The sequence below is a fragment of the Rhipicephalus sanguineus genome, chromosome 8, assembly GCF_013339695.2.
Source record: "Rhipicephalus sanguineus isolate Rsan-2018 chromosome 8, BIME_Rsan_1.4, whole genome shotgun sequence".
NCBI classification, from domain to species: Eukaryota; Metazoa; Arthropoda; class Arachnida; order Ixodida; family Ixodidae; genus Rhipicephalus; species Rhipicephalus sanguineus.
Window position 1 is genome coordinate 149995692 of NC_051183.1, and position 72089 is coordinate 150067780.

Consider the following 72089-nt stretch of genomic DNA (forward strand, 5'->3'; position numbering starts at 1 on the left):
CTTACGTACGGAACGACCTAACCTGCTGTCATTTCCGTCGCCGACTTCGCGCTGGCGACGCTAGAGTGGCAGCTTGTAACAGAGATGCGACATAGACACGGAGGCATGCGACCAGCTTCTTAAGAAAGTGGGGCGGTGCCAGCAACACTCGGTACATCACAAGGGCACACATACAACGATGCGTCTGTACAAACGCGACCTGTCAGCCCACCAGTCCGGCCCAGCGAGCAGCAGGAGCCATGTTTGGCCAGCTCTGAGTCCAGCAGGGTACCGGCTATGGGTAGGGTGGCTAGAATTGGGTACATCACAGCGGCTATTCAACTGGAGTGACCCTGATATACTATTCAATACACACTGTGTGCAGGGGTGAAAAGCCGAAACAGCCTCAAGGATGTAGGATGACGTCCATAGATGACACCCAGTGCAGCCCCAGATTGGTAAGGGATAAGCACCGCGCATATATAGCTCTAGTATGAACCAGGTTAACTAAAGGATTAAGGACGGCTTCGTACAGCCTCGGGTTCGTTCATCTGGCTTTCTCCTGCCTCTCAAATACTTTTAATCAACTATAAACGTTTCTTTGAATGTCACCTGAATGACCTCAGACCTCTTCAAACACTTGCTTTTTAAACAGGCCCTTACTATTTTGTGAACAGTGCGAACAATGCGATTTCTCTGTCCCGTAATCCTGTCGGTGTTGTAGACAGGGCGTAAGATGACACGCACCGAACTGAAGGTGAAATCCACTTGTCTATGCATTCTGCTTATGCAGGCTGTGGAACTACTGCCAGGCTACACGGTGTTTGTCGAGCAGCGGGCATTGCAGACAATTCAAAACAGTGACAAAACGCCAACTGCCACTGCACGGGGGCTCCCGGCTGCAGCATTCACAAGGCACGCCCTCCCAACATGCTCTACAAAGAGCTATAGAAGGCCAAAGGTTTACACAAGCCAACAATGTAGCGGCCACCTCTCCACGCTGCGGGAATTGAGCTGAACAAGTCACAATCAGTTCAGTTCTGATCTAAACAAAAAGAACTTGCATGAAGGTCCTGAACACTATACAGAGCGCGATGAAGCACCTCGTGAACGCCTCAAGACTGTCGAAAATTCATCGGGGCCCCACACGCATCATCGTTAGACCAACAAGATGGCTCGACGTTAAGAAAGTCGGTACGATTCGAGTAGCAGTGGACGAAGACGCGGACGAAGACATCATCTGCCCCAATGCTGCTCAGAACATTCTCGTCGTTTCTACGCCGGCGAGGAAGCACGCGTGCGCCCACGCGGCCATTCAGCAGATACGCATAAGCGAATGCACGTACGACGTGGCAGCATTTTTGGCCGCCTCGGACAATTAACACATGCAAGGGAGTCATCCACAGGGTCGACGCCGACTTCAGCGATGCCCAGCTGCGGACAGTGATTGCTCACCAACGGAACCCGAATGCGCTCGAGGTGAGACGCATCAAGACTATACAGACTACGACAGTGCTGGTGCTCCTCGAACGCACGAAAATGCCGAACTACGTCGTGTGTGGCGCGCTGTACAGAAGACAAGAGGGCGTGTGTTACAACTTCGAACATCGAGCCGCTGTGTGTCCGAACACAAGCCAGGAAGAAATGCAGGGGGGATGCGCTCTACAACCTCCCCTGTGCCAATCACCAAGGTGTACCATCCGAGTGGTTCCTCAACGCAAGTGCAAGAAGCATGCGACTCCAGCTGCCCTAGAGGGGGGCGCTGCGAGCGCGCAACCGATTCGGACATGCAGCGCGTTTCGGCTCCATCGTTTTTCGATCGAAATCTCTGATCACCTCTTCGGACCATCACGAAAACCTCACCACCGTCACCGGAATGTGACCCGGTTCATCTGGACGCCCCATTTCGGCGAGTGGACCCATTTTACAACTCTCGCGGGCGGTTTACATCTGGACGCCGGAGGCGACCCCGCCCATGGCGCCTCCCGGCAGAATGGGAGACCGGTCCCGCGGACACCGTGGCGGACACCTACAGCGGTTACGACCCCCATAGCATGATGTGGACTACCATCCCGGCCTCGGACCGCAGGCCGGAGCTGCCCCACACGTATAAGAGCAGACGTGTGTGGCAGTTTATTTCTTTCTTTTTTTTTATGGGGAGGGGGGGGGGGTAGAGGCGCGCTCGCCGCTCGCTCCCTGTCCGACCAAGTTTGGCTGGTTTGGTGCGAGCGATTCCGAAAGCACTCATGCGGCTGCGTGTCGACGATGAGCAGTACTGTTGATGTTCAGGAGCCTATTCTCAGAAGGCACTTGCAGGACTTAAAGCATGAAGATGGCATTTGGTCTGGATACTTAAAACCGGAAAGGTTATTCACGTGTGTCAGCTACTAAAGTTCTCGTACGTGAGATAAAGATCAGGCTGTGCTTAGAGTATTTGCCACTTTCGTGTGGTGGTATCAATGGGAACCAACTCACAGGGATAATTTGTTTCTCCCTTCAGTATCAGCTGGGATAATACATTTGTTTGCTTATGCCTCGGTTTGTAGTAGGCGCGTTCCATTCCTCCAGGCGTTGTCCCCATGCCATTTCTATTCCATTACAGGGTCGCGAAAATGCGGAATGATTCCGGATTCATTCCGATTCCGGAGTGGCAACTCCGCAACACTGGTAAATATCAAGCTAGAGGAGGCAGGCCCAACAACCTAACCTCAAATGACATGCTTACTTCTCATACGTTAATGGCTGATAGCCTTCAAATTCATTAGGCTGCAGTCTACACATACAAATCCGAGTGTATATGAAATGCACGTAATGCTGATAAATTGAGACTTATTTCCTGTTCAGCATTTCAGCTGGTTGGTTAGCTTTAGAAATTATCAATAATTCCGAAATCTACAAACACTTCTACGATGAACACCAGTGGTTGCATATTGTACACGAGCTCACATTATCAAGCACAGAATATAATTGTGAGAAGTACAGGGATCATATAATCGGCCCTCAACAGGATGGATACATAACCTCAAGATCCTGAGCGACCATGCAAAATAAAAGAAAGAAAAAAAAAAAGCCTAGCGGTAAGGGGCGCAGTTCCAGGAGTTCATTCCGGGTGGGAAGGTGTCTGACTTCTCTTTACATATGTTCTTGCCTATGCTTGTATGACTTCAAGAATGGGCGCTCGTAGGTCAACATTGCCGCTCATTAGTACGCCGGAGAAACGTCTAGAGTGTAGTCCTTATGGAGCAGCCGCGCACGCACATGCGCGCACACACGCACACAATGCGATAGCTTCTAGGAACGGGCCTTCCCCCTTCTGATGGTGTGTAAAACACACACGCACAAACAGAAAAGACGCAGTACCGGGTAGTACGTGGTTGCAACGTCTGACCCGGGACGAAGAGCCGCTTTAAACACACTTATATTCATTAATTCCTTATTTGCCCCGTTTCTCGCAGCTGCGTACGCGAAGTAGTAGCTGAATTAGAGAAGCGAGTTGGACTAGTTGGTGCGTATTAACTGCGGACATATCTACTAGCGCGAAAAACACAAAAGGACGAGGTAAAGACTGCAGATTAGCGAGCGCTGCGTCCTGTCTGCCGTGTTTACCTCGTCCTTTGTGTGTTTTTCGCACTAGTAGATATGTCCGTAGTTAGTAGCTGAACACCAAACTCTAGAGCGCGGGTACGCCGACAACGCAGACACGAAGTGTGGCCAAACCGGCACTGCCCGCGCTACCTTGGACGACTGTACCAGCCGCCGTAACCCGCGCCCGCGCAATGCGCGCACCAAACCAAGCAGAAGAAAAAAAAGAGAGAGAAAAAGAAACTGCCTCGCACGTGACAAATGACGTCGCGGAGCAGAAGCCCCGCCCTAGACGGGCGAGTTGTGAAAACCTTGGTGAAAAAGTGAAAACACCGTCTCCCTCCCTGCTCGGTGGTGCCGCTTCCCGGTGGTGCAGTCCGCGTATCGTATCGTCTCCGTCAATTTCTGGTTCCTGTGCCCAGCTAAATCCTTCCAAGGGCCCACCAAGACGCTCAACGGATCCGGGAAGGTACACGGACACTGCCCACCGCCATCTTTTGGATGTGCCCCGTGATCTCCGAGAATTATCCAGTGAATTGCCTCTGACACCCCACGCCGCCGCGCCACCACACTTCCGCCGCCTGCGCCGCGCTCCGCGGGCCCGCAACAGGAGGAGAAGAAGCGGCACTCGTGGCGACCTCTGCCGAAGCCGAAGGCAACTGATTTTGTTGTTCTGAAACCACGGGCTCGAACTATCCCTCACCGCCGTTTTCCCCGAAAAGGGAGCCGGTAGCGCACGCATCGCCCACCTCGGAGCGAACGCGAACCGGCTGGTCACAGTCGTGATGGTGCGGGACCAAAACCTTATCCTGGCCTACACCCCACATCCGCTTATTGCGGACAAACTGATTGGTGAACTCGCAGTTCCCTCATCCGTCGGACCGGTGCCCCTGTTCGGGTATCTGCGCGCGGACACCCTGGACCCCTGCTACGGAGTGGTGACAGTGCGCAGCTCCGACTCTGAAGCCGAACTTCGTCAACGCTTCTGCTGGCCGGAAGGCGAGAAATCCTCCACATCCGGCGTTTGGGCACCTCCAACAAGGTGCGGCTCACTATTGCTACGGTCCCTAGAATATACCGTACTATTGCCGGCAAGGTGAAGCCCAGTGTTGCGTTCCGCTCCCGGGAACTCTGTCGGGACGGGCGCACTCGCGCCTCAATGGCGGTGTTGCGTGACAGCAGCTTCGCGGGCTCCATCCAAGATTTATCGGCGTTGCAGCCCGGGATGCCTTCACGCCATTTCCTCGCACCCCGCGAGACTGAGACCGCCGCGTCGGTCGTTAAACTGACGGTGAATCGACCACGGCTCTTCCTCCGAATGGTTACGGAGAAGCGTTCGCCTGTCATCTCGCCTCTTCCTTTCGAGCGAGCGTCGCTGTGTTCGACCACTGATCCCAGGAGCTGGCGTCTGGAAGCCGCGGCCTGGTCGCGTGATCGTCGTCGTCTTGGAGGCGAAGAGCGTCGACGAGACGTGGGGAGTCGACCTCCGGCAGCGAAGGAGACAAGCTGCTCGGAGAAATCGCTTGTATTCTCAAACGGGCCTGCGGCCCTTTGTTTCGGGTCGCGCAGTCAAATAAAGACCCTTAAATAACCTTTGGCGGAGTTCGGAGTATCATACATCCCCAACACGAGTCACCCTTCTTTTCAAAAACGAAATATTTGTGCTTGCATGGTGAAGCTGAAACGCGCCCTCTTTGCAGACACTGAAGGGGAATGTGACGTGGCTGGACAGCTGTTTCAAGCATCTATGTGGACTGTCGAAGGCAGATAAGTGCTTTCCAAGCAAGCCTTCGTGCCAGGCCACGCGATTAAATCCTTCTCAGTAACTTATTTTCCGTTGAGGGCATTTCTTCATCTGGTTTTCGTTGTGTACTCATGAAAAACTTAGGACATTATGCTTATTCTGTAGCGCTTCGGTATCCAAAGGATTCAGTTTGGAGGTGAAGTCACATTTGGACGGTGCGCTGACGTCAAGAACCATGAAATGTGGTGAAAGAAGGGCGGTGAGTGAGTTAAGCCATTTATGCCGCTAGGTGGGTCATCGTACGCTAATGTGGAGCGCCATGGGGTGGTCGAGTGAAATGCTTTGTGCCTCCGTTTAATTGTTTACTCCGTGCCAGCGGACGGAGAGAGGCTTTTTCTTCCGCCGTTCGCGAGGCCGTTGAAGCACGATGTCCTCGCACAAAGGCAGCCGCCTCGGATCTCCTCGCCAGCGTGAATTTACTGGTTGGGCTCATGGAACGCCACCCAAAGCGTCGTGTGTTTTGCATACCGCTACGAACGACTGCTTCTTTTCATTCTTCTTTTAAGAAGCGCGTGGAAAGATCACCGACTCCATGCATCATCTATACAGCTGTGTCCACTGAAGAGGCAGAGGACACGTTCTTCAAAGTAGAAGGAATGCGGGTGAAAAAGGCTCATCGATGCCACTGAAGGAATGGAAGCTGCTGTGGCAGTGGACATTTGACGTCAGCTACGCATCAGTGACTCAGAACCTGTGCTGTGTAATTGAGCATTCGTTTTCGGGACATAGCAGTCGCAAAGACAGAGGGTGCGAGGCACGGAGGTTTGTTGTCGCCCGAAAGTCGGCTGTATTGCCCGTTCTCATAAATATGCAAGGCCTTTGAAAACTGTGTTTTAAAAGGCATATTTATGTTGCAAAAGAGGTTGATACTACATAAATGGAATCCCATCCCATGTTCTATCTGTTATGAATGGCAGTGTGTGGTGCAGCATGCCAAATTTTGTTGCCGCATGCTGCAATACTTATTACGAACCCCAGTGCGAAGGTCGCGTAATGTTTAACTGCGCACCAGTGGCCGAAGCTTTTGCTATTTTCCAGACTGCTTGCGTAAAATCGCTGAAACATTTATAGCCACTTTTCAGGTTGCTTGCTGCAGAAATACACTGACGCATACCCACAGCAGGGACTTCCAGCTGTTTTTCAGATCGCTCTTAGAAACACGTTGATGCACATCCACAGTAGGATCCACAGTAGGAACTTTCGTACTGTGCTTCTTCAAGTGCGGGAGCTTCGGGTTCTTGATGTCCCCGATTTACGTTAGTTATTTCGGAGTTCCGTAACATTTTCAGAGGTTCTTTGGGAAGCGTCCAAGTAGGCAAGATGCAAGGTCGCATGTGCATCTTCATGTGAACGTATTTAAAGCGCCAATATGAATGCATTTATGCTTAAGTAAGCGATTCCTTCGTTACATACGCGCGCAATATTCCAGCTCCTTCTCTAGTGCTGCCATCTGCGCCCCCTTGAACTAAAGGACCACAACTAGCGCCACCTAGGTTACGCTTACGTAACCTTTATCTGGAGAATAAACAGTTCCACTTCTGCTCTCGTCTGGGCTGGTCCCGTATTCATCGCGGTCCAACAACAACGCAACATAACACCTTCCTTGCAAGAAGACGTATGCTACCAGTGTGTGTGTGTGCTCCTGAAGAGCTCGTCCACCTCAGGCCACATGGACTGTTATTGCGCTATGTTCCTTTATTGTGTGCTTCTGTGCGTACCACACATTACGCAACAGATCCAAAGATACACAGTTCAAATGTAACGGTTCAGCCAGCTGCCACAGTTCGGACCAGTTGACCAATCATCTGCGATTGTCACAAAAGTCGCATAGGCTTAACATTTCTTGCGTATAATATTAAGGTATGCCATGAAAAGGGGTTCTTTCCACTGGCACCAAGGGCGAACGTGCGATAATTCTTCTCTAAGAATGGTGTGCCGTGAGTAGCGTGTGTTAGTGTTAGCCGTAGGAAATATGATAGCTCTATGTCCCAACAAGGCTGGACCGTATTCGAACTATAGTGGCTCGTATCCTGTGTAATTGTAAAACTGTTTGCTCGGAAAGGTGACCACCTGCAGAATATGAGGCCCAGAAAGTAACATACCAGCTACGTGTCTGATCATGTGCTTTTGTTTTGTATATTATTGAACTGTTCGCCGTGAAAGTCACCGCCAGCACAGTTGAACCTTAAGGCGTGCACCCGAGCTACGATCATGTGCTTTTGTTTTGTATATCATTGAACTGCTCGCCGTGAAGGTAACCGACAGCACAGTCTGATACCACAGGATTTTGTATTCGAGCTACGTTTCAGATCATATGCTTTTGTTTTGTATATTATTGAACTGCTCGCCGTGAAGGTGACCGACAGCGGAATCTGAACCACGGGACGTTGTATCCGGGCTACGTGTTAGACCGTGCGCCTACGTGACCGGTGTTTTGTGTGTGTGAGTTAATGGTTCACCCGTGAAGGACACCGAAAGTAAAGTGTGAACCACGGTAGCAACCAGTGCCTACGTGACCGTTTCAAGGATGCATCGAAACTACACTGGAAGCTGAGACCGGCGCCCGGAGAAGCGTATAAAAACGGCCCGATCCTATACTTCGACAGTCTGCTCTGCGCCGGAGAGGAAATCCACGCTGGGCAACTCCCGGGACACACAACGCAGCAAACAACACGTCCGGAAACTCAACACCCCCAGTCAGTGCCCCAGTCATCGCGGAGCCGCCGCCGAACCGTCTCGCCTAAAGTCCCTAGATTTTTCCCTGTTCTAGGGACTTTAGGCTCACCAGCTTCAAGGGTCGCTTATGAACGGTGCCGGTGTCGAAGGACTCTGCTGCGCCGGGTTACGTATGTCATTCTCTTGAACTTAGTGGACTGCGGACTCCAATTATTTGTTCGGCTCTTGCTGTTTGGTAATTCATCTGATATTGCTCAGTATCTCTACATATTTGAGTTTTCATGCATGCTGCACTTATTTGAATAATTGTGGAATGTATAATTAGCTCACCTTTGTATTCAAAGATAGCTGTTCCGTTCGATTGGAAATATCTTTATCTTTGTTTCAACTCATTATTAAAGTTTTTTTGTGTGTTCTTTGATGGGAGAAGGCCCTTGACTCCTTCATACCGGCGACTGGCGCAAGCCATACACCAGAGGCCCAACCCCCATGCCACATCTTGGGAGGAGCTCGTGCTTCGGCCCCGAGTCGTGACAGTGATATCGTTCCTATTAGTACGTTTTGTTGCAACTTTTAATTTAAAATTCGCATAAGTGTTTTTAGATGCAAGACGTGGTCGCCGCATTTATACTTCATAGCGACGCCAGTGCGTGTGCCGCACGATTTTTTGCTTCCGTATTCCCTTCTGTGGAAGTACATAAAGAGGATCTGTGCATCTTCGAGGTGAGCAGGCGCGAAGGCACTGTAGAAAATACAAAAGTAAAGAAACGGAGCAGGCCCGTCCTAAGCAGAAACATCTGAAGAAGCCCTGGAGGGAAGTGGGGCCCGAAAGGCGAAAACCGCATGCGAGGAGGAAACCCTCTCCCCAACTGGGACGGGGGCCGGCGGCTGGAAACGGAGGCCAGTTGCGACCCAGAGACTGAGAAAAAGAAGACGTTTTTGTATTGATCCTGTGAATATAGTGAGTTATTTCCTTATTACTAAAGCTTTCTCGTGTGACTTTCTGACGAGTTTCCGTCCAAAAGTGTAACGAACAGAATTCACAACAGGCACCTTCGCCAGAACAACTTGCTGGACATCGATATGGACCTAACTGTTCTATTCTGCAGGAAAGTCACGACCGGGTGCGAGCCTCAGTCGCAGAGGCTTTGTGCGTGACATTGCGTAGCCTCGCTTACCCAAATCGACTGTGTGATCTCGACCTCTGCTTCAGTCGCCATATCCTCTAAAGACCCTGCGTGCAACGTATTGCACATTCAGATTTTAGCGCCCCTTAAACAAAATGAGCTAAAAGCGAAACCGAAACACAGTATACAAGCTACAGTAGGGACTGGTAGTGCCATCTATTGATGTTTCAAGCAACTGTAGGCGCTGGGTGGCGCTCATGCTAACAAACAAAAATGGCGTCTTTCAGTCCGGAGGCTTTCTATCGACGCCGCCAAGGTAAATTGTTTTCATGTATTTAAAAATGCTTTGATGCTCTTGAATATTGTTTTACGAGCTCATGAAAGACTAAGGTCTCATTCACTATCGTTATTTTTGCCTGTGCTTTTCCGTTTTCTTCTTCATTTCACTCGTAAATTCGATGTGCAACAGGTTGCACGCCAGGACAATGTTGAGTCTTTGTGCCTACATTTGGCAGAACCCGTTATCTTGATTTGCTCTTTCTCTGTATTGAAATTAGGGTTCTATTTATTGCAAATAAATAATAAAAAGTATCTTTAGATGACACCGATGCCTCTGCCCTCGAAATTCTTGAGAGGATTGCGGCAAATGGGGACAATTCCGACTTGGACTTGTCAGACTCGGAAGATTCCCCGGATGGTGCAGAAGCGAATGAGCAGTGCGACGGAATTCTAGGTAATATTTCGTGGACTTCGTTCGTTACAATTGTACTGCACCCCACTTCTGTCCCGTTAGATACATTTTTATATTTATTACAGATCAAGAGGAGCTGGATTACTACTACGATTCGGACACCGATGTCGATGACGGCGATGACGTTGTTTCCAATCCAGTCATGCCTTCTTGCGAAAGGTGGCCTCGGAAGCAAGTATACGCATCTGTCCTTCCCGACTTACCTAATGCACCGTCGTCTACGGCCGACGAAAGAGACGGCTGGTATGCAAATAGCTACTACTCAAGATACATGGATGACTAGGCTTTCGAACTTCTCCACGAAATGACAGAAGTATCGTACCTCCAGCGCACAGGACGGTCGTTAAACTCATCTCCTGGGGAAATGAAGGTATTCCTTGGAGCTACATTGCTCATGAGCTGCTTGGGTTATCCTCGAGCGAGAATGTATTGGAGCCAAGGAACTCGTGTCGCCGCCGTAGCCGACAAGATAACCAGGGATCGTTTTTTTCTGATCCGATCGAACCTGAAGGTCGTCAACGACCTCGCTGTTTCCGATGAAGATAAAGAAGCCGATCGGCTATGGAAAGTCCGTCCTCTTCTTGATATCATTAGAAACGCTTGCCTCGCACTGCCGCGCTCACCAAACATCTGCGTTGACGAGCAAATTATACCCTTCACCGGTAAGTGCCCAGTGAAGCAGTTCGTTCCAGGGAAGCCCAACCCGACAGGCTTGAAGAACTTTATCTTAGCAAGCCCTCAAGGCCTTGTCTTAGATTTTGAAATCTTTCAGGGAAAGGGGAGCCTCGCACAAAAGAAAAAACATGGAATCGGTGCCTCCGTTGTGCTGAAGCTTGCAGCGACTCTGCCGCGTGGAAGCTCGCTTTATTTCGACCGATATTTCACAGGCACACATCTTCTTGAGTCATTGGCTGAAAAGAATATCAGGGGGACAGGGACAATCATGAAATCACGTCTTCCGAAAGGGCTCAAACTCAAAGGTGACCGTGAAATGCGTGCGGAAGGTCGTGGGGCAATGTCACAGTGTGTCAGCACTGTCTCTAACATATGCATCACGAATTGGTATGACAACAAACCAATCGTGTTGGCCTCCACCCACGTGGGCATGGGGCCTGTGGATGACTGCAGACGATTTTCGAAGCAAGAGCGAAAGAAAGTTGCTGTCAAGAGACCCGCAGTGGTCGCAGAGTACAACACTTGCATGGGGGGTGTTGATCTCTGCGACAGAATGTTGAGCTTCTACCCCACTACCATGCGCACAAAGAAGTGGACGATTCGTACTCTCATCTTCATGATGGATGTCGGAGTCGTGAACTCATGGCTGCTTTACAAGCAAGACCATCGAGATCTGGGTACACACAGAAAGAACATCATGCAACTGCTAGACTTCAAGCTCGAGCTCGCCCATTTTCTGCTTGCCTCTGACAAGGGGTTTGCTTCAACTGAAAGTGATTGCGAAGCTTTGCAACTGCGAAAGCCAGCAGTTGTGCCACTTCCCTCACCATCTGTGCGCAACCTGAGTGCGTCACACATGCCAGAGATCGTAGACCAAAAGTCCGCAAGCAGGTGTCGGAACCCCGGCTGCTGCGAGAGGACCAAATTCCGATGCTGCAAGTGTAACCTGTTCCTGTGCTTGACAGCTGGCCGCAACTGTTTCAAAGCATTTCACAAGAAATGAGACCAGAGAGATCAATAAAAGCGTGTGTCTATGATATCATGTTCCACGGTTTTTTTTTGACGACATAGTCCCAGTGTGCAATCTATTGCACATCTGATAATTTTTCAACGCAACGTCATAGAAGATAAAGAATGACATCAGAATTATCTGTGTATGGTAATTCAATTAGTTAAAAAAATAACTGGTTTTACTACGTCATGTCTCGGGTCTCAGGAGGATATACAGATAGAAACGGTCAAGGTGCCTTTGGTCGCAAAAAATGCTTTAATAAAAAAATAATAGGAAGGAGCGTCATGTCACATAGCCAGGATTAAAAGGCTGCCACTCTTTGGCGCACCGCATCCCATCCCATCTGTGGCGATTACACGCGAGTGAAGTCGGTATCACAAAGTTGCTAGAGCATTTATAAAATCTGCTTAATGGCATAATCGCCCCGCGCATAATGCACGAAGCCGTGATACCGCGCTTGTTTGTAACCTGAGTTCCCATTCCCAGCAGGTACCACTATTGAGTGAGATCGGAGTGATGCTGCCTCTACATCCAAATATTAGCAGCTGGGTTGGATTCAAAACACGTGTTTTGGTTTATTCGCCCAGTAGGCTTAGTAAAAGGAAACGGCCTTATTGCCTGCACATGGCCTCTTAGATGGCGGCGTACGTGGCATCGTTCTAGCTCGGAGACCGGATATGATTGCGTGCTTGCACGACAGAGGGCGCCACAAGCAAAGCAAGGTGCCAGCTTCGGCTCACCTAAGGCTCCCAGAGTTTATTTTTTTCATTCCTTTCTCCACAATCTAGTGCCAGGAATTCAGCGCTAACGGAACGTAACGCTTCTCGGACTCGCTTAAAGCGCGGCACCATTCTCGTAATTTTGCTGCGGCCCGTTCGACGAGCACGTAGGTTTTCTCACACAGTTGCCTTACGCAGACGGTGGTCGACATCCCGCCTACGACGCCGCTAATAACGACGTACTAAAGGAGAGGTAGTGGTAAGAATATAGGCACCAGGTCTTGAACTCGTATGGAAGACGGTGTTTTTCAAGGCCGCTACCACACATATTACGGGGTATAATGATTGATATCTGATTTCGATTTCTGATCGAAACAAAACAAGATAAAAGAAATAGGCAAGCAATACACAAATAAGTATGCCAGCAACCCCGTGTCCATGCTGTACACTAACACAATTGTATTCCGTTAACGTACCTCCGATCTTACGTCCAGTTCCGGCTCGCACTTCCGGACTATAAGGTCTGCACATGCGGCATTTTCATTCAGATTGAATATTGATTACTGGTCTCTTGAACCACGTCCACATTCCGCAAAAAATTAAGAAAATAAATAAAAACGCAAATATAATGAGACTTTTTAAATCCCTATTACAAAATCAAGAGTAATCAGAAAGGCAATATTGCCACGCCCACTTCTTGTCTTGTTTTGATGTATTCGGGTGTGACCGGCAGGGACGGTTATCAACGCTCGACGCTGTTCGGGAAACAATGTTCGAGAAGCTTCGCGATTGTAGTAGATCGTTTTGTTAATACTGCGCGCCGCACGCGAATGTGCCAGCTTTGTCGAGAGATAACGCCGCCACCAGCGACATTGCTGGAAAGTTCGATAGCGCCTGTATAAAAGCCGACGCGCTTGACCACTTGTCAGTTGATCGACGGTCGACGCTCTGTTCGCCGCTATCAGCGTGTAGCTGTAGTTTGACTTTCAGTTCCCCGGCCACAAGTTCAGCCAAATAAAGAGTTTCATCTCTGACGTGCTGACTGCTGCCTTCGTCGACGTCACGACCACGTGACAATATAAACAAGGTGGAACGGATGAAAAGAAGCTGAAAATTTGGCGTGGCAACGTCGGAATGGCTAGAAAGGGGAACAGTTCGCTTAGCCAAACTTGGGACAAAGGTTGAAGCTGTCTGGCATTTTTGTTAATGCGAAGCACTTAATGGAACCAGGGGCTCTTCGAGCGTATCTATCTATCTATCTATCTATCTATCTATCTATCTATCTATCTATCTATCTATCTATCTATCTATCTATCTATCTATCTATCTATCTATCTATCTATCTATCTATCTATCTATCTATCTATCTATCTATCTATCTATCTATCTATCTATCTATCTATCTATCTATCTATCTATCTATCTATCTATCTATCTATCTATCTATCTATCTATCTATCTATCTATCTACTATCTACGCTGGGGGCTCTCCTGGTCGTCTCCTTAACTTGTGTACACCAAAATTGGCCCAGGAGGATATGAGTGTACAACGAGCGCAGTTTACAGGTCATGACATAAACAGCCTGACATGCTTGTTGCTCACATCATGAACCACCTGCCCCCTGTCACGTGTGATGCATACCCATCTACCACAGCCCCTGCTTTGCGGGTACGTGCCTCAGGTGAAAAACACCAGAACAATGAAAATAGACATAGAAAGGTATTTCAGGCAACATGGATAGCACAAACAGTGCGATATAGGCATGCCGTAGTGAATCACTCCCGATATATTCTCGACGACCTGGCATATGATAAATTTAGGCGCACAGGTATAGTTTTTAGTTTCGCCTCCATGGAAATTCAACCGCCGTGGCTGGGAATCGAACCCCGCCCTGGGGCATAGCAGCTCGGCACCTTAAGTGTTAAGCTACCATGGCGGGTAATGCTGTAGTAAACCTCGCGAGAATTTAACGAGAGAAATACATGTCGCTCGTTATAGTTGGCGATTATACTGTGGCAAACAAACTCCAACAAGCGTGCTGCAACGAGCCTCAGCCAGCAAGCACCCGGCACAGTTCGTAAGCCCACGTATCCACACAACTAAACAACATTCACAAACACATAGATTCGCATCATCTAACCTGGCTCAGAGCCCAGAAATGCGACATACGCATTTCTTCACCGAGTACTTCGAACGCAATCGATCCCCACAAACGTGCTGTCTGCCGAAATATTTCCACTATGACGTGCATCCGAGGAGTGTATGGAGAAGCATGCTTGCATATTCCTATCTCTTCCTTTGCGTCACGAAGCGGCAGTGGTTTACTCTGATTATTATACACTCTGAAGTTACCATTCAAAAACTTATCTGGAAAGCTTTTGTTTTGTTAATTATTTCACTAGGCTGTGTAACCTTCCGTTCGAAATAATGCCCACGTCTCTCAGCCATCCAGTGGAGGGATTATTATTGCAATAGAATACAGAGTAGGACATACCTTAGCTCTCTTCAATGAACATTCACCGGTAAGTCCAGCGCATGTCTTCTCTGGTTATTCTTCTCCGCTGCCTTCGTTTTTATCGCTGGTTCCATTTTCCGGTAATAATGAATGAACTCGCTCTGTGAGCAACATTACAGAGGACGAATGAAAGAAGGGAGGAATTTTGAGGGCTCGTTTCTTTATTTTACGCAACCTTAATGAAAAAAATGAAAACAAGCAGGTAATGAAGCGAAGCTGCGTATAGGGCACATTAATTGTGCTGTTTAACTGTATCGTAGTAATTGTGATATGCACCTGAAGAAAGTAAAGTGGACGAAAAGACAGCTTGCCGCCGCCAGGTACCGAACCTGGAACCTTCGCTTAACACGCCCGATGCTCTACCAATTGAGCTACGGCGGCTGAGCTGGAGGAGCTACAATTGAGCTACCAATTGAGCTACAGGACGAGGGCGAACTGACTATTACGGTTGTTACTTCTTCGTGTTTGAGCTGCGCGCTACAATCCAACGCGCTTTGACCTCTTTTTCTTTAAGTCTGCGGCGCGTGGAGTGACCCCTCCGCGTCTCCTGCCGCGCGGTGGCGTACGACACATCGTTTACTCGGCGTTCCACATCGTGAGTGGGTACAGAAATGGGCCACTTTTTAGGGCGCGGCTGAAGGAAAATCTAGGAGCGTTGCTTTAAAGCCCGCCCATCGGGCAATCTCGCGGGTGATACTACACATACTGAAACACCTCCGAGCTCTGCGTGTCGTTAGCGTTAAATGGTGTACATAATTAGCTCGCCGTTGTTAAGCTAAACAGCCGGTGTCGCGTGGCCGAGTTGTTTTAAGCAGCGCGCTGCGGAGCGAGGGGTGGAAGGATCGAATCCCGGTGGCGCGCTTCGGAAATTTTTTTCGTCTGGTTTATTTTTTTTTGTGGCTTTTATATATATATATATATATATATATATATATATATATATATATATATATATATATATATATATATATATATATATATATATATATACACATATCCGGGACATGATGGCGACTGCAAAAACCCAACGAGAGGGTCCATATAATTGCTATCGCAATAAAACTTCGGGTCCGAGTGAGAACTGAACCCATGCCGTATACGTGGCAAGCAGGTGTTCTACTACAGAGCCACGCTATTCCTTGACACTGCTTCGGGAAAAAACGTTATATGAATAATCGATAAACAGGCAAATAAGATAAATAATAAAAATCTTAGCGTTTGAGTGAGAATCGCACGCAGGCCATCTGCATGGCAAGCAGGTATTCTACCACAGAGGCACACTCTGTGTGGCAGCTGCTTGCAAAGAAAACACTATATGAACGTCACTTGGTCGAAGAAGCCTCCTTTTCGCATGCATTATTGCATGGCAGAAGCGTAGAATCGTGCCGGGCGTCAAAACATGTGAATTGTGCTGCGAGTGGGTGTTTTAAAGGCCCACGCATTAGAAAGCGCTCAGACATATTCAATCATCAGCAACAGCAAAAGCATCAACAAGGTGAACAGCTGCGTAGGTTCGCGTGTTGCCTTACGGACGCGTAGTGGGCCCTTCGTTGAATCGCAAAAGGAATAATTATGTCGTAGTGGGTACTTAATAACTTCAGTTGCAGTAGGCACTGTAGGATACTTAGAAACTGCCAATGTTACGCCTTAGTCCTTCGCTTCCTTACGACACGGTTGAGGCATTTACCGAGAACCGAAGCGAGGCTAGCAAATGAGAAGGCGATACGCACGGGGCTCGATTACGCGAAGCTCAAGCGTCCTCCAAGTTTTTGTGCTTTTTGCATCACACTAAAAGCATTTGTTGCTTGTATGCGAAATTCTTCGAATCTTCTGACATTTGTTTTCCTTTTGTATTTTGGCAGACGAGGCCAGTCTTATCAAGGGTGACATTTGACCCTAGCGAGAACTTCCTGCTCCAGCCGGGCGAGACTGTGCGACAATTCTGCGAAAGAAAGATGCAACCAGACCGAAGCCCCGTGCCACCCACTGCCGCGTTTCCGACGACGATGATGTTCAATGCGAGCAGGAAGGACATACAGCTGCGGCCAGTAATCTGCGTCTTCGATGCCAAGTGAGCCTCAACTTAGAGAAGCTCTATGGCGTAGCGCCGCCTTCGTCCTCACCAAGCGGGCCACGCACGCTTATCAGTCCTTTCCTCATTATTATCTCTGCAAGGAAAACAGAAGTTGATCTAGAAGAATCACGTAAGGCGTAAGAAAGATAACCGAGAATTAGTGAGTGCGGCATAATTTGTTTATTTATTTCAGCATACGGCTGCTTTGGAGGGCTATCGGAAAGGTGGTGAACGTCCAAAAAATGTATGCAGCTGCACTCCACGTGGAAGGTGTAGTAAGCGCGGAGAGAGCAGTGATTCGCCTGCCCTTCAGCGACGCTCGCGTTCACGGGCAAGCAAGCGCTGGCGTTCCAAACGTGCAGCCTGCTCATCGTTTATGGCGGGGAGGAAAACCCTAACCTTTCTTTTAGGGGCGAAGCTCCTTAAGGCGGCACCCGTTCGTCCCTCGTCGTGCCCGTAGTAGTGAGTAACAAGTCTTACCCTTTGACCTCCAAGGGGAGATTTCTCCTGTGCGTTGTTGAACAATAAAAAATTCGCAGCGTGCGCGTTAACTAAAAGCCGAATTCTTCTGTCTCTGTAGAAGTGTAAGTGTTAGCTAAAAGCCGACTTCTTCTGTCTCTCATTCCCATTAGCAGCCATTGTTTACCTCCAAGGTAGTTCCTGGTGCGATTTCTCCTGTGCGTGATTAAACAATAAAAATATTGTTCAAAACGCCGTTGATTGATGAAATAAACCAACGAAAGACGCCAGATGTTTTGTAAAAACAAAACGGAAGAACGCCAGATGTTTCTAAAGCAAAACGAAAAAGACGCCAGCTGCTTAACGAAAGACGCAAGGTGTTTTCTAAAGCAATGGTTTTCTAAACAATGAAAATTCACAGCGTACATGTAAAATTAAAGTGAGCTGCAAGTCGTCATAACTCATCGAACCTTTTGTATAAACGCGCCCGATCTCACGTCGGTGATGATGTACTGGGCAGAATTCACGGAAGATTCACGGTTTACCGATGAACCTCCGCAGCTTCGCCCACTCATCATCATTCACTCCGTGGATATGCTGTTTTTTTACCCCATTCTTTTACTATGCTATATACGGCCGGGCTATACATGGTTTCGCCAGCGTGACGCCATGCATGGCTATGCAATGTGTGACGAAGCCTTGGAGCTGAGTAATTGGTCGCGCTCTCCAGCGCCTTCTAGTGGGTCGTCCTCTTTCGCTTCTCCTGAAAGGAGCTCGCGCTGAGAGTCCGCGCTTGCCTTGACTGTCGCCACTGCACATCGTCGCCGAGTGCCGTAAAAAAAATTACACCATCTCCCGCTGAAGGGGACCATGAGGCGATGCGAAGCCGGGGCACTTGCACGATCGCGTTCCGTTGGCGTTCGTTGGGCATGCTACCGACCTCGCGTCGTGGAACGCGAAGAGGAACGCTACGCGCGTCGTGTCTTCCTTCTAGCCTGGCCGTTAACTGTCACAGGGTGAGCGGGGAACGCGATCGACAGGCGCGCGATAGGGGGGCAGCGTAGGAGAGGAGAGACAGGGGGAGGAGACGCGCATGCGCTGGCGCTCATCGCGGCGTTGCGCAGGAGAGAATTTCGGCATGTGGAGCCCGCATTTCAGACGAGTGGAGAGGGTGAGTGGAGAGGGGAGAGTTGAAGAGGGGGAGTGGAGAGGGCTTGCGCATGCGCAGTAAGGGTGGTCACGCCGCACACCACCACCACCACCGTCACCAGCACTGGTTTGAACTCCGCCATAAGATGCTTTAATTCGCATCTAAACAGCATCTTCCCGAAGGGAACCCTGAGGTGATGCGAAACAACGGGGGAGGGGGGGGGAGTTCCGTTGTTTTAATTGCGCAGACGAAGGTGAAAGGGTAACGAAGGGCTTTATTGAGCAGTTTCTGGTACTTGAGGTGAGGAAGCTCAGGGTCCGCAGCTCGCTTCAAGCGCTTGCGCTCAGCGTCGCGAGCCCTTCGCTGTGCAGCTTTGTCTTCAGTGGACGTAGCGTTGCTGTTAGTTTGTGGGCTGTTGCTGACGCTTGCTTGCACCAACCCACTTACAGACGGGACTGTTTCTTCCACCAGACTTCATCGGACCATCACACTCCATCGGAAGCATCACTGGAGTCAAGCGGAGTGAACCGAAGCAAGCGCTGAACTGAACGCGGACAGTGCTCTACCCGCTTTATATTCACACTTGAAGGAGAGGACACTAAAGGAGGAGAGTAGCGCATGCGCCGCGAGAGCAGAAGCGAGAACGCAGGAGAAGCGCAAGCAGGTCGTAGGAGAGAAGTAGAGAGATTAACTAGCAGCTGTTGGAGAGAGGGAAGGAGGAGAGTTGCGCATGCGCAGTGCGTGTGCGGACGCCGACGACGACGCGGGACATGCCGCCGCTATAAGATGCTTCGCATCTAATAAACACCTTAGGAAATTGGAGGAGAGTGCTGTGCTCCCATTCGATACCCCTGGAGCTTGGATCCCGTATCCTGCCATCTACCATGTCTCAGGACGCCGCTCAGCAAACGCCTCCTCCCAAACCGACCATATGTCCCGGTGTCCCTCGCATCTGCGATCACCTATCTTCACTGGCGCCGATGGCACCGGCGTGGACGACTGGCTCGCAATTTAGGAGCGCGTGAGTGTACCCAACAAATGGGACGAAGCAGGCAAGTTGAGCAACTTGGTAATCTACCTTGCGGGTGTAGCAAGTTTCTGGTACAACCACGCGTCTTAATTTGCGACTTGGTCGGATTTCAAGACCGCCGTCATCAACGCTTTTGGCCGCCCTGCAGTTCGTAAGCTGCAAGCAGAACAGCGCTTACGCAAACGAGCTCAGCAGGCCGGTGAATCATTCACAAGTTATATCGATGACGTCCTCGACTTGTGTAAGAAAGCCAACAGCACCATGTCTCAAAAACCCTTGCACAGTGGCCGAGGTCATAACGCTGAGCGTTCGATGACCCGTTGCTCTTCAGCATGCGACGAAGAGCTTGCTGGCTTGGCGGCATACCTGACCAGGCACGTTGCTGGCAAAAGTCAATCTATTTGTGCGCGAGGAAATTGCACGCCAGTTCTCTCTCCTGGTCTTTTCCCACCCGCCGCACGTTGAACAGTCGTCGACGACCCTTCTTCCACCCCTCAGCCGAGCGATTGAGCAGGAACTTGCGGAGGTCATGTCTGAGTAGCACCAGCAACCGCCAGCTCCTGCGCCACAGAGTTACGCTTAAGTTGTCGCCTGGACCCCCCAAGCAATCCCTGCGGCTGCCCCACTGAGTTACGCCGAAGCCACCGCTAGACCTCCGTCCTTCGAAGCGGGCGTGCCGGCTACGTATGCTGTCATCATCTCTAGGCCCCGACTGCAGACCACCATGCAGTCATTTCAGCAGCCGCCCCGTCATTCGCATCCTGCGACATGGGTGGGACCTGCCCCGGCGAACCGATGGCGCACACCCGACAACCGGCCCATCTGCCTTGCATGCGGTTATGCCGGCCACGTGGCACAACGAATTTTGGCTGCAGCGCGAACTTGGCACAAGGACACGGGAAGGAAGACGACACACGCAGCGCTACCAGCAACAACAATGCTTAGTTTTCCAGGCCCGCACCACCCTAAGTATACCCCTACCTCAACAGCAACCACAGGTCATGTGGTGACGGGCGCATTAAATTTCTGGACCTTATGCTAACGTGTTCGGACAACCAGCTATTCTGGTGTTACGCACCTCGCGCGAATAGTGGACTACTTCTCCTATTGGAAAACCCAGTATGGAAAATCATGTACGGCACTGTCCCAGTGCCATACATGACTATTGGGCCAGTGTGGCGCTGGGTACTGGGACGCTGGCATGCTGCACGAGGCACGCTGGACGCTGGCGCGCTGCACACTGGGACACCCGTTACGGGCCGAAATCAGGCTTTTAAATAGGTTTTAAAAACTGCGGTCATGCCCAAATCGTAATTAGGACTGTAACACGAGCACTGGGACAAAAAACAACACCTAAATAAAACGAGCGTGCGGGAGTTGAACCCACCACCTCGACGCACTGTGCATCCTGAGTGGAATGACGAGAGTCACTGTCTTTTTTCTTCATGTTATACCTACTTCTGGTAGCCAGTATTTTCATTTGTCTTGTTTAGAAACACAGATTTCAGTCTCTTCGAGCTCGCGAGAACCTAACAGAAGATATTAATTTGTTTAGGTGCTGCCTAGGATCAGAACGTCTGTCTGGCACGTTCTGCCGCAAAAAATATTAGCGTAACCGCAGATGTGTTGCGGCGATCGCACTGACTTGCTAAGCATTTAGTCACACCTATGTAGAAAACAATGTTTTTCTGAACTGCATCGTTTTCGTCACCCGTTTCAACATATTTTTCGTCCTCTTTGTTAAGTTCCGCGTAATATACAGCTGCAGTAGTCCACCCTAGCCGAACCAAATGTTAGGCTTAGAGCTGTACTCCGTCTGCCACGCTCGCTGTGAAGAACGTGGATATTCAATTACGAAGAATCTAATAACCGTTGAAATGTAGTTGATACCTGACTGAAGCGAGGCCATATTTGCACCTTCGATTACACAAATCAGAAGTAACGCCGAGATTGAGTGTTACATTGGCTCACTGTTGCCAGTGACGTGCGGCCATGGTGCCGCTTTCAGCGGTACGAGAACATATGGAAGGACTTACTGGTAGAGTAGGTCGATGTTGTTTAACGCTAATGGGATGTTGTGTTGCGAATGGTAAGTTCTTTCGATGCAGTTATATGAACTACATTCACGACCACAGGCGTGCGCAGGGTTCCCCTTCAGGGGGGGGGGGGGCGAAGGTTCGTCGCAGCGCCCCCCTTCCAATCATGTCAATGTGAATGTGTGGGGCTGACTTTGCGGTCCCCCTCTTAAGTGAATAGGTGGCAGCCACCCCACCCCTGCCCCCCCCCCTCCCGTGCGCACGCCTATGTTCACAACACTTGATCACGCACTTCAGCGAAGGCGCGCTCGCTCGACAGATCATTACTGTAGCGTATACGTACGTCCGTCGCTTAACTAAAGCTAAAGCTAGATATGTGTATAACACAGAATAGGATATTTTGAAAATATTTGATAAGTTTTTCTTTCGACTTCTCGCGACCCAATGCCAAATTTTATACGAATTCCACCCAGCGCGCTTAGTTTTTTCCAATGTGCTGCCAGTGTTCCCAGTGCGCGGGCAGACAGTGTACAGCGTGGCCAGTGCCTCCCAGTGGGCTGTAAGACACTGGGCCACTGGGTACAGTATTCCCGACGTCCTTCAGTTCACTGGGCGGCACCGGCCACGCTGTACAGTCTGTACCAGTGCCTCCCAGCGCGCTGTAGTACACTAGGACACATTGTACAGCGTTTCCAGTGCCACCCAGTGCGCTTGGAGGCACTGGAAACGCTGTTTTTTCCTATAGGGACCCTTTCACTCTAACCACTCAAAACTGAACAAGAGGGGCAGTACAGCTGCGTGCCTCAGTAACGCTATAAAAAAGTCCTGCACTCACTTCATGGTCATACCTGATTCAGGTATGACTATGAGGTCACGCAGCAGATTTCACGTCTAAATGAAGACGGTTATCCTGATCATGCGTTGGTGTCGGTAGTAGTAACGAACCTCAAGTAACTCCGTGCACGATCGAGCGATCCTGACCCACAAGGCCTCGGTGCTCCTGAGTACAGGAACACAGCCGTCATTCCATACATTCATAAACTGTTTCATGACATGAAGTAATTGGCCTTACGGGAAAATACAAGGGTAGTTTTCCCTGTTCCCCACAAGCTAGAGAGCCTCTGTTCGATAACAAATCCCTCAAGGACAGAAAAAATAGAATGTGGCATCAAGCATAAACACACATTCATAGATTGTAAGGCTTTCGCCATCTACCGTATCCCGCTGTCATGTGGGAAATACTACGTCGGCCGGACTAGCAGGTGCGCAAACGTGCGGCTAAGGCAGCAAAAAAGCAAGACAAAAAAGCTGCCGCCTGACGGGTTCCTCGCTATCCACATTCAGTCGTGCGGGTGCCGGCCAAACTGTGACCAGCCCACCATTCTGGGTCGTCACAAGGATGATATCACCCGCCTCATCGTAAAAGCGGAGCACATCGACGCTCTTGGTGGTATCTGCGTAAGCAAGCCACCAGTATCATTGTCTTCAAAAGAGTTAAGGTTCCTGCGGAAACGCTGGCATCCTGCTACTATGCGGTTATCATCTGTTATGTTGTTAGATAGGTGATTATCTCGTACATGGCGGTTGTTATCACCACGTGACCTGTGGTTGCTGCTGAGGTAGGGGTATACTTAGGGTGGTGCGGGTCTGGAAAAATAAACATTGTTGTTGCTAGTAGCGCTGCGAGTGTCGTCTTCCTTCTCGTGTCCTTGTGCCAAGTTCGCGCTGCAACCAAAATTCGTCATGACTTAGGAACAAGACCACATCCCAACTCTTGTTCACGTGGCATGTTACTGCCATCGCGTGCTGGTGCCTCCAGTCGCGTCACCCGTCACCAGCCAGTCCGGCCCTGCATTCCACGACCCACCTCCGCCTATGTCGCCTACGTCACGCCCATCTCCATCTACTCGCCGCTCTCCGTCTCCACGACGTCGCTCACAGTCACCGATGCGGCCACGTTCTTTCGCGCGAGAGCAGGAAAACTAGTCGTTGCAGTCCATGAGTCACGGGCTGCGACGCTATCGAACTGTGAAAACCTCTGCGAAGTCGATCGAATATCATAGACGTGTTTGTGGACGGTGTTCGCGCATTTGCCCTTTCAAAACTGGAGCCGCCGTATCCGTTATAGACGCAAAACGTAGCCGCTTACTCCAGAAAGTGACGACATCCCTTTCTGGGATGTCCCTCCGTACTGCCAGCTCCCAGAGAATTACGCCTACAGCAGTATGCACTGCTCGCGTCGTCATTCAGGACGTTCTGTACGGCGACGAGTTCTTCATAAATGCTGCATGCTCTCGCGACGTCATCCTGGGATGGGATTTTCTCTCCCGCCACAATGCCGTAATTTATTGCGCACCAGCCGCAATAGAACTCTCACCGTTCTCACATTTGACGCCGGCAGACAGTCCGTCCGCACTGACCAAGCGCCTCGTCAAAGACTATAGCAAAGTGCCTACAAACTCGTCAACGGTTGCGCCGCTCTACTGCGCCGGTCTCTCCGATACCATTGCACTCCTTTTGCCATCTGACCGCGTTTGCACTATGAACTTTCGCGAGCGTGCAAGTCACTCAGGGCAGCACCGCTATTTTTGTTACCAACCCATTTCCGCACATTGTTACGTTGGTGCGAGGGGAATATCTCGGCAGAGTGGATCCCCTCGAAGACGCAGAAGTTCTGGACGCAACCGATGACTCGCGCTGTACCAGTTCCCGTACCATTAGTGCTGTTTCCACGTCTGATTCATCACCCGCTGATGTATTTGGTCCCTCCATTGCTGACAACCTTACGTGGGTCCAGCGGTCCCAGCTTCTGTGCCTGTTGGAAGGACTTCGTTCTTCTTTCGATGTCGGGCAAACGTCTCTCGACCACATGTCCGCTGTTACGCATCGCTTCGGCACTGGCGTCCAGCCACCACTGCGGCAAGGTCCATATTGCGTGTCTCCCGCAGAGCGTCGTGTAATTAATGAGCAAGTCCACGATATGCTTCAACGCGATGTTATTCGACCCTCGGACAGCCCATAGGCGTCTCCTGTTCTCGTTGCGACAAAGGACGGTTCTACGCGGTTCTGTGTGGACTGCCGCGAATCAACGACGTGATTGACAGCCTCCAAGGAGCAGAATTCGTTTCATCTCTGGATTGGCACGCGGGGTACTGGCAAGTACCCATGGCTGATGACGCTCGACCGAAGACAGCGTTTGCCACGCCCGACGGCTTGTACGAGTTCAACATCATGCCGTATGGTCTGTGTAATGCGTCCGCGACCTTCGAGCGCATGATGGATACCGTTCTGCGCAACTTGACAAGGCACACGTGCTTCTGTTAACTGGACGACGTCTTCGTTTTCGCTCCGGACTTCTCCACGCATCTTCAACGTCTGCGGCATGTTTTGACGCGTTTGAGCAACGCCGGCCTCTAACTGAATCTGAAGAAGTGCCGATTTGCAGCACGGCAGCTGACAATTCTATGCTACGTCGTGTCCAAGGACGAAATCCTTCCCGGTCCTGCCAAACTTCGTGCCGTGGCCAAATTTCCCAAACCTACGTCCGTCATAGAACTGCGCATTTTCGTAGGACTCTGCTCACATTTTCTACGCTTCATACGCAACTTTTCCACCATCATATCACCGCTGACGATGCTCCTTGGAAGTAACGGGCTCCTAAATTCGTGGTCGTCCTAGTGCGACGACGCGTTCGCAAAGCTCCGTCATTTGTTGACGTCTCCTCCCATACTACGCCACTACGACCCTACGGCCCCAACGGAGGTACACACGGACGCCAGCGGTGTAGGCCTCGGCGCGTTTCTTGCGCAGCGCAAACCACGGTTCCCCGAATATGTCGTGGCATGCGCAAGTCGTACGCTTACTAGAGCCGAGACCAATTACACTGTCACGGAAAAAGAGTGTCTGGTGATCATCTGGGCCCTTACAAAGTTCCGACCTTGTTTGTGTGGTCGCCCATTTGATGTCGTCACCGACCATCATGCACTATGCTGGCTGTCGTCATTGAAGGATCCCTCAGGCCGTCTCGCCCGCTGGGCACTTCGCCTGCAAGACTACGACATCCGCGTGCTGTACCGCAATGGACGCCAGCATGCTGACGCCGACGCCCTCTCGTGCTCCCCCCTGCCTGAAGGCAATGCCTCCTGCTCAGTATCTAACATTACTGTTTCTTCCATCGACGTTCACACCACTGCTACCGAACAGCGCAAGCATAAATGGATCGCCTCGCTGAAAGACTTGCCCACTGATTCGTCGGCAACACCAACCACTCGCGCGTTGCGTCGTGAAGCCAACGATTTCGCCATTAATGACGACCTACTGCACCGACGCAATTACAACGCCGACGGCCGCCAGAGGCTACTCGTGATACCCAGCAGTCCGCATTCTGAAATATGCGAGTCATTCCACTCTGATCCGCAATGCGCGCATTCTGGGGTATCCGAAACTTACCACCGCATTCGACAACGATACTTCTGGCGAGGGATGTAAGTACATGTACCGCTACATGGGGAAGTTCTTTCGCTCCTGCCTCGATTGCCAACGCCGAAACCCTTCAACACACGTGTCACCAGCCGGTCTACAACAATTACCTTGACCTAGCCGTCCGTTTGGGCGCGTGGGCATCGATTTGTACAGACCACTTCCTCTGACTTCGGCTGGAAACCGCTGGGCCATCGTCGCTGTTGACCATCTAACGCCATGGGCCGAAACCGCCGCCCTCCCAGAGGCTACAGGGCGTGATGTTCCCTCCTTCCTGCTACACCGATTCATACTGCGTCACGGTCCACCCCAGGAGCTTCTCAGCGATCGAAGCCGTGTCTTCTTGTCGGAAGTCGTCAAAGCCATCCTCAAAAAGTGCCGTGCTGTTCATTGGAAAACTACTGCTTACCATCCGCAGACGAATGGCCTAACCGAACACTTTAAGCGCAAGCTCGGCGACATGCTCTCATTGTAGGTCGCCGCCTATCACACAAATTGGGATGCCGTTCAGCCCTTCGCCAACTACGCCTATAATACCGCCCCTCAGAGCACAACTGGGTTTTGATCCTTCTTGTTGTACTGAAGGCACCCATCGCACACCATCGACAGGATACTTCCATACAAGCCTGATCAATCTGAGTGTGCGCCTATTTCTGACACAGCCAGGCTTGCTGAAGGGTGTCGCCAGTTTGCCAAGACCTTTACAACGCATGGACAAGAGCGGCAGAAGAGCATTCGTGGTGGCACCACCACTTCTTTGCCCACAGTCCTCCGTGGGACGCTCGTATGGCTCTCGGTCCCTGCCACTGCGACTGGCCTCTCTTCAATACTCGCGCCGAAATACGAAGGCCCCTACCGCGTCGTGGAGTGCACATCCCCGGTAAACTACCTTATCGAACCTATCGAGCAATCTACGGACATGCGCCGTCGAGGGCGCGACATTCTCCACGTCGAGCGCCTCCAGGCCTACTAAGCCCGCTCATATGGACAAGCCGTTATGTCGCCGGGCGGCTCCCTTTTCGTACCCAGGCTAATTTCGTACCCAGGCTGTGTAATGGGTCGCTCTCTCCAGCGCCTTCTAGTGGGTCGTCTTCTTTGGCTCCTCCTGAAAGGACGCCGCTCGCGCTGAGAGTGTGCTTTGCCTTGACTGTCGCCATTGCGCATTGTCGCCGAGTGCCGCAAAATAAACACCTTAACAAATGCATTACCCTCTTCATTCCTTTTTTCTCCTCGCCACCCTCATTTCTCTTTCCTTGACTCTTATCATACCTAACCATACATTATTTTATCTGCGTGACGCCATACGTGGCTATACTATGCTTTACCCAATCCCTTCATTTCCTTCTTCGTAACCTTCACTTCCTTTTGTAGCCGCCTTGCTATGCATGGTTATGCTATAGATGGCTGTGCTATACATGATTTTTTCTGCGTAAGGCCATACATGGCTGTGCCACGCTTTGCCCTCTCCTTACCTCCTTTCCCTCCTCCTCACCCTCACTCATTTTTACCACTCCTTGCTATACTTTACAGTACATGGTACTGCTATAGATATCTATGCTATATATGGTTTTGCCTGCATGACGCCAAGCGACGACATGAGATGACAGCAAACGACAGCCCTGATCCCTACAGTGCTCCGCAGTTAAAATGTATTGCCAAACAATATAGGCTGTACTGAACATAAATGTTAACATTGTATATCGCTGACCATTCATGATAATTCACGGTGATCTGTCGAGTCAAAATGGCTTTTAGTAATTATGACCATGAGTGCAAGAGTTAGTTACTGCATGCTTGATCTATAATTTATAGGAGAGCCGTAACATGCGTGCACTTTAAAAACAGCACCGCGTGCGCGTTAAGTGTAAACGCGACATTCGCCAAGATAGCCTGCCCACGGATTCATTACAATGGGCAGATCAAGATGACTTGTCTAATGCACCAACCTGACGGCCACGCTGGCGTTCGCAGGTATTGGCGGCTTCAGGACACGTACCTGCCCGCTCTTCTGCCGCTGTACTACTGCTCTGCGATTGTCTTGTACGGCTACGCCATTGACGACTACAAGAGCGTGATCGTGTGGAAATACCCGACGGCCAAGCGCTACGTGGACGCCGTGCGCAGCATGAAGGTTGGACGTCAACTCTTGCACCGCGGCAACGACATACCTGTGTACTTCGCGGTGGGAGGAGCGCGGGAAGACAGCGCCAACTTGTCGAAAGTGGCCGCGAACATCATGGCCCGGCAGCATTTGGCAGAATTTGTGCACCGCGAGGTCAAGAACCTCTCCCCGCTATGGGCGGTAAGCATCACCATGTGTATATTGGTATTCAATTTAAGTTGAACGAATATACTCTCTCCTATGACTCGCACTCCCAGATATGAACAGTGGAAACAGATTTGAAAAAAGATTCCCGCGTATTACACTCTCTTTGCATGGCTATAAAACGTTGCCATTAAGGCAATATGCACCCCGCGATTTGCGTGTTTCATCTCGCCTTCGGCACCAAATTTTCTTTAATTTTTTGTATTGCTTGTACGCGAGAACATACTAAATCCTAGGTGCGTTGATGTTTCAAAACAACCAGTGATTACGGGAAACCTTACTGTGATGTGGTCGATCTGGAACTGACGTTGTTTATTGACGTCTTTTCACTCGGGAGTGCTTCAGCCATAAGTATATGATAACTGCGATGCGTTAAAAAAACCCAATTGATAACCTGCATAAAAAAAAACACAGGATCCCTCATGCATTCGCCTAAGAGGACTTGAAGGCGAAAGCCATCTTCTTTTCGTCCCTCTCAGTCAATGGGAGGAGCGTGCGAAGACAGCGACGAAGGCTACTAATCCTCCCCCGCCCCCCTCCGGAAGCTTTCCGCACCTCAGCTAGTTTTGCGCTGCCTCCGTGATCGGCCCACCTTCGACCAAACGAGATGTAATTTGATGACGTAATGGTGACGTCACAAATTTTTCCTATCTGTGACTTGATTATTACGTCATTTGGCGACGCTATCACGTCATGATGATTTTTTGCATCACTCGGGTTGACACCCCCGACACAAGACGCCGACGGGCAAGTTTTGTGTTTCAGAGGCATCTAGGGCTGCTGCCTTAATAATGTGAGTATATGTGAAATATTTTCAAACACAAACCGCCTTCGTGTAGCAAGGATTTGCGTGGAAAAATCGTCGCCACTGTCCAAACATACATGCATGTCTCTGTCAAGCTCTTTTCTTGGCACAAAGCAAAATCGAAACAGCCAACGCACTGCGCTCAAGTGTTGCATTACGTAGTACCATAATCGTCGATACATTTCGCTTACGTTTTGCTTAGTAGCATTTAATACAATTTTTTTAACTGTTGCAGGTCAGCCCATTGGCGCCTTTAGCGTTGGCCTTAGTATCGTTAATGGACAGCTGATTCGTGATTATTTCACGCAGGGAGTAAATGTGGACTGGAACCATCCAGGAGACCAATGCAGCCCCGGCACCACGAGCAACCTCTTCCTTGACTTCATCAAAGAGTTAAAGAACCACAATATTAGCGTCATGATCAGCATTTCACCGGTGAAGTCGCGGCTGACTGCCTACAGCCTGGGCACGGTCGCCGGGATGGTCGATTACATCATCATCAAGACGCACACGCACGTCCTGTCCCCATCGATGTTCAATGTCGTCAGGTGCAGTGGAGACCAAAGCGCCGCTGATGACGTCTATACCACGGCGCTCAGCGCCCTGACCACCTTTGAAGACAAGTCACGTCTGGGATACAGCATTTCGGTACGCGAAGCGGTACATGTCTGATTGCTGAACGAGTTCACCCTTTGTGGGTTCAACTACATTTGTCTCATTTAACAGAAAATGCTTCGGTGGATTATCTATGTCACCAGGGCTCCGTGTATTCGAAAAAATTGTTGTATTCGGTAAACTAGAAAAAAGTCCGATAAACACTATGTCATTTATGACCTCTAGAAACGTTGCAGAACTACTGCGGTAGTGCCAATGATCATCATCATTTATTTACCCTTAAAGGCCCTTTTCAGGGTATTACATAAGGGGGGGACAAAAGCATCAATAACAGCATGGTCATTATTACATAAGGGGGGACAAGCGCATCAATAACAGCATGATCATTATTACGCAATGCTAGAAAATAAAAAAAATAAAAAATATGTTTGCAAAATACAGAATACATGATTACAACCTCAAAAGCGAAGCAAATACAGTGCAATAGGCAGAACAAGTGGCATAAATGCCTTTACAAAAAGAATAGTACATGAAATAACACTGTGATGGTGGCAGATTAAGAGTTGAGAAAACATGAAAGTATGTGTCTAAATTTATTGGAGTCTTGCTCATTTACTATTTGTTCGGGCAATGCGTTCCATAGCTCAATAGCAGTTGGTAGGAAGGATTTGTTGAAAGCTTTAGTGGTACCATGTAAGCGTTGAACACTGAGGTTATTAAACAGACGGTGTGAAGTGCGGTTGGGCGGAAGAAAAAATGGTGTCTCTGAGGTGAGGGAATTTATAATACAGTTTGTGGAAAAGGGAAAGTTGTGAAATCTTACGGCGAAGAGATAGACTAGGTATGCTGAGGGAAGATTTGATGGAAGTGATACTAGTGTGCCAATCATAGTTTGAAGCAATAAAACGTACCGCACGATTCTGTACTGCATCGAGTGAGTCAATAAGACAAGTCTGGTGAGGGTTCCAAATCGCTGAGGCATACTCAAGTTTTGTCCGAATGAACGTTTCGTAAGCGAGTTTGCGGACAGGGATTGGGGATAGAAAGAGTGATCGCTTGAGGAGGCCAAGCGACACTTGAGCTACACTTGAGATACACTTGAGCAAATACGCGGCGCTCATTAAACTCGCTACAAAATCAAAAGGCGTGCTTTTTCAGCAAGAAGAACAAAAACCAGATCGTCCATGGATATATTGACAAAGGAACTTCCGTGATAGAGATAGTACCTGGGTTAAAAGTTCAGGTGTCATTTTGAACATGTCGACATTATTGCCAATAAACTTGCTCGAGTTACAGGAATATTAACATAATTAGGCCTCCTGTTACCATTACGAGTGAAGTTCTTACTTTATAGTTATCTTTTTCTATCCCATATGAAATATTGCCATCTCGTATGGGGCAACACAACCAGCTCAAACATCAACATTCTATTCCTGTTGCAAAATAACGCCGTTCGTTCGACTTCAGGTGATCCATTCGATGCCCACACTGATTCTGTTTTGAACGAGTTAGATATCATGCCACTGTACAATACAATTTTGCTATTACAGTTTTTGACAAAAAGATATATTAGCATGAGTTTTCTAAAGCATTTGTCATGGCTAACATTCAGTCCGAGCACTTTCAGTACACGTCACAGAAAAACCTGGTATGTTCCAGAGTTATGGACAAATTATGGAAACCAAATGCTGCATCATGCCTTGCCACCTTTACTTAACTCTCTTCATTAATTGCCATATTTACTCCCTCTAAGGATGCGCATGTGCCGGTCATTCATACTCTTATTTATTTGCCTAACTTGTGTTTTTGATTAACATGCATTTTATGTTGATTGTGTGTGATCGCGCGTTTCCAGACTTTGTGTCTCCATGAGTGCGATGTTTAAGATACAAGTGCTTCTACGTTATCTCTATTTTACCATTCTTTTCCTGAAACTTGCAAGAAACACATTATTTTGGATTCAAGTCAATTAATTTTACCCACGTTTTTATATGCACCTGATTTTTTCTCTGTACATTAAACTGTTTATGCGCTGCATTTTTGCCTTTGCAAGTTTGCTGCCTGCTGCGAGAAAGGGACACAGACCTAGTCAAGCCGTTATGTGGCATTTTGTCTCCGTTCCTGTTAGCTGTACCTTGTACAGGTGCGAAATAATGTTCAAATGAAGCTCAGACACTCGCCGGTAAAATTTTTGGCAATCCTATAAACTCCGACTTTAACGCCCAAAATAGCCCTGTTTCGCTCTTTATCGAAATAGCATGTTCTAGGCGGTCATTGAAACACCGGCCGATTTGGCCAATATAAACTCGTCGACAGTATCTCGTAGACCGAACCCATCGCACATTTATAAAAGGCCTGTCGCGCACAGAGCGAGAGACGTCAACGTATCTAGGGCCGCCGGTTGTAATACAACACAGAGGTGTTTTGTATTCAAGTATTTTTGCTTGTGTGTCCTATGTGTTTGTGCGTTCAAGTGTCCCAGACAACTAAATCCTCTTTGTGTGTTCTCATATTTCCGTGTTCAGATATTTTTTCATGTAAGACATGATAGCATTGAGGATATTGAGAGTAAAGCAAAAAGTCACAGTTTCTCCGCAAGGGCGAAGCAATGAATGCGATAGCAAGAAAAGAGGCCCGTGATGGACGCGCTGCTACGCTGCATAAACGTCTGTCCCCGGCAGCAACTATACTTGGGGACTACTTTTCTTGGCAATGAAGCGAAGGCTACAGAGCCACAATGCACGTATCCTACTGCTAATGCATGTAGTCCCACAATTGCGTCCGTATTTTCTGAGTGAGATATATAAAATACTCCTTCATTTTCTACATGCAGCTTTTTCAGACGGAGCCTAGCGCTCACAAGCGAGATATTTGTATTTCTTTTACTTTATACGCTGTGACTATGCATTTTTGCGTGCGTGAAAAAAGGCACGCCTCTTACCCGTACCTTAGACGCTAAGCAGAGTTTGCGTCGAAATGCAACGCTAGCCACCACTTTCACCGGCGTTACGAGACACGCGCCGAACCGGATTACTGCGTACCAGTACATGTGCAGACGCTCCGCCCCGTAGCTTTTCCTTCATTGCCAAGAAGAGTTGTCCGCGAGCAGACAGTGGAAGGGCAAGGTTCTCCCTGCGCAAATATTAGAAGAAGCGAGCGAGCTGGCCGACGACATTTAAATGCGCCCGGAGCCTTCTTGTGCGCGTCGAGGCACGGAGGCATGCACATGAAGGCTCCCTACGCCCGTTGCGCTGTACACACTAATTCAAGCCATATACGTCTCAAAATATTTTTAGGAGCTTGCTCCCCAAGCTTCTTATGCTCACGCCTTGTCCTCACCTACGTGACCGTCGGCGCGGCGGCACACACCACGTAGCGCAGCTGCGCTCTCTCTGGTGATTTCAAGAATGCTCACTAGATGGCGCCGCCGCTCAAGGCGGCGCACACCACGCTCGGCGGAAGCGCGACTGCTCGAGGGCCGCACCTCTCGTTTCGCTGGCTTCCTTTCTCTTCTCCGGGAGCTCACTAAGTGAACACTCTTCGTTGCCGCTCCGCAGCATGAACGGCAGCAGCGCGACGGGTTCGGAACGCAGCAGCAGCTCGGGAAGATCTCGCCTTGCCAATAACCAGCCGACACATGATATCACGTTACGCTCTCCGATGCGTATCGTACGACTGCAAACGTCCCACCACCATCAGGGGCACCTGTATCGATGTTGCCTTCTCGAACTTTCCATTCCGTCCCTTCATCGATGATCCCTTGGCAACACACTTCACCGATCATAAAGCCATCATCTTTAAAGGAGAACGAGTCTCCAGAGCTCATCGAGGGACGCCCTTCTTGTACTTTGTAAAAGTACATCTCTTGTGTATATATAATGCTTATAGTTCATCAAAATGTATAGATACTTCATCGAGATGTATATAGTGCATCCAACCGTAAATTAATAAACATTGTGGATGTAATGTATGTATAACAACGTTGTATAACAACATGGTAGAGGAATGTGCACGGAGCATTCGCGGGTTACCCGATCATCTCCGAACAAGCTCCTCTAACATCACTCACTTCGTGGATATGGCGGTGAATTTTTTTGGCTACAGTAAAACTTCCTGGCGATCATTTAATACAAAATGTTACATTACACTGAATGACGCATTTCTATGAAAAGATCTGCAATATGGGCCATATTGGCCATATTTAAGGCCGCATTATTTTAAGTGAAAAGTCTACTATAGTTTTCTAGGCAAGATTTTCTCCTAGCATAACTTAGAAAGAAGAGATTTTTTGAAAACGCGTTTTACGAGCCATAGTTTTGAGCTTTCCGGAAAACTTCACATGCAGTTTGCGGCACTGAAAAATTTTTTTCGCCAGAAATATTTAGGTGGAAGACTTTTTGCTTTGTATAGATAGTCCTCGATTTTTTTTCCATTCAAATCGCAGATGGTCCAGCGCTAAGTCAGGGACAGTTGGCATGGAATGACGCATTTCACAATCTCGACGGGCTTTTGCCGTCGCCATCATGTTCGGTGTGAAGTCGAAATAGATAGCATCCCCCCGCGCATCGTATGTTCTACCTGCGAGTAAAAGCGCGCCGGAGTAAGGGAGGGGCGGGGGAAGCTGCGACGCTCGAGCATCAAGTGTGAACTCTGACCATAAGGGCGCTATCTCAGCAGACATCGCCAAACGTATGCTCTTCCAAGTGCTGTACTCTCAACGCGAAGCGTTGAGACAAAAGACTGCACGAAAAGTGGTTCTCTACCTGAGTGGCCGTATTCCCTCCCACCAGCGTTTTACGGCGCACCTGTTAAAGCCGAGCTCAAACGGGCGAAGTGTTGTCCAGCAGATAAGTTTGAACTGCGCGAAGAAGACAACACGTAGTATACAACCACAGAAACGCGCGCGCGCGCACACACACACACACACACACACACACACACACACACACACACACACACACACACACACACACACACACACACACACACACACACACACACACACACACACACACACACACACACACACACACACACACACATGTTGTTGGGCTAGTTCGTTCATATATTCAGCAGACAAGTTTTATAAAGTTGAACACTGGGCGTGTTCGCAAAACATCACTGTAGATTCTATAGCGCAACTAATCGACGCGGCAGAAGAAAGAGCACGCACGACAGAGCGCTAACGTTCGACAATCAGTTATATTCTCTGGAATACTGAACAATGAGCGGGGAGAGAGCGAGCGACCGAAGATAAACAGGAAATAGCAACCAAAATTTCATAAAGTGATCTTCCACCAATGCCAAGCCGCCTACTAGCAATCACTTTACTGAGATGAAGCGAAATGATGAAAAATAATGCACACTTCTTCTACTTTTGACGTTAGGAAATTTATTTCGTTTCGCTCAGGTCCACTGACGACACGCTTACGCACAAGTCGCCGAGGTGCGCAATTTCAGCTGCTTCAATTATCTCGCGTGTCAGTTTTTGGCCGCTTTTTCTTACAATGTCACAGTTTTCAAAGAATGGTTGGCAGCCGAAACCTCTGCAGTGGATACCAAGGGGTCCAGCGATTAGGGTAAAGCGGGGCAAAAGGCGACAAAAATGTGAAAACAGTGAATATCTTTCTTTTTATTTCACTCGTTACCATAAAATATCAACACAGGAACTTTCTTTGGGTACAAGGTACGTGCTACATAAATATGGCCATGCTGCGACGGTTCAAAACATTATTTAAAAAAGAAACAAAAAATGCACCACATGTCTCATTTTGCTTCAACCTGCGGGGCAAAACGAGACGCTGCGTGAGGCAGAACGAGAAAGCATGAAAAAATATTATCCTTTCAGTTCTTGCAGTAGAAGCACTTCAAATTCACTCCGTGGGTAGCCGCACAGTCTTCATGCGCCCAGTCTTTGCACTCCAGGCATTGAATCCACACAGAACCCGGCGCTGTGCTGCTCCGAAACTCCTGAAAAGCATTCAGTGCTTTTTTCATGTCGTTTTCCTCCCAGGAAACCCTAAGTGATATTCTCTTGTACGTCCGCACCATCCTTAACAAAAAATATCATATATAATGAGCGTAAGTAAATGGTTCACTCAATAAGACACTCTCTAAGGCAATTCAATGCCTTTTTGTCGCGTTTTGCCCCTCTCAAATGCCCGAATTAAAAAAAAACTTCCCCTTTGGCCCACAGCACCAAATAAACTAAACTTTTGGTGGAATGTAGCTAGTAGTATGAAGTAACAACATAAATACTTACATTGTTGTACTGATGCCGGAGTAGCTTCATGCACGGATCCGAAAATTTGGCCGAGCAGAATTTTGCCCCTTTTTGGCGGGTCACGAACACACTGACATCGGCCGCGAAATAGAGAAATAAAGAAAATGTACTTTTTTGTATTAGCTATAGAGGGCGGCAAAATCAAAATGTCGCATTTTGCCCCGCATCTCATTTTGCCCCGCCTTACCCTACTTGTCTTACTTTGTAATCATGCTCCTTTAACCGCCTTTACGATGTTAAATCAGGTAATACCACGCATAACTTGCAGAGCTACACAAGATTGAACCCACAAGAGTTAGCTGCTAGCCTTTCTTTGTATACCATTACAATTTGTTGCTGTCGCATTCGTTTCTTCGCCCTTGCGGTGAAACTGTGGTTTTCTGCGCGTAACCTATATTTTTTTGTTGATGCTGTACAATGGAACCACGGACACATAAACACGTAGACTAACGCAGAAGAGAACTGTAACTGGACTGCGGTCGCAGGTGGCTCCGGAGACGTTCATAGCCCCGGCCGCCCAGCTGGGTGCTCCTGTCCTGGGTACTACGCAGTGGGATAACCACACGCGTCAACCCGGCAGGACAAGCTATGCGTCCGTGTGCCAAAAGCCAGTCATCAGAACTCACTCGCACCCGCTGTGCCTCATGGTCGCCCGCCCAAGAGATAACCATACTGTGCACGTAAGCGACCTTGATGTATACGATGGAAGTGCGTGAACGCGCATACATACATACATACATACATACATACATACATACATACATACATACATACATACATACATACATACATACATACATACATACATACATACATACATACATACATACATACAGTCCGGTCCACTATTCAAGGAAAGACTCAGCTTGGTTTTTGGCATGGACAATCGCTGAGAAATGGTGCAAGGACACGAAGACTGACTCTTTATGCATAAAGGTGTGACTAATTGATAATATCAGATGATCTTTTACAGATACGTGTACGGAAATTGTTTAGTAATGTTGCCTTTTATACAGGCTCACTGTAGCGGAACTTACACGTACGCTACAGACAGTGACGGTCCACGTTTAATAACATTACTAGTGCTGTGGCTCTCGCTTGACCGGTCATTTGTGGACATGTACCTGTAGAAGGACTGTCAATACACCGAACACATATCTGCTATACAAATGCTGATGCAGCCAATCATCAGACATTTGGTGCGGGCGGTCGCAGATTTGGAGTATGGAAAAATTTGTTTGCATTCTATACGCTCGTGCGTTTTTATACCGCAGTGCACACCTAGTCGTACGCGAACACGTGCGATGTGTAGATTCGGAAAAACCGATGGAATTAATGCTGCAAACGCGAATATATGAAGCAATGACCTTTTAGACTCGTTGTTCCTTTCAACGTACTGGACAGGATGTGTTCAATTGGACTGGAATACATAGTGCGCAAAACGCCCGATGATAATTGAAATGTGTAGGCGAATATAGCAGCTGTATACTCTAGGAAATGAATTACAGGTACAGAGGAATACCTAGAAACCGCGGATGCCATCAAAAATAAACACAAATAATATTGCGGTTTCTCTTGCTATCGCAGAGGTCTTGAAGGCGAAAGCCCTAGCGCCGATGACATAATGGTTGGCGCGTAGGCGTATTTCGTTTTTCCTGTTCTTTAATTGCGTCTTAGACAAATCGATTGGCCTGGCTGCCTCTTACACCTGCATCCCGTCACCCCATTGGCGCCTGCTAACGGGTGTCTGCATGCGCGTAGCCCCCTTTTTACAGCGAAAGCTGGTACGAGATCACTACAGCCGATTGTTGTGGCGTAGTTGTCCACCGCCACTTCTGCCGGTGCTCGTAATCACTAGCGCGCACAATGAGCAAAAAATTACACCATCTCCCGCTAAAGGCAACCATGTGTGGATGCGAAGCAGCGGGGAGGTGGTTCGCTTGAGCGGGAGATGGTGTAATTATTTTTAGGAACTGGCTCGCCAGGTTCTTAAGCTGGGGCGAAGTCCCACGCCGTAAGCTGCATCCATCTATTCAAAGCGTTGTGGAACGCGAAGAGGAACGCTACGCGCGTCGTGTCTTCCCTCTAGCCTGGCCGTTATTTCCCACAGGGCGAGCGGGAAACGCGGTCGGCAGGCGCGCGAGAAGGGAGCGCAGGAGAGGGGAAATAGGGGGAGGGGACGCGCATGCGCTGGCGTTGCGCGTCCCCTCCCCCTATCACGGCGTGTCCCCTCCCCTTATCACGGCGTTGCGCAGGAGAGAATGAGGCGCGCGAGCGGGAGGAGCGTAGGAGAGTAGAGCAGAGAGAGTAGAAGCATGCACAGTGGAGCGCGAACGCCACCGCCGGACACAGCCCCGAGCAAAAGCTGCTTCGCATCTAAAAAGGGTATGCAAGCAGGAGAGGGGTTTAACTCTGCGTGGCAGTCAAGTACGCTATCACAGAGCCACGCCGGTGCTTGAAACTCGTTCGCAAAGAAGACCCTTTACAGGGTTCACATCGGGCATGGAATAGCGTTGGCAGATCTAATATAGCGTGGTAGAAGGGTAAAATAACAACCAGGGCGCCACACAATGAAAATGGCGTAACGAATGGGGGGTTTAAAGCTTCACACCCATTACAAAGGGCTCAGCCGTAATTCTTGATCTTCATCAGCCGCAGCGTCAAGAATGTGCACGTTTTGCATTACAGATCTGTAGCGGTTACCTCGCTTCTCCGCCGATTGGTGAATAGTGTCATTGTGGGTGTTTTTCTACTTCGCAAAATCAAATTATGCTGATTTATGGCCTAGTGGGTACCTTGGAAGAGCACTTATAATAGTCGCTCGAAGAGAGTCTACAACGGGCTCTAGAAAGGTCGCTGCTCCAGCTTTCGCGGTAACTTTGTTGCGTGTTCTGCTAAGGCATGGCGCTTTTTTTATACACAACCTGGCGCCAAAGCCTCTGGGAAGCTTTTCAATGACGCTTGCGGCGCCGCCATCACGTGACTAATCTGCCGTTTGCGTTTTCTCGTCGTCAGCCATATAAGCGTATCGCCTTGCTATCTCTTGTCGTTGTTAGGCAAACAGGCTATGCACAAAGTGGTACACGTCCAGCGTGCACCTGTCCTACCGGTGTAATGCATTGGTACGCTTCAATTTACACAACCATACAAGATGGGGAGGGGAACGTACTGGGCTACGAAAATAGAGAATAATTCTGTAAAAGAGAAGTTTCGGTGCATGAGTGTTGTTCGTGTTGCATGTTTTACAATCTGCCATGACCGTAACAAAGTGGGATTTTGGATCCTGGCGTTCTACGTGCCCAACCAGCTAAATAACTATGAAGCGCGCCTTAGTGGGTAACTCCAGGTCAATATCGACCACTCGGTGTTTCCTAAGGAGCAAATCTTAGTACGCCGACGCTCTTGCATTTCCCCCCATTCAAACTGCGGCCACCGTGGCCGGGAAGCGAACCCGCGTCTTCGAGTTTAGTAGCGCGACAGTTACCTCCTAAGCTACTACAGTAGGTAGATCCGGTGCTGTGTCGTTGTATTCGGGGAAAGAGAGCCTTGAAAATGTGCTAATGCAAAGGTGCTGTCAAAATGATGTTGTTTACGGAGACGCATCCGCTATTTGATGAAACTGAATGACTTGGCAGATGTACAGCAGGGATGAGGATACCTCAGTGGTGCGACGTATGGCCGGGATTTTTAGTAGCGTATGGTCGCAGATATCCATGTCGTATTCCTTGCTAAGGTAAATGCATAGCGCTGAGATAAAATGCTCTGATGACGTTTGTCCAGGTGGCAACGTTCTCAGATGAGCGGGCACTGATGGAACGCATGAACCTGACGTACTCGAACGAGATGGCCATGGCACCAGTGGCGGTATTCGACATCGACCTCGACGACTTTACCGGAACGTGCGGGAACGGCATTTCCCCGCTCATACGAGCTGTGGCAACCGGTCCCGGTTGACTCATTCAGTGACGTCACCGAAGGAGTCCCGGCTGACTCGTTCGGTGACGACGGGCGGCGTGAGAGTATCGATCGACTGCCATGTGACCTGTATTGTCGCTCGACGACTACGATACTACGCTGCTCACGAATGCGTGCGCGATGTCGGAGTTTACTGGGGAGAGACACAAGCGAAGTGCTTTACGAAATTGATTGGTCTTCGTGGATGTTCGTCTCAATGTTACGATTCCCGGATGGAGAACACTTCGCGTCACAAGGCAGAAGCCAGAGACTATGCTTGTCGTTTTGTTCAAATATGCGAATGATAAACGCTCCTGTCACTAAATCTTAAACCTATGCCGACGACACTGGTTTATTTTAAGAGGGTTGGAAGCACTAACGAACTTGCTGCCCTGATAACTTGTCGCTGACTAAATTATTCTATGACCTCAGAAAAATAGCCTAACAAGAAATATCAACAACTTCAAAGCGGTGTATTTTTATGCCACAAGCAGAGTAACTGACGCCAGAGAAATTAATTTTGTCCAATGAGGCACTATGGAAAGTATCCGCGGTGCTGGAAAACGTGCTTTTTGTAGAACATTTAAACGCCAGCGTAAGCAATCACAGATCTCCAGACTGGTACACGAAAATCGTGCAATACTATCCAGCAGTACTAGAAATTTTATAAAACGAATCGCTTCACTATAAGCTTAGCTACGGCCGTCTGATACAGGGGATACGCTGCACAACAAAAATGTAACAAAATGCATACGTTTGGAAAGCTACTTATTTCTTCCTTAAAAAACACCTTACCATGAAGATTTAATACTTGATGTCCATCTATTTTTCCAGACAATATAGCGGTGGTTTCAAATATATACAACTATCGTCATTGCGAAGTTTTCAAAAAGCTTACAATTTAAAATGAACTCTTTATGACAACTTCCGAACACATTAGAAGACACTATAATGTGCTATATTTTGACGATGCAGTAACAGCAGGAGTTAAAATCAAGGTAGGTCTTCAGCCTAAAGGATAGTGTTCCAAGTTGAAGGAATGTTTGCACTGTCGTTTATTTATATAGTGTTCTAAAAAACCAAGTGCAGCTCCACTGCTGTGGAACCTGAGGAAGTTCGTAGCATGGTTACGCAGCGATTCCCGTTCGTACAGTTTCCACTGCTCCGTTTACCACACAGACGATGGCGTTAATGTTTGAGATAAGTATGTAGGGTTTTCCCGGCACGAGTAGAACCTTGTTAGAGAGTATTGAATATAGGAACAGCGCAAGGACAAGGACTGACGAAGAAAACACCACACAGCGCTGTGTGGTGTATTCTTCGTCAGTCCTTGTCTATTGCGCTGTTCTTATATTCATTATGTCCTACCAACTTGCCCAAGTTTCCAAGCTTGTTAGGGAGATTTGTAAACTCGGTGTCAACTTCCACACCGCTTTTTGATGCAATTTCCTGCTTGTTACGGCAGTTAAGATACGTTTCGTCTGTAGCGAGTTCCGTCAGGTTGCTTACCCCTTCAGATGTAGTGACCATGCGCCGGTGAAGTGCACGTGGAGGAGCAATCGTGCTTTTGGTCACAGCCATATACACCCTTCGGGAGAGTTTGGCGATTGTTTCATCTCGCCGCTGTCCGTGCTTCGCCCCAGCGCCGCCCTCTTCTCGTGACGTAAACACTCTCTCCTCGCCGTCGGCGGCGGGTGGCAGTGGCGACAGCGTGGCGCGGAGTCCGGCGAGCGCAGCCGCGACGGAGAGACGCCGGCGCGCCGCACTCATAGGTTACGAAGCTCTTGTGCGAAGCCGCGCGTATTCATGGCGACTGCTCCTCGCATTCAAGCGTGAACTTGTTGCGTGCGATGGGCTCCAGTTGCGCGGTTGGCTGTCCAAACAGCAGCGCGCAGGGTTTCTGCCTTTTAGGCTTCTGAAGGAAAAGAAGCGACGACGCCTTTGGAACGGAAACATCAGACGCAGCAAATGGACCCCGACCAACTGTTTCGTGTTATGCGAGGTACATAGTTGAGTATATCGCTTGAATATTGCTGGCGTTGTAAGCAGTGTACCATTAACACAAACTTATTATTCGTTGTACAAAGAGGTCCTTTCAGGTACACGAACTTTAAAAATAATTTTATCATGCTGAAAGAAGGAGTTTTATGGTTCGCATTTCGAACGCTTGGGCAGATTGAAATTTTGCAGCGATCACGCTATAAGTTTCAAGCGTGATCTGTTGCGCTTACGTAATTTGTCGCGCGTTCTGAGAACGAGCTTGGGATGGTACCGTGATGTTGTGAGGGGAAGATTTATTTCGATATCGCAGGTTAGTTCCGCCGCACGTCAGCTGCGGCGGTTACCTGGCATGTGTTGTACGTTATGTGATCTGCGTTTCTGTGGCTGTCAGCCTATGGTGTCATTTACCGCTGTGTTGCCGCTTTTGTACATGCTACCAGTTTCACGTTTATTCGCGCATGTAAATTAATCCGCGCCTCTGTGCTAAGCGAATGTGCCTTGCGCTTTTTAGTCTGCACTGTTACAAAGCAAATGCGAGGGTCCTGGGCCAGCTGTCTCCAAACGAGTTTTCCTGCTTCTTGGACTCCCCCCCCCCTCACTTCGGGGAACGGATTAGACACCTACACCTGCTGCCTTTTCCCTGAACTGAGCGCTTCGGCGGGAAGCTGGCTGCTACACGCGGGACCCCTCCGTGGAACGCGTATTTGCATCGAGTGTGCTTTTGGCTAAGGCTGGTGCCTTTGTTCGTAATAGGATTACCAGTTCCCCGAGGTGGCATTGTATCCCCCCCCCCTTCCGAACTGGTCGGACGTGAAGAGTGAGAGGGCAGTGGTCTCTGGAGTGCCATCCTGGGGGCGGTGACCTATGTGCCGAAGAGACGGACCCTCCAAAGGCATGCACGTTTGTGATTGGACATTTGCCGCATAAGGAGCTATAGTTGTGCAGCTCCAAAGGCATGCACGTTTGTGATTGGACATTTGCCGCATAAGGAGCTATAGTTGTGCAGCTCCAAAGGCATGCACGTTTGTGATTGGACATTTGCCGCATAAGGAGTTTCCCTGTCTTTGTATTGAAGCGTATTTAAGGAGCAGCAGAGCGTCTGCTCGGCACGGATCGATCGGACTAGATGTCGTTCTGACGATCCTGTCCTCTATGATGTTGTAAATAACCTCTGTTAAGTTTTCCTCAACGTCCGGTCTCTCTGCCTCGGCTTCCTGCTGTTCCGGACGTCCCTGGGCCTGCGGTACGACTGTCGCCGCTCAGCTCCACGCTACCCCACGAGTCCGCGTCGGCCAACGTCGCCGCTCGTAACAACTGGCTGCAGCGGTGGGATGGATGCAAATACCCGGTCGTAACAACTGGATGGCAGCGACGGGATTCTGCTCACGACAAGTCGCAACAAGCTCGTACCAGCATCGGGATCGTCTCCGCCGAGATCATGGCTGCAGGGTGTGGTGAGTGCTTGACTTTCTTCACTGAGATTTTACCAGGCTTTGTCTCGAGTTTTGTAGGAAAGGTGGTAATTTTGGGTAACTACTCTACGTTGACCTGTGCATAGGAACGTAGCGTCTTAGTAGTAGTGAAGTTAGCAGCACTTGCAGCAACCATGAATCTGAAGGCACTGAAAAAACCGCTTTTGCTAGAGTTAGCTAAAAGTTTGGGTTTGGATGTTCGAGAACAAATGAGAAAGCCAGAGATTATCGAGGCTATTGAGAACCTTGAGGCAGACGACGACGAGCTCTCAAGTGTCTAGAGCTAATTGAGGAAGAAAGAAATGAGAGGCTTAGGCGCGAAGCTAAAGAAAGAAATGAGAGGCTGAAGCGCGAAAAGCGAGAGGCAGAGGAACGCGAAAGGCGTGAAAGGCGGGAGGCAGAGGAACGCGAAAGGCGCGAAGAGAGGCAGGCTCGGGAGCGAGAACATGCTCTCAAAATGAGAACACTTGATCAGTGAAATTCAGGCGATTAAGTGGCAACTGGCACAACGGCAACTCAGGATTTTCGAGATAGACGAGGACATTGTGTCTTTTCTCGTTAAGTTTGAAAAGGTCTGCGAAGATGTTGGTGTTAGCCGAGACCTTTGGTTGGAGAGGCTTGTCACGTTGCTACCGCGCGAAATTGCAAGCGTTTTGGAGCGCTTATGCACGGAGGAAGCGCAAGACTTTGATAAGGCCAAAGATGCCTTGCTGCGCCACTTAGGTGTTTCAGGTCCTGCTGACTGCGAAAGTCGGGGCAACAAGGTCAGCGCTGAGGCGCTTGAGGACGACGCGCGCTGTAAGCGCTTGAAGCTGAGAACTGTCGCCAGGCGTTAGAGGCCGAAGCCCGTAGTAAGGCGCTTGAGGACGCCAGGGCACTAGAGGAGGAAGCGCGTCACAGAGCGCGAGAACAAGAAGCACTTCGCGTGGCGCAAGAGGCCGAGGCGCTCCGCAGGGCGCGTGAGGATGAATCGCGTCGAAAAGCGCTAGATGAGGAAGCGCGAGAACAAGAAGCACTTCGTGTGGCGCGAGAGACAGAGGCGCTACGCAAAGCGCGTGAGATTGAAAAGTGTCAAAGGCGCGAAGAGCAGGAGGCCGACTTCGAAGGCCAGAGAAAAGGGGCTATCCACGAAAGCGATAGCACGCCCGAAGCTGAAGAGACATCTCAGGGCGAGCTGGCTGACTTAGAGAGTGTCGGGACTACCGTTAGGTCAGACTCAGAGATACCTAGTAACGGCCCAGAGACAAGTCAGTTCAGCCGCCTAAAGTGTTGGCAGCGAATGTCGCAGGCAGCGCACTTGAGAGTACTAGTGGCCGAGACTATGAGCGCTGCGAGCCGTTCGGTAAGAAAAGGCGCCGGCGCAAACGAAAGGCGAAGAAAAAAGAGACCAGTGGCGGTAAGCGTGCTAGGGCGCTAGCTCGACGCGACGAATCCCGAAAAGGCGTGCTAGGACACGTTCCAAGTTGAGAGTCCCGCGGAAATCTAGATCGGACGTGAGGCGCGTCGCGAAAAAAAACGAATTTCAGTGAAATTCAGACGCCAAAGTCACCACCTGATCTCATCCTTTTCACGACCTAGTCGAGGCAGGAGCGCAGGGAAATGTCGCGTACGCCGGAATCGTGACAAAGGCTGTCCCTCACCGTGGTTAAAGGCTGACGGCTTAACCCGGAGGGGCACAATGGGCAAGCGATGCCCTTTGTCAGAATCGAGAGGCCGCGGGTCAAAAGTCACCGCTACTGAGCGCGTCGGACAGGTTTGTTCTTTGTTCATTTGTCGAGACCGGACCCCTCGAAATCTGTGGCATGCGCGTCTCCCCAGAGTTCGTCTGAAAGGGCGCGTTGGAGACACCCTGGGATAACCGCAGCATAAAGATGAATTGACATCTTGAAAGAAGTTAGTGTGTTAATGTGTACTAACGAATTGAGGAGTGAAATTTTGTAATTTGTCACTTTCCTCCTCATTGTAGCAGACTTTGAGATGTTGGTTTGGTTATTTGTTTGTTTTGTTAATGTTTCCTTTTCATGACCGTTAACGCTATAGTGTAAAGAGCTGTAAATTGTTTTACGGAGATGTAGGCTGAATTGAAAGCCTCCGTTTTAAGTAGTTTTGTTTCGACAGCTAGCTTTTAGCGCTCGAGTAGAGGAGAGCTGTTCGTAGTGGTTTACAGAGATGAAGGCGGAATGTTAAAAGCCTCTGTTTAACGTACTACTGATTTGTTTTTCGTTACGTGTTAGTATGCGCGTCAGTGTAATTTTAGTTTCTCCTTGTTTTGTGTTAAACGCGTGAGTTTGATTTTCAGTTTATTTCGTTTTGTGTTAAGCGCGTGAGTTTGATTATCAGTTTTATTTCGTATTTAGTTTGCAGCGTTTTGTTTTCTTAATGTAGTACTCATTTGCCAAGTGCAATGAGTAAAAGGGTTTTAGCCGAAGGCTAGGGTGTGTGCGATTCAGGGAACTTGATGGCATCGGGTACTCTGGCTTGTGTATTTAGGTTCAATTTTTTATGTGACAGGTTACAATTGCCTTTTTTTTTTGTTGTTGTTGTGGTCGTGCTTCATCACGACATGTGTTTGTGGGTTGAGCAGCCTATTTCAGGTTTGGTTGTTGGAATTGCTGCTGCTATTGTAATTGAAAGCAGGACATTTTGGTTGAAGTAAAAGCCTGGTAGGTCTCAGGGAGAGAGTACGGGCGCTTGCCTGCTTGGCGGTTGTGGTTCTCACGTGGTTGACACAGGTGCTGTCTTTCGAGAGGGAATGTTGGCCAGCAGAGCGAGAAGCTTTTCTCCGAACTTGGACGACGCTACCAGATGTTCGAGATCACCGGAGGTGGCGGAGGAATGTAGCAGAGCAGCATCGCGGTGTGTACGGCTTCAGCACATCAGCCTTGTCTTCATCGACCTCTCCCCACAAAGGTGATTGACCTTTGTACGTCGAGGTCTCAGCCTGCCGCCGGGGAAGCTGTTACAAAGCAAATGCGAGGGTCCTGGGCCAGCTGTCTCCAAACGAGTTTTCCTGCTTCTTGGACTCCCCCCCCCCCCCCTCACTTCGGGGAACGGATTAGACACCTACACCTGCTGCCTTTCCCTGAACTGAGCGCTTCGGCGGGAAGCTGGCTGCTACACGCGGGACCCCTCCGTGGAACGCGTATTTGCATCGAGTGTGCTTTTGGCTAAGGCTGGTGCCTTTGTTCGTAATAGGATTACCAGTTCCCCGAGGTGGCATTGTCTCCCCCCCCCCCTTCCGAACTGGTCGGACGTGAAGAGTGAGAGGGCAGTGGTCTCTGGAGTGCCATCCTGGGGGCGGTGACCTATGTGCCGAAGAGACGGACCCTCCAAAGGCATGCACGTTTGTGATTGGACATTTGCCGCATAAGGAGCTATAGTTGTGCAGCTCCAAAGGCATGCACGTTTGTGATTGGACATTTGCCGCATAAGGAGCTATAGTTGTGCAGCTCCAAAGGCATGCACGTTTGTGATTGGACATTTGCCGCATAAGGAGCTATAGTTGTGCAGCTCCAAAGGCATGCACGTTTGTGATTGGACATTTGCCGCATAAGGAGTTTCCCTGTCTTTGTATTGAAGCGTATTTAAGGAGCAGCAGAGCGTCTGCTCGGCACGGATCGATCGGACTAGATGTCGTTCTGACGATCCTGTCCTCTATGATGTTGTAAATAAACCTCTGTTAAGTTTTCCTCAACGTCGGTCTCTCTGCCTCGGCTTCCTGCTGTTCCGGACGTCCCTGGGCCTGCGGTACGACTGTCGCCGCTCAGCTCCACGCTACCCCACGAGTCCGCGTCGGCCAACGTCGCCGCTCGTAACAGCACGTATACACCAGAGCACGCCTGTCTCGCACCTAGGCTGCTGGCGAGCCGAGCGGATACTCTCGCACCCAGACACCGGGCTGACCGGGCTGCCGAAGCGCGCGCGAGCTGCACCAAGTAAACAGGCCAAGCTGCAGTTCTGAGGCTTTAAAGTGCGAAAAAGTACCCGTTCACGCCGCTTCAACGTGTAAGAGCTCGTCTGGGCACTACTGCGTCGTCTTTGGATGCCAAACAAGCAGCGCAACAAGAGGATATTAGCGTTGTCTGCGACGATTACGACCGCGCCACGGGAATAGTGCCGGTGTGGTCTTTTCAGCTTCTCCGCGAATGGATAACTGTGATTCAAGCAAAAAAACTAGGAGCCGAGTGAAAATGCGCGAGTAAGTACACTAACTGCGTGTATTCTGCAGTGTGATGCCCACCTATTTATTTTGCGAATCTAATTTGCGTGACACGCAGCTGGGTTGAAGGGAGGCGCGAGCTTTGAGTGGGGGTGCACTTCATACCTTTGAGCGTTTCCTTGGACGAAGTCTAGTGCAAGGTAGTGCTTGCAAGCCTAAGCAATCAGCATGCTTTGCCACTTTCAACGTAGTATAAGCTTTAGTGATTTGATGGCATCCACGCCTTCGAGATTTCATCTTCAAAGGTAATAAATGGCACGGTGCTCCTCAACAGCTGGGTCAGCATTTCGTGCTTTCATTGCAGTGTTTGATGTCCCCAAATTTATTTGGACACGAGGCATCCAGCGCTGACATATACATATATTGGCACGTAAGTAAACAGAACTCGCGCCAGTGTCCTTTACGTCGCAGCGTAGCTAACCGGCTTAACTAAGAGTAGCACAGTTTCGCTTGTAAAGCACCATCGTTACAAGAATAAAATCGCGAGGTAGCTTCCAAAAGGGATCGCTGAACGATACTGCAGGTTATACTCTCTGATAGCACGCTTTTGTGAGCAAGACGCATTATTGTAAGAGCGCTCGTGAACCAAAAATTAGGTTCCGCGAAACTACCCGTAAAGCGTACTCTAATTATTACGCGATGCATACTGAAATGATCACATTTCACAAAACTTTGTGCACAACTTGTAATATGGCGCTACAAAACATCGTTTCACTCTTTCGCGAGCTGCACTGCAATTCTGATTCACGCGTACTACAGCGAGAACGTTTTTTTACAAATGTAACAGCGTACGTATCTGACGAGGTTGCTTCCGCAGCCTACTCAGCACGTACTGTATACATTGTGGACTTGCATGAGCAAGATGTTCTTGATGTTCCAATAAAATCAGCGAAAATGTCCAGGCTAGAAAAGACGCGAAACACGCTCTCCGACGGGCTGAGTTTCGGGAGTTTCACGTTTGCTCTGTGTAGCGTCTGCTGGCGTGGCGGCCCGCGCATGTTGTTTCGTCACGTGTGCGATAGATGGCGCGACGCGCGATGCAAATGTGGCGATGCGCATGGAATTCTGTGTGTTCTTGTCTACAGTGCACGATGTATGTGCTCGTGAAGGAAGCTCTTCTCGTGAAGGAAGCATCCAAATAAACAAGAAGTAAATAGTTAATTCAGTCGCGCGATACCGCAGTGTGTAGTAGGCGGAACACAAGCTAAGCATGTAGAAATAAAACAAGGAAACGTCACCCATTGCGAAAACGCCGACTGTCGCCGAAGGCGAGCAACCGTTCGTTGGCAGAAGCGCTTCTCTCACAAGTAATTGTAACGTTCGGCGCGCTTTGTGCATTATTTCGGGAATGAAGAGCGCACATTTTACCACAAAGCTGCAGTCAACGCATTTTGTTTGCCGGAAATCGGGTCATATCGCTCAGAACGAAGCGCTATTGTGAACGTTTGTATACACGCCGACAACCGCCTATGTACACTAGCGCGGCGACGGTGCTGCCACCTGTAGCCCGATCTCGCGGCAAATACGCACCTCCGCACATGTTTAAGAAAGCGCATACAAAGGCCTCAGAAACTCATGTCGAGAGATTAATAGCACAGAAAAAAGGCGGGCAAAAGAGAACACAGACGACAGGTGAAGCGCTGTCTAATTGAAAATATATTCAAGGAAACGACACATTCTAAAGGAGGACGTGAGATAGAAATAACAATAAGCACATAAAATTGACTTCTTGAGTTGCTTATGTTGCTTTGACTAACAAAAAAAACTTGCGTGCTTGTCTCACATCAGAACTGTCAATTGGGCGAGTTGGTGTGCTTCTATGTTGAACGAAAATTAGCGCGGGAACCTTGCAGTCTTCTTTTCTCATCCTCGTTTTTTCTCACGCTGATTTTCGTTCAAGGTGCTTGTCTCACGAATAACAATCACAGATAATAACGCGTCATTTTTTATGTGTTATTGTTATTTCTTTGTCACGTCGCCTTTGTAATCTGTTGCTTCGTTCAATAAATTTTCAGTTGTTATTGAGCTCCTCGTCTGTCGTGTGGTGTCTTTTGTCCGTGTTTTTTTTTTCTCCGCTTTATATCTGTCGATATGCGTCACCAAGTTACCCAAAGAATTGCAGTCTTCAGAAACCTTCAGTGTAGCCTATTCCTGCGTTATCGTTTCGCTACACGCAGGCCTGTCAGGTAAGCCTATTTGACCACTTTAAGTTCCGTTCATTTGACAACCAGGCTTGTTGCCTCCGTTTCAAGTGATACCCTGAGGCTATTCAAGCTTAATCAAGTCACATACAAAACACACGATGGCCACTAGGGCAAACAAGTCCTGTATACTGCCAAATCTAATTTTTTAGGGTGCTCTGTGTTCGCTTGTAATCTAGCACCGGGCTGAGCACCGCCCGTGCCTACACTCTAAGGGGACCAAAATGGTGTTAAAAGGGTGTGTAGTAGTTCGTCCTTTGGGGACTAATGGGCTGCCACAACCAATAATCCCTTTAAGGATAATGGCATCGGGTCTGACATTTAGTCCCCACAGATCACCTCAATGGACTAACATTTGATCCTCACATTTACACCTTACCTGCCAACTGTTAGTCGCCACAGATCACCTCAATGAACTAACATTTAGTCCTCACACTTAAACCTTACCGGGCAACTGTTAGTCCCCACAGATCAGCTCAATGGAAATCATTTGGTCCTCACATTTATACCTTATCAGGCAACCGTTAGTCCTCGCAGGTGCACCTCGCCGGACGCTCCGCAAGGCTTAATACTTTTCTTGCGTGCTTCGTTTCCGCGGTGAGCAGCAAATGCCGCGGAAGTGAACACAAGAAAAAATATTTAGTCATGCGTGTGTCACTGTTTTCGCAGACAATGCGACAACGAAAGACAACAGTGATACAATTAAACGTTTTATTTTTCGCTATACATATGAAACTTTTGCTTTCTTTCATTGAATTCACTGCAAAATGTCGAAAACAGGTCCAGCCACGTTGTCATATCTCGTACAGTCCTTTTCGTGAAGCTACTCCTACGGAAGCGACAGATGGCTGGCATTGTACGCGCCAAGGCACACAGCATTCTGCACGTTGTGGACAACGGCTGCATCCTGCAAAGCACAAAAATATTGCAAATAGTCACCCGTGACAGCGAGGCTGAAGACGCACGCACATTGCAAATATGTGCAAGGTGAACTAAAACACACGTCTAAAATAGGGCATGCAAGTAATTTCACCCCTGCAAAGCACAAAAATATTGCAAATAGTCTGCGACACGTCACGGAGGAGATGAAGAAGCACGCACATGGCAAATACGTGCAAGGTGAAATAAAAACAGACGTCTAAAATATGGCCTGTAAATAATTTCACCGTGATGTCATACGTCATCAAAGACGCATTTCAAGCAACACAGCGCAACATTTCAAGTGCGGCAGCCGCAGCCATCACGCCGAGGTGCCGCCAACCATCGTGCCCCAACGAGCCGGCGAGTATTCTTCGAGCGGCGTCGTACAGTTCGAGCAAGCCCGCAAGCCGCCGCAGCCCCACAGCCGCCAGCGAATCTCGAGCAGAACAGCCAGCGAACGCGGAGCCGCCGCCACGAACGGCGTCGAGCTGCTTTCGAGCGAGCGTCGAGGAAGCCGACGGTGATGGCGACCAGTTTCCACAGAGTTCCGAAGCGCAGCGAAAGCCTGCCAGCTGAAGAACCCGCCAACTCGTGCCGGTGCATTTCAAGCGCGCGGCATACAATCGACCTAGTTGCTGGCGCTGCACAGCGTTTTTGAAGAGCCGCAATACAGCAGCGAGGCCTCTGTCTGATATAGCGAGATCGCAACTCATCACTACGGCGAATCATCGGTGAGGGACAGTCCGGGCGGCGGACAACATTGGCGGTAAATATCCAGGCGGTCACAAAGCATAGGGCTGACGCGCTGGAGTTTTGAGTACTGTGGCGGAGCCTGGTGGCGTGCGCCGAAGTTGCTTGGGTAGTCAAAAATGGACGCCGACCGGCGAGTTACGCAGTTCTCAGTTGCTTTAAGCGTTTTACTTAATTTTGCGCCTAGTTTTCAGGCTCAAAAAGTGCTTAAAACGTACGCAGGAACTTGTCCGCTATGCCTGCAGAGTCTGACATGTTTGACGAGCGATCCCTGCTTCAACAAACCGTGCCGAAAGCAGGTGGTCTGGGCGACGGCTCTCAGCAGCGCGCGGTCGCCGCCGTTATTGTTGGGCGGTTAATTGCCTCGAACATGGGGGGTAAGGATCCTAATGTGCGGTTTACTGGTTCCCCTGAAAGCCGTACGAAGTGGAGCGACGGAACCGCTGGATACGTGCCGTCCGACGCGTGGAGTACGCGAGCAAAACGTGGTTTGCAACGTAACGTGCTGATTACTTTTCGTACGCGCGTGCACGGCCGTGGCTGCCGACGGCGATCACGAGGATATGCAGCCGGCATTTCGTGCGAAACGAGAAAAACGATGCCATGAGTCACCCTGCGTATGTGCCTACGATTTTTCCGGCAGCTTACAGCCGGCTGCTTCCAGCGGCCGGCTGTAAACATTGCGCGCCGTCGCTTCTCGACCCGCCAACCGCACGCTGACAGAATTTGACGAATTCCCAGAAGCAAATGTTTAAAATACGACCTGTGCATGGGGGAAAAAGTGTGTTTGCGACTGGAATGCGGCAGGAAAACGGCCCACGACGCGAATGCGCTCATTCGGGCCGCCGACGGCTAGCCTTCGTCACTGCCCCTTTCTTGATTCCGTTTCGTCGTGTAATGCAAATCATGTCGGCTTTCTGAACAGCAATCTTTTCGTTTATTGCCCTGTCGTTAATCGCGCGAGCATGCCTCGTAAAACTTAACTCGCGTTCAACGTCGTATGAGATTCGCTGCACTTGCGAGCTGCGGCGCGCCGAAAATGTTCCTCAATCTCCTGCACGTCGTAAACATACTTGACGTTGACGAGCTTCTTGCGTTACGCAGATTGCTTGGCACTGAAGAACTCAGCCACGCCAGAAATTGGCCGAGATCCAAAGCGCAGCACAACCGACAGCGGCGGCTCCATTGCGCATCTGAGCTTAGTGCTTGCATGCGGCCGCCTGTCTGACTACTCGAAACCAAAGAACTTGTCGTAGGGGGCGCTTTTTAGCACCGTTTTCGCAGCGCCGCCTGGGCAGCCAGTCAGGCCTATAGGCGAGCTGACGCCAAGCAGGCCCTCGCGGTACATTTCGAGCGCGCGATATAGAACATGATCGAGTCCGTTACCGCCAATCGCGATCAATTTCGCGCACGCGATAGGTACGGCAGAAGAGCGATCACTTACTTGTGAAGGAATCCAGCGCCGATTTGTGCCCAGAGTCAGATTGAAATCATGGATCCGATAGGCCTACTGCCTTCTCGGCCGCCATACCCAGCCGTTGGCGACGCAGTGCCGTGACTACGCCGGAGACATACGGCGCGGCGTCGCGACGTGCGAGACCAGTTTCCAGACTTCATTCTGTGCGGCGGCGAAACGGAAAAAAGCAGCACGACACGCCCATCCACGCATACGTGTATATCAAAGGCACCGAGGTGTAGTTCCTAGATCGGCAAACTCTCCGAGCGCGATATACCCGCCACCACCCAGCTCGAACAACAAGTGGGAAGACTGACCGAGCGAGGAGGGACGGTTAGTTCTCTTGACAACGGTTTGTACACGGAATCGTATTATTGCGATAGCAATTATATGGACAGTCTCGGCTGGAAAATGTCCGTCGCCCGTCGCCGTCATTCACCGTATATGTATAAGTATGTATATATATAGAAAGCCATAAGAAAATAATTCAGAAATTCTTTCCGACGCGCGGAATCGAACGGTCGACTCTCGATTTGCAGCCCGCCGCGTTAGACGTTAGGCCACGACAGCACCGTCTATCAGCCTGCTGACGGCGCGCTATTTATATACACCATGTAGTTCAGCATGCTTTCTTAGTGGCTACATAGATGGTGCGGACGTGCGCGCGCCGCTCCTGCGATCGCCGTTGCTCTTCGCTCTACAGGGCGTGGTCGCTTTCGTGCGCTTATCTCAAGGAAAGATGGGGCGCCGGTGGGGAGTGCTTCGCTTCGCTCGCTGCAGCGGCCCCCGGTTTGCGAAAGGAGCGCGCTGTTCAACAGAATATTAAGTACCAAAAGTGACAATAGTTCGCGCTCGTCTGTGTGTACCTGTTCGTTTCGTGCGTCCTTCTTTATGTTTCAGCAGTGTGTTTCAAAGTGTCGAGCTGTGACGCATTAGTTCGCGCTCGTCCTGTGTGCGTTCTTTTCGTGCGTCCTTTGGGCTCGAGCGACGCGCTGGCAAATTTCGAGCTGCTTTCCATTCTTCGCGTTACATTACAATTTATTGCTATCGCATTCATTGCTGCGACCGTTGCGGCGAGACTGTGACTTTATTTGCGATAGCAATTATATAGACAGTCTCGGGCTGGAAATGTCCGTCCCCGTCGCCCGTCATTCACGTATATGTATAAGTATGTATATTTATAGAAAGGCCACAAAGAAAAATATTAAGAAATTCTTTCCGACGCGCGGAATCGAACGGGCGACCTCTCGCCGCGTTAGACGTTAGGCCACGACAACACCGTTTCTCAGCCTGCTAACGCCGAGCTGTTTATATACACCAGTAAATTCAGCATGCTTTCATAGTGGCCACATAGATGGCGCGACGTGCGCACGTGTTGCGTCGCTTTAAAGATCGTCGCCCCTTCCCTGCGAACGCCGTTGCTGTTCGCTCTACAGGGCGTCGTCGCTTTCGTGCGCTTATTCAAGGAAAGATGGGGCGGCCGGTGGGGTGCTTCGCTTCGCTCGCGGCAGCGGCCGCGTTTGCGAAAGGAGCGCGCTGTTCAAACAGAATAAGTAACAACTGTGACAAGTAGTTCGCGCTCGTCTTGTGTGTACTGTCGTTGTTTCGTGCGTCCTGCTTTATGTTTGAGCAGTGCGCTTCAAGTGTCGAGCTGTGGACGCATTAGTTCGCTCTCGTCTGTGTGCGTTCTTTTCGTGCGTCCGTTGGCTTGAGCTATGCGCTGGCAATTTCGAGCTGCCTTTCCGTTCTTCGCGTTACATTACAATTTATTGCTATCGCAATCATTGCTTCGCCGTTGCGGCGAAACTGTGACTTTTTTTCTGCACACGGCCTGCATCTCCCGCGCGGTTCATCCTTTTGCAGACTACAGTGAAACCTCGGGGATACGAGTCTCACGGGACCGCCAAAAATATTCGTATCATCCGAAATTCGTATCACCAGAAAGCATGGAAAATAAGCATGCGACAAAAGAAAGCCGGCGCACGTTTTCATTTATTGTTTTTCAGGGCCGCAGCAACGTCAGGAAGAACACTGAATGATTGTCAATTAAGTTTTTAGATGTCGGCAATCATACCAGTACTCGTAAATATACGGCCCGTACGCGCGTATTTAATTAATGAACCAGGTGCGTTGTGACCTTCGAAAGCAGTAGGCCCCTTCCAAAGTTTTAGTATGCTTTTTTTGCATGACACCAAAGTACTGCAGCGAAAGTAACTAAAGAAGCGCTTTGACGCGATGGATCAACGCCACAAAATTACAGAACCACGGTCCTGTGTCATGATTTTGTTATCGCGTAGGTGTTGGGGATGCTTCCTGGGAGATTTACGACCGTGCCCGCACAAGTGCGACCTCCACGGTCGCGCATGCTGACCTTGTGAGGCCGACTCGTTCGCCAAGACAGTCCTCGCCTTCTTCGGTCCTCGTCAACCTTTAGAAAAGTGGTTTCTCAGACTCCGTTATTCTGACGATTTGGTGGTGCGGCGCGCATGCCCACGCTTGTGTTCCCGCGATCGCATGTGCTTGCGCGTCTTCCGCGGCTAGTGCGGACAGCACCTCTTCTTACCTGGGCGATAGCGTACGTTCGTATCAAACGTCGCTGGGTGAAAATCGGTTTTCGCAACAACCGTACTCCATTAAATTGAGGCCAATGGGCCATGGCCGGGACCAACGAAAAATTCGTATGACCCGAATGTCGTATGGCTGTGATCGTATCACCGAGGTTTCACTGTAACTGGTTTCCACATGGCACGCCTCCCTCTGCGCTTCCTCCTCAACGGACTATCGTTCATCGCCCGGCCTATTGGGCTCCGTTAGTCCTCTTTGGGTAATTTTGCCTTAGAGTTAGAGGTTGCGAACGTTCACGCAGGCTTCCCCGCAGAAGAGAGAACAACTTCAGCAAGTGCAAAAAAAAAGTTGTCTTTTTCTTTTGGTGTGATGAATGTCCATAAGGTAATCGCCTAGCCGTGAGTGGCAATTTGACGGTATCGAGATTTCACGCACAGTAAGCAAAAGAAACAGCCGACACATTGCACAGTACGCAGTGTTGCGAGCGCAATAAGCGACCTTCGCTCTACAGCCAGGCGCCCCAACAGGGCCAACATAAACTCAAAGTTCTGAAGAATATATTGTTTTTTCTGGGCGTAAGACAGCATAAAACGTTCGAGTATGGCTTCACTTTGCGCTCTAAGGCCCGAGCTTCTGGATTTCTGACATTCTTTGGATTTCTGTGCTTCATACGGTCGAGGCATAGCGGACAGCTAATGCCTCACGGAAGATAGGCGGTGGTCTTGTACAAGAGTGGAGGCGGCAGCGTATTTCAAAATGGGTTACGGAAGAAGCTCGTCGTATTTCTCCGTCGATGGTCTTCGATGGGATTACGTCGACCGGCCAAACTATATCGACTTCCGTTGGATGGAGCTGCGAGGCTTCCGCCACTTTCAAAGACCGCATAACCACATCCAACTTGCCCAGACAAGCAATTCGTCTTAGATGCCTCGGTCAAACGGGAACACGTCGGCGTCCTGCGCCGGCGGCGGGAAGACGAGTTTATGCAAAAAAATAATCGTCCACGTGATGACGTCACCCTATGATGTCTTCATGACTTCACTGATCGCCAACATTTGTAACGCAACTATCACGTCACCATGACGTCACAGAACGTGACGTGACAAGATGACGTATTCACACGACATGGTTGCTTTTGCGTTTCCTCCGTGATCGGTGGTCCGATCACGGAAGCAATGCAAAACGTCGACGTCGTGTAGCTTATGAAGGCGAAAGCCCTAGATGCCTCATCAAACGGAAAGATTAACCATCGGCGTCTCGCGTCGGTGCGTCAACACGAGTTACGCAAAATAATCAAGAGATTACGTCCCATATGGTGTCATCGTGACGTCACAGATCGCCAACATCGTAACCTAAAAAGGACGTCACCATGATGTCATATGGTGACGTATTCACATGACATGGTGGCTTTGCATTGACTCCGTGATCGGTGGGCCGATCACAGAGGCTGTGCAAAACCGCGTTAGGGGCAGAACGCTTTGGAGGGGGGGCGCGGGAGAATCAATACATCGACTGACAAGAAGATGGCTTTCGACTTCCAGTCATCTGGCGATTGCATAAGGGACCCTGTGAGTTGTTTTTTAGGGGCGAAGCTCCTTAAGGCGGCACCCGTTCGTCCCTCGTAGTCGTAGTCGTAGTGCGTAACCAGTCTTACGCTTTGACCTCCAAGGGGGTGCCGGTGGGAGATTTTCCTGTGCGTTGTTGAACATAAAAATTCGCACGGTGCGCGTTAACTAAAAGCCGAATTCTTCTGTCTCTCATTCCCCATTAGCAGCCATTGGCATGTTCCAGAAGGAAACGTTAGTAGAAGTAGAAGTGTAAGTGTTAGCTAAAAGCCGACTTCTTCTGTCTCTCATTCCCATTAGCAGCCATTGTTTACCTCCAAGGTAGTGCCTGGTGAGATTTCTCCTGTGCGTCATTAAACAATAAAAATTTTGTTCAAAACGCCGTTGATTGATGAAATAAACCAACGAAAGACGCCAGATGTTTTGTAAAAGCAAAAACGAAAAGAACGCCAGATGTTTCTAAAGCAAAACGAAAGACGCCAGCTGCTTAACGAAAGACGCCAGATGTTTTCTAAAGCAATGGTTTCTAACAATGAAATTCACAGCGTACATGTAAAATTAAAGTTAGCTGCAAGTCATCATAACTCATCGAACCTTTAGTATAAACGCGCCCGATCTCACGTCGGTGATGATGTACTGGGCAGAATTCACGGAGATTCACGGTTTACCGATGAACCTCCGCAGCTTCGCCCACTTATCATCATTCACTCCGTGGATATGCTGTGATTTTTTAATTCAACTTATCTAAAGAATACTTCCGTATCTGCAGCCGATTTGTGGACGCTGAGCACGGGTCCGACGATCAAGAGGTCACACGCGAAGGTTCTGAGATGGTATCCCAGCTGGTAAAAGGTAGCGCCTTTTCCATCCTGTGGCAAACAAGCATCATTGTCTCAGTGCGCGCTGCCTGCTACTCGCCACACATCGCAGGCCCGACGCAGTAGCGAAGTCTTCGTCGCGGAAGTGCTTGTTGCACACACCAATCGTAGCCGATGGCTGCTTGCCGGTTCTTAGCTTCACAACCCACGCTTCACGCAGTCTCGTGTCCCACGGGTACCGGTGCAGGCTGACACTGGGCTCCGTTGCTCAAGCCCGGCACTGCGGCACCGAGCCATAGAGCACCATGTTCATCGCCTTCGGAGGCAGCCACTCTATTACAATGGTTCGATTGAGTAGAAAATGCGAGAAAAACTGCTGTATTTGAACAGACCGCAGAACAGGCGGAACTTGAAACTCGTTTTCAAAGCACGCGGCAGCGCTCCACAAGCAGCCGACGCTGCCGCGGAGACCGCGTGATCCTGCCGAGCACGTCACGCCGACGGTGGCGCCGGCGTTTCTAGCGGTGGGCCTCGCGCCCAATAGTAACCGATATGATCGCATTGCGGCGACTTTGCTTGGCCCGATCCGAGAAAGTGGTCTCGTTGATGTCGGTGAACACGAGCATACATGGATTTGGTCCACGCACTTCAATTGCTCGTCTCCGGCTCGTTTAGATAGAAGATATGTGTCCGAATGGCTCGCGAGCAGGGCAACAAATCATCGAGTTTGCCCTATATTAAGAGCGAAGCTGTTCGGCAAATCGCTCCTTGTTCACCCCGTACCAAAGAACTGTCATTAGCATGAACGGGTATGCGCCACAGAAATTTGTAAATCCCACTACTCCCCACTGGTCCACTAAAAATGAAGAAGAAAACTATCGCCATCAAGCAGGTAGGTGCTACTCCGCGGCCTGTCAGAAAACTATCATCATAAACGTGTATGCACCACGAAAACTGGGTATATCCCACTAGACAAAACTTCCAATAAAAAGAAAGAAGGCAACAGTTAGCCCACCAAATGGTTGCGAAGCGACGGCGGCGAGCCGAAGACGCCGAGTACGTACAAGGAGAGAATACTAGGAAACAGGAAAGGCAACGGCGGCTGCGAGAAGACACCAAACTGATGGAACGCCTGCGCCAATGACGACGTGCCCGTAGATCTATGAGAGGTGCGAACGCTTGGTTTCAGCGTGAGGTTCTGTCTCTGGAGTTTGGAAACCCGTGTCGTGTCTCTGACTGTCTGTGGTTTAACTCGAACCTCTCTGCGCTGAGAATCAACGTAGAAGCAACGTAGCATCACCTAGCTAAAGCCTAGCTACGACCTAGAAGCAACCTAGAAACAACCTGCATCACCTAGGTAAGGCTTAGAAACAACCTAGAAGCAACCAGATTAGTCTTCAGAATTGTTCACTTTCGCCGTTGCAAACCTTGCGCGACTTGGTGCAAGCTTATTATGAAAACTTACGCTGCGCTTAGGACGAGACACCACAGGAGAGGCAGAGAGGACGAAGCTTCGCCTGACTTTTTGTTTTTTCAAACGAATCTTTTGTATCGTCATCTTTCAACGCAGCTCCGTGCGAATTGGGACTTATGGAAGTTTAACAACAGATCATTTCAGCGCGATAGCTTTGTTGATGGCGTTTATCATATATTGAATTGTTCATTCACCCGTAAAAATTATGAGATATTTGCACAGTGGGACAGTTTTAAAGAGGAGGCAAATTCCCTTGCTATACATGAATAATAGAAAACTTTCGAACGAAAGTGGCAGCAGAAAGCCTACTTGGACTAACTTGTGAAACTGCATCGCCTGGAGGCGGAACACCCTGGACTATACACAGAGGCCATACGTTGTGTCAAACTAACTTGGAATGTTTTGACTCGGAACGTTATAAAGGGGCATTTATTCGATCTCGTGAGAAGTGATTATTGTGTGAACAACCATCAAAACGCAGATTTGATGATGAAAGAAGGCACGCACTCTCTAAGGAAATGAACGAAATTAAAACTAATTCTAAACAGATTTATAACATGTCTTCAATTTTTAAAACATTCGAGGGGCATTTACTTCAGTTTTTGGTACAGCGTTCGTAGCTGGATATGGTGATACAGTTTCCAAACTTATAAAGGTTTTGCCCAGGATAAAAGAAGATAAATCAATATTAGAAGGAGAGGCCTCAGTCGACAAAATTGCTTCGGCAGTGAAAAATCTAGAAGAGCAAAACACGCCTGCTCTGGCCCGAATTGTCTCACAGGCGAGTTTTATAACTAGTTTCAAGAAAAGTTATGCCCGATTTTCTTGGAGGTTTCTAACTATGCTTTCGGAGTTAACGTGTTACCGCCCACTTTTTATCACGGTCATACTGTACTCACCGAAAGGTGACACAGTGGATGTCAAAAGACAGGTTGGCGGATATCGACCGATACAGCTATTTAATATTGGCCATAACATTTTTGTTAAAATTCTAGCAAACAGACTGCACTCTGTCATTCTAGTCGCACAGCATCAGACATGACGGGTCAGATGCGCAGCATACAGATATGCATTGCCCGTTGAATTCTGGAGTGCCTGTCAGACAGCTCTGAGCTCACTCAACTACATTTCGCTAAAGCTTTTGAAAAAGCGAGCCATGATTTCCTTTTTGAACTTTTTAGTCAGATCAATATTGAGAATATTCTTCTCAATAGGATCAGGATGGTGCTACAATAGTGGAACAACTAGGCTGGCTGTAAATGGCTCCATCTCAGCTCCTGTTGATATTTGCTCCTCTGTGAGGCAGGGATTGCTTGATTGAATAACTTTATTTAAAACAGTCCTGAAGCTCGCTATTTTAGGCCGAGGCAGGCCGCGTCCACGTCGGTACCACCAGTCCGAGACGGGTGGCTTGCTTCGTCGTGGGCCTTCTTACGGTCATACATTTCGTTTATGGCACATCATCCGTAAAAAACTTTGCTTATACGATGACGTTGCATTTTTTAAGTTCAAATAAGAAAAGAGTAAACGAAGAAACGCGTCTAACGAAATCCTTTTGTGCAGCTACTGGTGCGTCCGTTCATTTTGATAAGTCCCATAGATTTTGGTTTGGTCAGGGGGCAGTTACTCCCTCGCAGTATGCTGGCATTCGTTAGGAGACGGGTACTTTACGTTATCTTGGCGTTCCGCTTCATCAATTCCACAGCAGCATTGATCTGACTGTGGCATAAAACTTCGCAATGCATCTGAGGCTTGGGGCGGAAGAGAGCTGTCCATCCTCCCCGCAGGTGCGCCTGCGCAAGCAGGCGTTTGGTGTGTAGCGACACCACGCACCCGAGCTAACGGGGGGATTTCGACCCCCTCCCAATCCTAGCCGTGCGTGGCTTTGCCGTGTCCGGGGAAAAGGGGATCCTGGGGGTTGAGCCGACGCCGGGTGTCTGGACCTCTAAGGCCCCCCAGCTGAGGCAACACACCCCTTTGGCCCTAGCTTCACGTAGACGGCACCCCTGGGCTGACCCACCCAGGGGAAATCGGCAGTCGCCTTTTCCTGTCCCTCTCTTCCTAGACCTTCGTCTTGTCTCACACTTTTCATCTTTCCTGTATTCTCCTCACTTCTGTTTACTTCCGTTTTTCCTGGCGGCAAGGGTTAACCTTGTGTGGATGACCAGTCTTGGCTCACCATATATGGTTATAGCGGTGGTGTACAACTGGCGCTGGCAGACTTGTCTTCGGACATCTCCTGTAGCGTCCCCTTGTTGGGCTCGGTGGTGGGCGGTTGGCACCGTCGCCGAAACACAAACGCAGGCTATGTTAAGTTCATCTTTTTCCAAAACCGATCGTACCCTCAAGAGGGTACGCACCGAAGCATCCCTGCAACTTTTTTCCAAAACGCATGACTCTTTTCCAAAGTACCACGTTGTCCACAGCGAGCAGTCAGACGAAAAAGCCAGAACCATTTCACCATTTCTGGTGGCAAAAAGTCTCACGGAAAAACTAGGACCAGGTTACAAGGCGACTAAGATGGCCAGTGGCGATCTACTCCTTGAGCTGATAGACAGAAAAAGTACGAAAACCTCTCCAACCTTACATCATTCGGAAGCATCCCTGTCACAGTCACCCGGCATAGGTCCATGAACACCGTCCGTGGTGTCGTCTCAGATGAAGATCTCTTGAACCTCTCCGAACCTGAACTTCTTGATGGATGGAAACAACAAAGCGTCGTCAACGTACAACGAATCAAAATAAGAAGGGACAACGTAGAGAAGCCAACTAGGCACATAATACTAACATTCGGATCGAGCGAACTACCAGAGACCATAGAAACAGGCTACACGAAACTAAGAGTGCGCCCATATATTCCCAACCCACGACGATGTTTCAACTGCCAAAAGTACGGCCACAGCTCCCTAACGAGCAAAGGACAACCCACCTGTGCCAGATGTGCATCTAAAGACCACATGTCAGATAAATGTGAGGCTGCAGCTCACTGTGCCAACTGCGGTGATGAGCACCCTGCATACTCATGGTCTTGTGTTGCATGGAAGAAAGAAAAGGACGTTATTTCTTTGAAAGTGAGAGAAAACACCTCTTTTAGAGAAGCCAGGAAGAGATGTGCACCCTTCTATGGCACAACTTACGCGGATGCGGCGCGCCAGGGGGCACCGTCGCACCGACCTCCGCCACTCGCCCGGCCCGTTCTAAGCGGACCGTCGGCTGTGGCACCTGCCCTCAAGGCGGCAGTAGTTCAGGCTACTCTGCCAACTCGCAAACAGAGACCGGCGACTCCAGGGCCGTCGGGTCAAAAAAGCCAATAACGGCCAAAAAAGCCAAAACAAAAAAGCCAATAACGGGGCCGGACGACCGTCCAGCCTCCTGAAACACAGTATTTCACTTGAACGCTCCACACTTCCTTATTGTACACCCAGCACCTTTCTATGGTTATTATGCAGACACAAATATTACAGTGGAACATCCGAGGTCTTCTTCGAAACCTCGATGACATTCAAGAACTCCTCCACGAACTCAATCCAAAAGTGTTGTGTGTACAAGAGACACATCTAAAACCACAACACGCAAACTTTCTACGCAACTGCGTCATTTTTTGTAAAGACCGAGATGATGCCACGGTATAATCTGGTGGTGTAGTCATTATAGTGAATCAATCAGTAGCATGTACACATTTACCACTACAAACTTCCCTGGAAGCAGTAGCTGCTCGAGCAGTTCTTTTAGATAAACTCATCACCATTTGCTCTCTATACATACCGCCACAATACAACCTACAAAAACAAGAATTCCAGTCCTTGGTGGATGAACTGCCGGAGCCTTATCTGGTCCTTGGGGACTTGAATGCGCATAGCGATCTATGGGGTGACTCTCGCTGCGATGCGCGAGGTCGTCTGATTGAAAATTTTCTCTTTTCTTCCGGCGCGTGTCTGTTGAATCGGAAGGAGCCAACATATTATAATTCCGCCAACAATTCCTACTCGTCAATAGACCTCAGCATTACATCTCCATCCCTTCTTCCAGTCCTTAATTGGAAAGTTATTGGGAATCCCTATGGAAGTGACCATTTCCCAATAGTTCTAAGCGCAGCAATAACAAATCAATATCCACCACAGGTTCCTAAATGGCAGACCGAAACAGCCGATTGGGAACAGTTTCGAAAACTTACCCTCTCAAGCTGGACTGACATGTGTACCTTAAGTATAGAAGCTGCTGTGCACTACTTTGTAGCCTTTTTGATCGATGCTGCAAACAAATGCATCCCACAAACAAGCGGACGGCCTCGAAAACAACGTGTCCCATGGTGGAATAATGACTGTCGAATTGCGCGAAACAAGCAAAACAAGGCATGGAGGTTGCTTCGCGAATCTCCGACAGCAGAAAACCTTATAAACTTTAAGAACATAAAGTCCCAAGGCAGGAGGACGCGCCGACAGGCTAGAAGAGAAAGTTGGCAGAAGTTTTTTTCAGGCATTAGTTCATATACACATGAGGGTAAAGTCTGGAACAGGGTCACTAGGGTAGTAGGAAGACAAGCGTATTCACTTCCTCTAGTAAGCACAGAAGGTGAGAGCTTGGAAGACCAGGCGAACTACCTAGGCGCACACTTCGAACAAGTGTCCAGTTCCGTGCATTACTCTGAAGTCTTCCAACGGTACAAAAGAAGAATGGAAAAACAAAAGCTAGAGCGGAAATGTACAAAACACGAGGCATACAACCAACCCTTCAGCTTAGCTGAGCTCCAGGTATCGCTTAACAGCTGCAGTAATTCCGCCCCAGGTTCTGACCGTGTGGTCTATGATATGTTGAAAAACCTACCTGCCGAAACGAAAAAACCTTACTTTCCCTGTATAATGCCGTCTGGTTTTCCGGCGAGATCCCCTCGTCATGGAAAGAGGCGATTGTCAAGGCTGCCAGCCGCCAACGCTGCCATTCCTGACGTAGCTGAATTGCTTGTCGCTTTCTACAAGTGGTCCGCTTTTGGCTGCCATAATTCGTATGGACGCGCTGCGCCATTCAGGGTCGATGTCTTTAAGGGTAGCGGGTGCAAGAACGCGCTTCATATTATCGCTGGCGCATCGACCTACAGGTTCCTGCACCAGCTCTTCGTGCTGTTCGAGTATGTCGCCGTACTCGTCGCGAAGAAACCGGGCCAGTTTCAGACCCACCCCTCGAGTATTCGCCTTAAGTTCTTCGTAGGTGACGAAGAACACGTTGGGCTCGTCTTTCAAAGCGTAAGCCTATGCCACGTGATCAAAGTAGCTTCCCTGGCCAGCGCAGTCGCCCTCCAGGAATGCGTCGAAGAATTCCTCGAACGTTCCGTCCCGGAAGCGATATATGTCGAACCTGGTAACCTGGTGGAAGTCAGAGACACACACGTCCCACGCATTCCTCGCCACGTAGACGTACTTCGCATCTTGGTTCATGGCGTCTTTCCGTAGTGGCAAGTGGGTGGCGAACAGGCGCAATGGGAGACTTGGCTTCCAGCCGTCGATTCGGACAATTCCTAGCATGCGCATATTGTGCGTGAACTCTTGCAAGCCGCTCACAGGTTCGCCTTTTTTAAGAATCAACTGTGTGATGTACAGCATCGAGTGTGTGCCGCTTTTGGGGAATGTGGTGAGCAGCAGGTCGCCTTTCTGTGCGCGGAACTCCAAGGCTGCTCTCATGAACTCCGGGCAGAAGCTAGGACTTCGTGAGATGCCGTCTATGACTTGAGCGTAAGGCTTCCTTCGCTCCATTGTAATAACTGCCGGAGGGCTGCCGTTCTGAAATGAAACAAGATATGACCTTTTCATTACTAAATCATACGGATCAATTTATCCGGCGAACAGAAGCAAAAAGGCACGGTACGATAAATATGCGAATGATATGGCAAGAAGCATAGAATTACTCAAGCATGATGCGAGCATTAGGAGAACAAAAGTGAAACATCTGTATCTTTGTACGAAGCCTACATTTTTTACTTGCATAATACCAGCACTGTTGAGCACCACACTGGCTCAATAGGCTTGAACGCAGGTCTAATTGTTGACTGACCATTATACCGTACGGTGAAGTAGAGCACTTTTGACGGGGGCAAAGCAGGCAAGAAAGAGACTTATAAGTGCGGCAAGTTGGGCAGGTTGGTAAAGCTGCATAACTTCCACAGGGTAGCGCAAACACACGGAACAAAAGAAGAGACGTGGACAGCACAAGCGCTAACTTCAAACCACGTTTATTTTGGAACACGCAAGAATATATACATCACTAATCACAACGATCTCAACTATCGGCTCATGATACGACAGCTCTTTAGACTAACAAGAAAAACCATTTGTACTACTGCGCAGAATACCACATGCGTCGGACAGCGAACTCACCCAAAAAAACAACAAATGATCCACTCATTTAGAAAAACAAAAAATAAAAATAAAAAATTTTCATACACTCTTTTCGATTCCAAGCGCGACATCAGGTACTGACGCGATATTAGGACGCTATACTAAGGAATGATAGTTCCTTATCGTGTAGGTGTACAGACGGCTGGCTTACGCATGAGGTGCTTTGCCTCTGGATGACGTAAACCTCAGTTATCTCATGAGTTAATTGTACCTTGTGACGGAATAAAACGGAGGTTAGTTCAAATTGCGGATCGCAACCAAATTTGGCCATACATTGCGTCAGTGTGGTTGCGATCATGCGAATTCATGACGAATTTTACTTCACCTCTAAACTTTTCACAAGTTTATCCGCTACAAAGGAGTTATAGGGGAACCCAGCAATCGTTCGCATTAATGAAGTAAGCAACCATCACGGAGCACAACTGAGCAAATGCGTCCGTTTATGTTTCTCCCAAAATTCACCAGAAAGACCCAATATAGTACTTTCCCGGTTTTCCTATTAATGATGCATTTAACCCGAATAGACCCAAAGGCGGTGAGGATCACTGTCATTATTACACGGATAGTATCGTTCCGAATGCGTCGTGCTTACAGCGGCCACGGAATCTGGAGAGCAGTTTCAAACAAGGGCGTATGCGTCCACGGGATTTCGAATAAAAAAATGGGGAGGGCGGAGGAATAGCACAGCCCGTATGTTTACGTCTGGCCGTCCTTGGTGCCTTTGCAGAACCAGCTGACTCGTATAAATTGCATCATATATTTCCACTGCAACGTACATTTCAATTTACACATTTTAAATGTAGTTGCAATAATATACATATGAAGCAACCGCCAGGAGCCCTTTCGTCACCGGCCACGGTGGTCTAGTGGTTATGGTGCTCGACTGCTGACCCGCAGGTCGCGGGATCGAATCCCGGCCGCGGCGGCCGTATTTTCCATGAAGGCGAAAATGCTTGAGGCCCGTGTGCTTACATTTAGGTGCACGTTAAAGAACACCCAATGGTCAAAATTTCTGGAGCCCTCCACTGTACGGCGTCTCTCATAATGAAATCGTGGTTTTGGCACGTTAAAGCCAAAAATTATTATTATTATATTATTGAAGCCCTTTCGTCACTTGGCATGCAGTACCGTTAAACGGAAGCTGTTTCACGAAAAGAAACCAGCGTGCACACTTTCCGCTTGCGTTACAATTCCCGAAATTTGTTTCGAACGTCAACGAAATTAACGCAGATATGTGATAGTTTTGTGCAGCTTACGGAATATTAAAGATTACGTAACCGAGCTCATTCACCGCCCCCTCCCCAACAGCGACCCATAAATAAATGCCATGACCCCTCCCACCCTCCCTTTGTGCGCAGGTCTATAAAGAAGATTATTTATTCTGATTATATCTGTCGGATGGCTAGTATCTGAAAAACATGAACCTCCAGGTTCACACGAAATAAAAGCTGCACTTACTGAGTGGTTTGCCGCACCACTGGAGTCGTTCGTCGCAGTGGCCGGCGCCTAGCATGACTGAGAAAACTATTACCAAAATAAGCATCGACGACATAACTGTTCATTCACCACAGAGAAAGCTTGTTGAGCTTACTAAGTGCGCACGTGTTCTAGCGCTTCGAAGCAGCAAGCACAAGATAGCACCGACTACAGCTGGCGCATTTCTAAGTTCCACAGATCAAGTTATCCACCTCATAAACTGAGCTCACCTAGTGGCAGATGCACGACGCCAGCGCTTCTTTGCGCAGCTGGTTTAACGAGACGTCCGTAAGAAGTAGACATTACTGACCTCTACATCGCGCTGTGCTTTTCTTCCCGGCATGTGATTATTCACAGCAAAGAACCGAGTAAACTTGCAGGACGTTGGCTCACTACGGCGCTGCAATTTATCAAAATGAATATAAACGTAGCCTTTATGACAGTGTGAATATATAGTTAGCGTAGCTGAAAATGGATTTCGTCTGGCTCTGTGGCACAACAGAGCTCACGGTATCATAAATCTATAATTACTTCAGCGTATCGGTCAAGGAACCGATGACCTTGTCGGTATGCTCGTCTATTCGATTTCCTCTATTGATAAGGTCTTCCGATATTTTTAAATTATATGGCAATTCACACTGCAATTCAGACAAATGCTAAACTAGGCTATACTCACGCTACTTTTATTGAGTATTGTTGTTGATGCTGGTCTGTAATCACCGCTCATACCCACGAGGTGTATCGGGATCATTGCAGATTATCTAGACAAGAAGAACATGTTGTGCATAAATGCGACGGAATTTGTAGAAATCAATGCGAAATAGAGAGCCAGGAAGCCTGATGGGAAGCTCGCGGAGCCATACTTAGCCATATTGCGTGCTGAGGTCCTATGGTTGCTATTGCTTTAAAACAGAGCCCTTCGCCGAGATTCACGAGAGTCATTGATGCCCGACGTATTTATTAAGGCAAAAGCCATAATAAATATTTCAAGGACAGCGTCTCATCAGACGCTCTCGTTGAAAAGCACGGCGTATAGTACTGAAGCTTAAACAGACACTAAAGGCAAATAATAAGTCGACGTTGATTGCTGATATAGCGGTCCAGAAACCTCTTAGTGCTACTTTTGTGCCAAGGAAGGGCTTATTTTGAAATAAAATTACGTTTTAGTGATCCGCATCGCGTTAGTGCACTTAAAATCACCCGCCTGAAAGCGATCTTTCTCACGTCACTGTTGCCGTGCCCAACGTTGCCCGCCTTCACTGCGCGGCGGTGTGCACTGGTGGCATGCACCATTCGGGCATCCGGCAACATCGCATGCATGCGGCATTTTGTAGAACTTTCTGTCACAGCGACTTTTACGAGCGCGCAAAACACACGCGGCGGTACGCGATACCGAAACTACCACTGACACGCGACCGCGTGAGCGAAGCAGGGCGCCGGGCGAAGCGCAGTTCGGCGAAAACGGAACCGTTGAACCACGCGCGCCGTTCCCCGTGGCAACGCGAAAGAGGTTCTTTTTTCCATGAATCAAGCAGGAACGAACAAGCAGCCTTTTATTACTTCTCTTGACGCACGGAAGGTTCTTTTTTTATTGCAGCTAGTTTGATTACGAGTGATCAATTGTAGTCGGACTTTCTCACGTCACCGGAATCATTTCCAAAATGTCGCGCTCGTGGCGTATCATCGTGTCATACATTTCGTTTAATTTCACGGTAAGTAGGGCACTGCTGTTGATAATATTGACGTTTTAGATGTTGTCATACACTGAGCTTTCACTCTGAAATAAATTGTTATTTGCCTTTAGTGTCCCTTTAACGTGTCCTTCGAAGTCTGACCTTCGGTTCGAGCCGGAATAAAACCCGAGCATTCTGCTTAGCAGTCAAGTGTCTAACCACAGAGAAACAGCAGTGCGTCAAAACTCTTTGGAAAATGGCCGCATACAGGCATCATATCCGGCTCCGAGTCCCCTTAATAGGTGCAATGTTCCGTGGCAGAAGCGTAGAATCGCACCAAGTGAATTGCGTAATGATGAGTGGAGTAGAGCTTTCTACGCATTAAAAAGGGCTCAGCCATCATTCTCCATCATGATCATCGTAATCAACCACAACAACAACAAAGTGTGCAGTTTCATAGGTACGCGTTAGTAATGGTCGATTAATCTTTTCAATCGACTAACGATAAGTCATTCACCATCTGAGTCACTAGTCCATAAACCCCTATCAATGAGAGTGTTTTCGTTCGTTAATCCACTGATCAACCTTTTTGGCTCGCGCATTCAAATAGATCATTAAAGTGTACTTATACTCGTATGCAGTTTATAGAGTTGCATCTTTCAAACAGAGGCTGGGATCTATTTCTATGGAAGGTGAGACAAAGATGAAACACCAGACTGCGTGACGGTTATAAAATCAAGGAGTCCATCTTTATTAAGGCGGAAGCCTTAGACGCCTCATCAAACGCGGAAATTGACCATCGGCTTACAGCGGCATCGGGGGCAACACGAGTGATGCAAGAAATCATTATCGCATGATGACGTCACATATGACGTCATCATGACGTCACATGTAGCCGATATTTGTGACGTAATTGTGACGTCATGTCACGTCAGTCGAATGATGACGTCATCACATGAGATCGTAGCTTTATCAAAGGATGGCCGCTGGCAGAGGCAGTGCAGAAACAGGTAAGTGCCTCCGATCCACGCTAGTTGCATAAAGCTTTCAAAGGGTGGCGGGGCAGGATCAACACATGGACCGATAAGAAAAACGAGATGGTTTTCGTCTTCGAGTTGTCTTAGGTGTGAGCTTTTAGTAGTAAAAAGTCACAGTTTCACCGCAAGGGCGAACCAATGTATGCGATAGCAACAAAATGTAATGTTATACGAAGTGAGGTTGGCGGCTAACTCTTCTGGATCCAGTCTCACGCAACTCTACAAAACGCTTGCGTAAGATAATACGGCCGCTCCAGGGACACTTTTCGCTTGTCTCTGCGCGTTGAGGGCGCAGTACGTAGAAGGGTATACCAGCCGCCCGCTGAAGGCTGCCGAGATAGCGAGATAGCGCGCGAGACAGCGATGGCGACCGCGCCCCTTAAAATCAAAGTTCACAGTTGCTGCTCGAGTGACTCCTCCTCCACCCTCTTCGCGTCTTTTCATGCTTGTTTAAGACGGGCGGGGCGTCTCATCTCTTCCTCGACGCAGGCCTCCCGAGCGGGGTATGCTATCTCATGCGCCCTTCAAGCGACGGAGATGGGCCTGCTCGTTTGTTCTCTACTTAATACCCATGTTACACAGGCAAAGCAAGCGCGGTTACGACCAACCACGGTTGACCGCGTTGAACCGCGGTTAGCGCCAACCACGGTTCGCCGATGTTACACAGCGCGAAAGCATCCTCGGTTAAGGTGGCTAACGCCATCTGGCGTAGAACAACCTAACTGACGCACTAATTAACAGAGCGACGTTCTGTTTACAAATATGCCACCTATTTCTTGCATAATGTTCTTCAAACGTATAATTATGCGAATATATGCATCTTTTACGCTAAAGCCTCATCGCTTGAGATAGTTTTGTTTTTGTGTGCCTATTACAACTTTGGAACAATGCGTCAGGCGGAATTTCGGCGTTTAACTCGGCTTTAATTGCCGCGTACACCTTTGCATTGCGTGACGTGCTCCGCAGATCACGCAAATGATTTTCCCACAACCTTATCAGACTTTCCGTGGTCCGTGTCGTCCAGTTCGATCGTTTTTCACGCGCGCTCGCCGGCATGCACTGTAACTCATCGGTGGTGGGCGCCGCCATTTTCTCGGTTATCTGCCTAACCGTGGTTGCCAAGCTCGGTTTCTTAAAACCGCGGTTAGCGGCATAACCATGGTTTCGTGTGCCGTGTAACATCAGCGAGCGGTTACGTTAACCGCGGTTAGGGTAACCGCGGTTTTGGCTGCCTGTGTAACAAGGGTACAAGCCGCGTTCGCCGCCGCCGCTCGCGCGCTAGCTATTACCAGCGGGTAGAACGTACGATGCATGGGGGGTGTTATCAATTTGGACTTATCATTTGGACTTTATACGAGACATGACGGCGACGCAAAAACCGGTCGAAAGTGTCCATATAATTGCTATCACAATAATGAGTTTGTGCGAAAGAACTAAATGTCCAGCAGAAGGTCCCAAGGCCAAAACCGTCGGCGGGACCTTCTTCATTAATCAACTAGAAGGTAACCCTATATTTACTTTGCCGAATAATAAACATAATTGGTGTTAGTGAACAGTCAAGTGAAATAAAACATATGCTGTAAAGCCAAACAAGACAGAAATTTAGGGCATGACCGAGAATTGAAGCGGTGAAAAATTCTCGAGCGTTGTCGCTGGCGTGTAGTAGATAAAGAAATGTCGCCATTAAAACGGCACTGACAGAGTGCATATATTGAGTTTTAAACCTTGTTTCTAACCCAGCAAATCCAAGAATCAAGTAGAATAAATACTTATATCAAGTAGATGAGCATACTATAACTTGAGATACAAGGCTACTGGCCATGACGACATTACCGCAATACCTTTGAAAGGAAGCATGGATGTTCTATTGGCCGTACTTGCAAAAATTCTTCATGACTGTGTAAGGCCAGGCAGGCGCTATGATGTGTTTAGGATCGCAAGACTTTCTCCTGTATGTAAAAGTGGTAATGGCAATGACCCCCGAAGCTATCAGCCGATTTCTTCGAGCCCGCCAACGGCG

At 49.0% G+C, this 72089-nt stretch overlaps 3 protein-coding genes across 3 annotated transcripts; 2 read left to right on the forward strand and 1 right to left on the reverse strand.

The window, feature by feature from the left end:
• The first annotated feature begins 11024 nt into the window (after positions 1-11024).
• Positions 11025-11597, forward strand: LOC119403584 (piggyBac transposable element-derived protein 3-like). The gene has a single exon (XM_037670510.1). It carries the CDS (start codon positions 11025-11027, stop codon positions 11595-11597), a length of 573 nt encoding a protein of 190 aa, XP_037526438.1.
• A 2316-nt stretch (positions 11598-13913) lies between these two features.
• LOC119403585 (probable chitinase 10) lies at positions 13914-40052 on the forward strand. Its single transcript, XM_037670511.1, has 6 exons — positions 13914-13994; positions 16704-16912; positions 28041-28371; positions 29510-29848; positions 36584-36778; positions 39879-40052. The coding sequence occupies exons 1-6, from the start codon at positions 13914-13916 to the stop codon at positions 40050-40052; spliced, it is 1329 nt and encodes a 442-aa protein (XP_037526439.1).
• Positions 40053-64740: 24688 nt separating this feature from the next.
• Positions 64741-65241, reverse strand: LOC119403586 (sulfotransferase 4A1). Its single transcript, XM_037670512.1, has one exon. The coding sequence runs from the start codon at positions 65239-65241 to the stop codon at positions 64741-64743; it is 501 nt and encodes a 166-aa protein (XP_037526440.1).
• Between the last annotated feature and the right edge of the window lie 6848 nt (positions 65242-72089).

Excerpts from the sequence above, each read along its gene's own strand:
- LOC119403584 (XM_037670510.1), top strand. The coding sequence starts at position 11,025 with ATGGGGCCTGTGGATGACTGCAGACGATTTTCGAAGCAAGAGCGAAAG.
- LOC119403585 (XM_037670511.1), top strand. The coding sequence starts at position 13,914 with ATGCTTGTTGCTCACATCATGAACCACCTGCCCCCTGTCACGTGTGAT. Across the intron at positions 13,995-16,703 it reads CCACAGCCCCTGCTTTGCGG|ACGAGGCCAGTCTTATCAAG; the intron begins GTACGTGCCTCA and ends GTATTTTGGCAG. Across the intron at positions 16,913-28,040 it reads ATCTGCGTCTTCGATGCCAA|GTATTGGCGGCTTCAGGACA; the intron begins GTGAGCCTCAAC and ends TGGCGTTCGCAG.
- LOC119403586 (XM_037670512.1), bottom strand. The coding sequence starts at position 65,241 with ATGGAGCGAAGGAAGCCTTACGCTCAAGTCATAGACGGCATCTCACGA.